The sequence below is a fragment of the Humulus lupulus genome, chromosome 3 (assembly GCF_963169125.1).
Source record: "Humulus lupulus chromosome 3, drHumLupu1.1, whole genome shotgun sequence".
Lineage (NCBI taxonomy): Eukaryota > Viridiplantae > Streptophyta > Magnoliopsida > Rosales > Cannabaceae > Humulus > Humulus lupulus.
Window position 1 is genome coordinate 268,945,378 of NC_084795.1, and position 72,089 is coordinate 269,017,466.

At 38.0% G+C, this 72,089-nt stretch overlaps 1 protein-coding gene across 1 annotated transcript; it reads right to left on the reverse strand.

Moving 5' to 3' along the window:
- Positions 1-20,247: 20,247 nt before the first annotated feature.
- On the reverse strand, positions 20,248-45,457 carry LOC133825676 (ankyrin repeat-containing protein ITN1-like). The gene is made up of 4 exons (XM_062258588.1): positions 44,851-45,457; positions 42,883-43,424; positions 38,937-39,095; positions 20,248-20,964 (listed from the first exon to the last, which is right to left on the reverse strand). The coding sequence occupies exons 1-4, from the start codon at positions 45,455-45,457 to the stop codon at positions 20,248-20,250; spliced, it is 2,025 nt and encodes a 674-aa protein (XP_062114572.1).
- Positions 45,458-72,089: the final 26,632 nt, after the last annotated feature.

Sequence of the window (72,089 nt, forward strand, 5' to 3'; positions counted from 1 at the left end):
TAATATCTGTAACAAATTAATGTAAATCCTCCTTGAGCCTATAAATAGAGGATGAAGGCTCAAGGGAAGAGGGGTCGGATTCTTTTCTTGTTTTCAGATCACTAGAGATTAAAGACATTTTATTATTCCTCAGAGGTCGTGGAAACTCATTGAACCCTAGTTCTTTGATCACTCCTTTGAGTTCTATATCAATAAAAATTCAAGTGGACGTAGGTTATTACTAGATTCTGGGGCCGAATCACTATAAACCCTTGTGTTCTTTATCATTTCTTCATCACATTCTTTCCAACGTGTCTTTCCACATCAAGAAAATTTGACTCCATGTCAGTTGGCCAAAATCAGGGTCAACATTCTGGCGCTTTCATTGAGAGCTTGATACAGCATCGTTGAGAAGACCAATGGCGAAAACTACCAGGAAAACTGGACAGGCGGCCGGCGCTGCATCAACTAACCCGCCTTGTCCTCCTCCTCCCAACGTGGCTAAGGATGAGCCACATTTGGAATTTGATGAGGAAGAAATGGACGACGCAACGCTGAAAAGTACCCTAGGGGTATTGCAGGAGGAACTGGCCAATCTGAGGGCTAGCCAGGAAGGTGTTGCCGAAACCATGGCGCGGCAACAACAAGAAATTGAGCGGCAGCGCATGGAGCTGAGTGAAAGGCAGGCGGAGATGGACCGTCGCTAGAGGGAGGCCATGACAGCCCTCGAGCCAGCCTTACAATTGGCTAGGAATCAGGCTGCACCTGCCTCGCAGCCTGATCAACCCGCAAATGGGCCATCCCACAGGGGTCCCAATCCTAGCCGGCCTATTCAGCCCTCGAGCCCACAAAGGCCCGAGCAGCCACAGGCTCCCCATGACGATGTCCCGTTGATGGACCCTGAGGAGCAGCCTCCATCCCAAGCTGGTCGCGGCAATCCCCCGCAGCAGAGGCAGAATAGGAACGAGCAGCAGCCTCGTAGTCCTAGACGCCATAGGGGCGATGAGCCAAACCTTCCGAATAGAGGATAGCATCCTCCTGGTAACAGGAGGAACTCAGAGTTAGGCTCTGCGGTCCGAGGCCCCCCACGGCGTGATAATGCACGGGGACCTAACGACCAACGCAGACCACCCTCTAATGCTCGGGAGGTTCCAGCCCGAGAAGGCCATCGAGGGAATAGTCGATCCCACCATAGCCAATCAAGATTCAGAGATGGCCATGGTTATAACAAAGGCGACTCAGGCAGAGGGAATGCCGGTCGGAGGGATGAAGAAAGAGGTGGAGGCAGAAGCCAGCCACCATAGGATGACCAACCCGACAGGCGGGACGCTGGGGGGCAGCCCAGACAAAATAATGTCTTCAACCGGCTCGGAGCTAGTGAGCAGCGGAGGAGAGATGATGACTTAAGAGACATACTCAACGATCGCCATGATCGGCACGGCGAGTACGTCCCCCCAGCACCAGAGGCCACAGCGATTCCTAGCGCTGTGCAGGCCCAGATAGATGCCCTCAACCAGGCAGTGCAGCAGCTGGTCGGGGGAAGAACATCTTACATCGACCACGATAGGAGGAAAGGCACTCCTTTCATCCAAAGGATAGCTATGGCAGAAACTCTTAGCAAGTTTAAAATGCCTACGCTTCCAAACTTTGATGGGTATGGTGACCCGGTATCTCACGTCAACAAGTTTGAGATACAAATGGACATTCAGAAAGTGTCCGAAGACGCTCGGTGCAGGATTTTCCCTACGACACTTTCTGATGCCGCCCAGGAGTGGTTTTTTAAATTCCCTCCTGCAAGTATAATTTCCTGGGAAATGTTCGTGAAGGAATTTTACGAACAATTCTACGTGGGTCGTGTGCACCCAACTGAGGCAAACCAGGTGGTTGAAATACGCCAACAAGATGGAGAACCACTGAAAGACTACGTCCAGCGCTTCATGCGAGCAGCTGCTGGAGCAAAAACAGTGGGAGATGAAGGCAAAATGATGGCCATAACCGCAGGGGTTAAGCGCCGCACGCCTCTCTGGGAAAGCCTCTGAAAACATGGGGTTAGAACTACCCAGGAATTCTTTGATCGGGCTGATCGCTACATCAAGCTCAAAGATGCCATCGCCGACAAAGGAAAGCCCCCAGGCAAAGACAAGGGGACTGTCGAGCCTGCCAAAGCCGCTAATGGGTCCAAGCCCAACGGCAAAGGCAATGGGAATGGCAACAGCAATGGCAAGAGTGGGGGGAAACAACCACACAATGAGCCTTCCACCTCTGACAATAAACGGGCCAAGGGTAACCGTTATGAACCTTTGTTCACTAACTATACTGCCCTAGTTGAGTCTCGGGGAGAAGTTTATCAGGTCACGAGTTCCAGCGTGCCCTATAAGAAGCCTGCTCCCATTCGAAAATATATTTCAAGAAGAGACGCTACCAAGTTCTGTCGTTATCATAACGACTACGGACATGATACCAACGAATGCAACCAGTTGAAGGATGAGATCGAGTTCCTTATTAGACAAGGACACTTGAGAAGATATATACGGGCCTCAGGAAATTCCCAACGAGAAGCTCCAGGTGGCAACGAGCAAGCGCCCACACGCCAACGCTCGCCACCTTTGCAGCCTGACCCCGTGACTGGCACATTGTTAACCATCTGTGGAGGTCCACACCTCGCGGGAAACAGCGGAAAGGCCAGAGAACGATATGCTCAGAATCTGCGCCACGACCAGGACATCGAGATGATGACCGTGGATGACCGCGCGCCGAAAAAGGCTCGATCAGAAGAGGGCGAAATAACCTTCTCTGATAGCGATGCCCAACATGTCCAGCTCCCACATTCTGATCCGCTGGTCGTGGATATTCAGATGGCCAACATGATGGTGAAGAGAGTGCTAGTTGATACAGGAAGTTTGGTGAACATCCTGTATAAGTCTTCGCTGGAACGCATGAAGTTGTCCATTAAGGACCTGGAGCCCTGTAACCAAACAATATACGACTTCTCTGGTGAGGGACTACCAGTGACAGCAGGTATAGCGCCTGCTACCAGGACATTACTCGCTACTTTCATAGTAGTCGATTGTCCTTCGGCGTACAATGCCGTCATTGGGAGGCCTATACTAGTTGATCTACGGTCCGTCACCTCTATGTGGCCCCTAGCCATGAAATTCCCGACAGATGCAGGGGTAGGACGCGTGTTGGGAAACCAGAGGGAGGCAAAGGAGTGCTACAATGCCTCAGTCACGAAGGCAAAGAAGGGAACGTCAAAGAGCACTCCCTCAGATAGGTTGCAGATGGCAGTTGATACACAAGCCCAATCCGGTGATGAAGTCACCAAATAGGGTGTTGCCCAAAGTGAGGATAGAGATTTAGATCCTCACTTTGGGGATTTTGAAGAAAACGTTGGACCCGTCGAGGACCTAGAAGAGGTCCAACTTGACGAGAAGAACCCGACCAGAGTTGTAAAGGTCGGGAAAAACTTAGAACCAACCACGAAGCATGCACTGGTGGAGTTTTTGCGGAAAAACCAGAAAGTCTTCGCCTGGTCGCACAAAGATATGGCAGGGATAGATCCTGCAGTTATCAGCCATGTCCTGAACATAGACATGAGTTTTCCACCCGTGCAACATAAGAGAAGGCTGCTCGATAAGGATCGGTCGAGAGCCTTAAAGGAAGAGGTTGAGAGATTAAAGGAGAATGGGTTTATCAGGGTGGCGTTTTATCCATCGTGGGTCTCTAATCCAGTACTGGTTCCCAAGCCTAACGGAAAATGGCGAACCTGTGTGGATTTTACAGATCTCAATAAAGCCTGCCCAAAGGATTGTTTCCCGCTCCCAAGGATCGACCAGTTGGTCGACGCTACTGCAGGACACGAGATCCTCTCTTTCATGGATGCATACTCAAGCTACAATCAGATCAGCATGCATCCCCTTGACGAGGATCACACCAGCTTTCGGGCCGATACGGGATTATACTGTTATAAAGTAATGCCCTTCGGACTGAAAAACGCAGGTGCGACTTACCAGCGGTTGGTTAACCACATGTTTAAAGAATTAATCGGAGTAAACATGGAGGTATACGTAGACGACATGCTGGTAAATTCGGAAAAGGAAGAAGGACATGTGAAGGATTTGCAAGAGTGTTTCAATGTATTGAACAAGTACCAGATGAAACTAAATCCTCTCAAATGTTCCTTCGGAGTTGGTTCAGGGAAGTTTTTGGGGTTGATTGTTAATTCAAGAGGAATCGAGGCCAACCCCGACAAGATAAAAGCCTTGATCGACATGAAATCGCCAGAGAAGATCAAAGATGTACAAAGTTTTACTGGGAGGATTGCAGCCCTAAGTAGATTTATTTCAAAGTCAACGGACAAGTGCATCCCTTTCTTCAATCTACTCAGGGGCAACAAGAAATTTGAATGGACAGGAGACTGCGAGCAAGCTTTTCAGGCCTTGAAAGCCCATATGGCAAAGCCTCCTATCTTGTCAAAGCCTATCAAAGGAGAAACTTTGTTCATTTACCTGGCGATCACTGAGGTTGCTGCTAGTGCAGTATTAGTACGAGAGGAAGAAGGCGTACAAAAAGCGGTTTACTACGTAAGCAAGAGGCTAATCGGAGCAGAACTGAGGTATCCTCCCATCGAGAGGTTAGCATACTGTTTAATCTTGGCCTCAAGAAAGCTACATCCTTACTTCCAAGCCCATCCCATCACAGTCTTAACTGATCAGCCCCTTTGGCAAGTCCTCCAAAAACCAGAGGCGGCGGGGCGTTTATTAAAATGGGCAGTTGAACTGGGGCAGTTCGATATTACGTATTCACCGCGAGCAACAATAAAAGGACAAGTCTTGGCTGATCTTATTGCAGAGTTCACCGAACTCCCAGACAGTGAGCAGTGTGAAAAGCCTAATGCGCCTGAGCCTCAAGATGAAGCTCCTTCGTGGAAGTTATTCACAGATGGGTCGTCAAACGAATCTCACGCAGGAGTAGGAGTGATCTTGATAACGCCAGAAGGGCATCGATTTCACCGCGCCATTAGATCAACTTTACCACATCAAACAATGAAGCCGAATACAAAGCACTCCTCGCTAGATTAAGGATGGAAAAAGACATGAGTATAAAGGTGCTGGATATTTATAGCGATTCACAGCTGGTAGTGAATCAAGTTCTAGGGGAATATCAAGCACGAGGCCTAAAAATGGTGGCCTACTTGAACAAAACTAAAGCCCTGTTAGCCCAGTTCACGAAGTACACCCTCCAGCAAATACTGCGGGATCAGAATTCGAACGCAGATGCCTTAGCTAAACTCGCGAGCGCGAAAGATGCTGACACTTTGAATATTGTACCAGTAGAAAGATTGAGCGAGCCAAGCATATGAGCCAATGAAACCAGTATGGAGATCCGAATGGCAGATACATGGATGGCGCCTTACTTGGAGTATCTGACAAATGGTGTACTACCAGTAGATAGAAACAGGGCCAGAACTTTTCAAAGGCAAGCTGGTAGGTATATACTGGTCGATGGTGTTCTATACCGGAGAGGATGCTCCATGCCATTGCTGAGATGTATTACGCCCGAAAAAGCTAAGGAGCTGATGAGGGAAGTACATGAAGGCTTCTGCGGGGATCACGCTGGGGGGCAAAGTTTGGCAAAAAAGATTCTAAGACAGGGCTATTTCTGGGCAACTATGAATGAAGATTCAATGGAGTTTGTGCGAAAGTGCGATAAGTGTCAGAGATTTTCCAAAATCCCATGCGCAGCTCCGAACGAATTAAAACAGATGCAGAGTCCTTGGCCTTTCGCAGTATGGGGTATAGACCTGATTGGATCCCTGCCAACGGGAAAGGGCGGAGTGAAGTACGCAGTTGTAGCAGTCGACTACTTCATCAAATGGGCCGAAGTTGAACCACTCGCTACCATAATGACCAAGAAAGTTCTCGACTTCGTCATCAAGAACATTGTTTGTCGATATGGTTTGCCGTGAAAAATTGTCTCAGACAACGGCACCCAATTTGACAGTGACTTATTCACTGACTTTTGCGAAAGGCACGGGATTATCAAAAGCTTTTCTTCAGTCGCGCATCCACAAGCAAACGGGCAGGTCGAAGCAGTGAATAAAACGCTTAAGGACTCCCTGAAGAAAAGACTTGAGGACGCTAAAGGAGCATGGCCAGAACAGTTGCCTGAAGTCCTCTGGTCATATAGAACTTCACATCGAGCAGCAACAGGTCACACCCCATTTTCCTTGGCATACAGGTACGAAGCTATGTTACCTGTCGAATTAGATGCCCCCTCACATCGACGCATTACATACGACCAGAGCCAGAATAGCCAACTAATGATGGAGTCCCTAGACTTAATTGAGGAAATACGAGAAAAAGCCCAACTCCAAGTTGCTGCGTACCAGCAAAAATTCGCCTGGTATTTTAACTCAAAAGTAAAAGAAAGGAAATTCAACGCCGGTGACCTAGTGCTACGACGAGTTTTCTTAAATACCCGCGACCCCACTTCTGGAGTACTCGGACCAAATTGGGAAGGACCTTACCAGATTGAAGAAGTCCTTCATCCAGGCACCTACAAACTTGCACGCTTAAATGGAGATCTCGTTCCACGCTACTGGAACGGTGAACACCTGCGCAAGTACTACCAATAAACAATCCTTTTTAAAGGACTGGCTTGTATTAATTTTTATTTTTTACAATTTTCGAAAAAGGGTTAGCCACATTGTATGGCTAATCGCTTATAAGTGTAAGATCTTTTTAAGATCACTCGTAAAGACATGCTTAGTCCATTTTTAATACGAGATTATAAGGGACTGTGCGCAGCCAGTCATTCTTGCCAACCTTTGTAAATTTATTTTTACAAGTATTTGTTCATTATGTGTGTTGTTTTGCTGTATTATGTGTTATGTTTACTATCGAGCAGTGATGTTCGCACAGGTCATGGTCAAGGTAACTGACCAAGGACCTAAAGCTCCTCGATCACTTGGGGGGGCATATAAGGTACATCGATAGCAAAGCATACCAAAGAGTATGTAAACACATGAACAAAATAAGTGAAAGCATGCTACAATACTTAGAGTATTTTTCAAAATTTATGTTTTGATAACTTAGACCAAAGTACTATGCTAAGTTCGGTCATGCGAACAGATATTATAATAAAAGAAACATTATAATATCAAAAGCAATTTTTTACACCGCGAGCAGTACTGCTCGGATGTAATTGTTATATTAAAAGTAAGCTTTTGCACCGCGAGCATTATTGCTTGGATGCAATTGTCCATTTAGGAGTAAAAAAGCTGCCCTTGCAGCAATACAAATAAATTGTCTTTACAAACAGACCCGTGGGCCATAAAAGTAAGATAAAATAATTTTTTTTTACTAAGCAGGAGGATCTTGAGGATTTGGGGGAGTGCCCTGGTTGGCAGGAGGACCAGCTTCAGCATTGGCAGCAGGAGCCTTAGCCTTGGCCTTCTCCTCTGCCTCCAACCAGGTGGCACACTGCGCCATCAAAGTTCTCTTCAACCGCTCGGAAAGATAGTTGAAGTTAGCCTCTCGGTTGTGCTTCAAGAAGTCATAAAAGCATAGGAGGGTGGCCTCCTTATACTTCTTCAAGTTCGCGACCCCTTCCTCCTCAACCTCCTGCACTTGCCCCTCAAGCTCTTGCACTCGCCCCTCGAGCCCCAGCACGGCGCCAGCTAGCAGTTAAAGACAGCAGCCCCTGAAGACAAAAAATGAGAAAGTAAGGAAAAGAAGTCTTGACATAAATGACGAAGTAGCAAAAGATAAATTACGCTGACTATCTCATTCAACCCTCTGTTGATGATTTGGTCGACCTCCATTGAGGCAGTTTCGTTGATGGCGGCCTGGCTACGTCTGTGCTTCGAGAGCTTGTATATCCTCTCCCTGGCCGACCTGACCACGAGGCCGGACAGGGAGCCTTCGGACGGGTTGTCCAAAGTCTCCTTATCAGCAGCCCTAGAGGAAGGTTGTGGATTCACAGGCGTGGGCATCGACTGTTCGGTGGGGGGCGGAGGTGTCAAGTTTTCCTTAGAAGGGACGGCGGTTGGAGTGTCTTCTGTTCGAGCCTTCTTCGAGGGGGTCTTGCTACTTTCCCCTCGAGCTCTTTTGCTGTCCTTCTTCGGGATAGAAGAGGCAGCGACGACCTCGTAATGAGCAAAGACCTCTTCAGAGTCCATACCTGCACAAAGGGAAACAACTCGAGTAGTGAGATTAAGTGACCGTAAAGGGAACAGAGAAAAGTAAAAGGATTACAAGCAAAGTACCCGAGCTACAACTACTGGTCGTAGCAATATTTACTGAACTACCTAGTTCCTGGAAGAAATCTGAGTTTAAAGAAGGGGCGTTTCTAAAGTTTCCATCCCCATCAAATAGATGAGAGGGAATCGGAAAATTATTTAAAAATGAGATTATTGTACCGTTTACATCCGACGAGTCCTCAGAAAGATCGATAGGCTCAACGACCTTTTGTTTTCCCTTGCCCTTAGGGACTGAAGGTTTTGCTGCTCGGTGGGGAACGGCAGGTTCCCTGATCGTAACCCCAGTTGGCCTCCTCAGTGGAGGGGGTGCCTGAGGTTGCTGCTCGGTTTCCTGCTCAGGTTCCGCATCGACGTGGACATCACCCACTGAGGATTCATTAGTCGCAGGTTGGGAGCCCCAAAGGCCAGCCAGCCTAAGGTTAGCCTCATTAATTAAGTTCTTTACACTTTTAGCTGCATTTGGCATGCTGGCTAAGAGTGCTGCCCTCGACTCCATTCCTGGAGTGGGGGTCGGGCGTAACCATGGGCCCGGAACACAATAGCGGAATATTATGACAAGAAAGGATTAAAATAGGGAAACCACTGGTGAAGGATTTTCTTTTTACCTCCTCGAGTGAAGGCCAGATTGTCTGCGGCAATGTCGGGCGTAAGGAAGTACTCCTGATGGTACTTCCCCACGTTGGAGATGTGAGTGGTATCGGACAGAAAGGTGCGTCCGGTCTCCTGGTGGTAGAAGTGGAAGAACCCTGTACCATCATGGTTGGGGTTGGACTTGAGGTCAAATAGAAAATTGACCTCATGTGGAGAAGGAGTTGGCCATTTTTTGAGCTTGTAGAGGATATAGAGTGCGGCCAACATCCTATACCCATTCAGGGTGATCTGAAAGGGGGCTACCCCAAAGTAGTTTGCCACCCCTTGAAAGAATGAATGAAGAGGCAGGGTGGCACCTGCCTCGATGTGGTACCTCGACCAGGCGCCGTAAGCCCCTCCTGGCAGGTTGGCTCGCTGGTCGATGGAAGGTCTGACCAGAGTCACCCCCGTCAAATTGTATTTGTTCAAGTAGTTGGCGATCATACGAAGCATCACCGAACTTGGGGGGACGACGTGCCACTCGATAACCGACTGATCAGCGTGGCGAGGACGGGCACGCCTCTGGACGTCGGTCTCAGGGGCGAATTTGCCTCGACCACTGGTCGAGGGAACATCAGCAGAAGGCTGACTTGGAGAGTTGGGGGTTCGTCTTTTTCGAGCTTTGGTTTTTGTTCTGGCCATTTTCTGATTGGGAACTGGTGGACAATTTGGGCTAGGAAGAGAAAAGGGGATTTCTGGGATCAGCGTATATGGGTTCTCTTCGCCTTCGAGCAGTTGGGCCAAGAGATCGTCTTCAATAGGTCTTTCTCCTCCCCAAGGGTCTTGCATATGAACTGCAAACAGACAATGGAGGAGATAAGACACAATCCGCGAAGTAGTGTGGGAGATTGGGATAACGTTGCTTGAGTCTAAATAACCAGCAACATCCTAATCCTACGCTAGGTGCGACACGAGTAGTTTGAAAAACGGATCAAAGAGGAAATAAACCGTTTTTGAAAAAGCACTGTTTCGACTTCTAAAGGGCGGGGAAATACCCAGTTTTTTCACCTAGCTTAAAGATTGAATTTTTACGTCGATCTTACGCTCTAAGCCTATGATCCTTACTATCAAACTAAGTCTTAACCCATACAAAGCACAAAGACGTTCTATTACTTAGCAATGGAAGGTTTATACAAAAGGAAAAATCCTCATGAAACCCTATTCGAGAACACAGAAATCACAGAGCATAAAAACAGTGTGCATGGCATAAATTTATAAAGACAGTGATTACCTGAGCAAAGATGGAGGTTCGGAAGAGGATGAAAAGGTTCGAGTAAGCAAGGTCCTCAGCTAGGCGACTGTCTGGTTTCGAAGCTCTGAAGGCAAAGTTCTTGAAGTTCTTGACAAAGACGGTAAGAAAATCCTTTTTGAGAAGAAAAAGGAGTTATTTATAGAGACCGAGGTATGGACAAAAAGTAACAATCATTATTTTTAATTCTCGAAACGTGGGGAAGTGTATAAGCCGTCAATTTGTTTCTTGAAAGCTGAAAAGGCTTGATTAGACATAATTATGTCACGATTTTAAAAAACGCACGGGGATTCTGACAGGCGTCGTGGGGATATGAACGGTTGCTTCCTTAAAGTTTCTTTATTGTTGGTCGCACTAAACAAACTTGGGGGGCAAATGTTATCCAAAAAACAAGTATGGATGACATGGCGAACATTTTGTACACGTGGTTAACATCTGGCAGGATTCGTCTTCGACTATCGACCAGGAGTACATCTAGTCTCGTGATGTTCGATCTCTTCATACGACCAGCCTGGTCATACGAATGATTCACGCGGAAAAGATCTCATGCAGTTATGATAGTATCCGAAATTATCTCCCATAATTTCCTGAGTATCCGATTATTTAGGAAATAATATCTGTAACAAATTAATGTAAATCCTCCTTGAGCCTATAAATAGAGGATGAAGGCTCAAGGGAAGATGGGTCGGATTCTTTTCTTGTTTTTAGATCACTAGAGATTAAAGACATTGTATTATTCCTCAGAGGTCGTGGAAACTCATTGAACCCTAGTTCTTTGATCACTCCTTTGAGTTCTATATCAATAACAATTCAAGTGGACGTAGGTTATTACCAGATTCTGGGGCCGAACCACTATAAACCCTTGTGTTTTTTATCATTTCGTCATCACATTCTTTCCAACATGTCTTTCCACATCAAGCAAATTTGACTCCGTGTCAGTTGGCCAAAATCAGGGTCAACAATATTTATAACATAAAGAGTGCAATTATGAATTTATAGTGGAGAAATATCATAATTAATAAATTAACTATTATAATTAAAGAGTTTAATTATTTAGTTTCAATTTATTGGGCTTAATGTTATAGGTCCATGGTCCCCGAAATGGCTCAAACAAACACTGACAAAGGTAAATACAAAAATGGGCAAAAAGACATATTTGATAAGTAAAATATTTTTCTATGTATCAAACATAATTATGTGTAATTAATTAATTAATTAAGAATTAATTAATTATTTAACAAAAATATAATTAATTTTGAATTAATTTATTTTTGGGATTTAAATAATAATAAAAATTGGGAAAAATCACATGCCATCACTGGCATGTGGTACACGTGTAGCACATTGCACAGTCACTGTGCTACACGCATAAGAGACTCAGAACAGTTTCTTGGTTCCACAATTTTAGTTATTTAAATATTAAATAAATAATGAGATATTTTAAAATGATTAAAATATTATTATTTAAATAAAAATCTGATAACTGATCAATTATTTTAAATTGTTTAAAATAACAAATATTTTATTTTTAATATATTGAATATATTAAATATTGACATCAGTTTTTCAGAACGTAACTTTTCAGGGATAGAAGAATATCTTGAAATCTCTCTCAGAGAAAGAGGACAATGATACATACCAAAGTCACTGTTCTTCACAAAAATCTAGGTCCAAACTTTATCAGATCTCATGTGTTGAGAACATCTGATAAATAGATTTTGCCTATTATTTGTATAGCGAGCCCACACTCGTTCTTTGTGTGCTGAGAACATTTTGGAAGATCTTGGTGTGAGATCTCAAGGATTTTGCCATACAAAAAGATAGCAGCAAGGAAGGACCTCAGGTGATTTTTCCATTCATGTCTTTGATTTAATATATATATATATGCATGTGAAGAAGTAGATCTAGAAATCTTGTGTGATTAAATTAACAATTTGATTGTTGTTCCACTGCGTATAATCTCTGATTTGATCTATACAAACTAACAAATGCTGCAGTAATGTTGTGGCAAATTGGGAATAATTAATCTAGAATTACAATTCAGTTCATAGGCTTCCGTCGAAGTCACTATGGTATAAATTCTCTAATTAAACTAATATATGTCTATGCCAATCTAATTACAAGAATCTATTCCCAAGCACTAATTCCAAAAGATTATGCAAGGTAACAATATATGTCTATATTGTCACAAAATTAAATTTAAAGAAATTAATCTTGCACCACTCAAGTTTTGTGTCAATTAGCCATAACCTTTTTAGTATTAAAAGTTAACTCAATTAGATGGCCAAACAAAAGCAAGTACATAATATTAAAACTACTTGAATGAATAAAACTCAATTAGCATTTAGCATCAATAACAAGTATCAAAACTACATAATAGAGTTAATTAATTATCCTATCAATGAAAATAAACAAGGAAATCAAACTCAAAATAAGACAAACAAACAAAACGACTAAACTTTAAAAAGATACACAAATGAAAGGAAATACTTAACTTAGTATTATGCTTAACAATGGAAATGCTCTCCAAAATTTATCAAAAAGATGATGATGATACCTCTTGAATATGCTTTCAACCAAATTCCTCAAATTTTAGTGATGCTATCAAACCAAGAATCAAGCGTTTCTCCCTAAAGTATGTACATAACTCTTCCCAAATTATTCTCAAAGCAAACTAGGTCTTGATCCTAAAGCCTAATAATTGTCTCCATAGGTTGCCTTAGTGATACCCTCTCCACTAATGTAGACAAACACTAACCTAAGATCAATAGGACTTTATCAAGTTTGTAATGTAAGGCTTAGGTGAAGGTAGTTAAAAGAAGTCATTTTTTGGGCTCAAATCACCCTAATAGCACCTTAATCTTCCAAGGACCAAAGTAAGAGCTCACAATCACTTCCCAAAGAATACCCCATACAATTTGAATATCTCTCTTGCCATTATTCATTATTAAAAACAAAGAAAGAAACTCAATACCAAAAACTATACTTTACTTTCTCTTAGATAAGATGTTACACCCCCAAACTTAATTGCAAACTTTATTTGTACAATTTTTTTCATGGGATTTCACTCTTTTCTTTGCACATATACACTTGTTTTTTTTTTTCAATTTTTTTAATATATAAATTCAAATATAAAAATGGCAAGATTCGCAAGATAAGGCACTCTCCCTCGAACTTAAAAATCAACATTGTCCCTAATTTTGAAAACAGGAAAGGAAAATAATGTAAATATTCACCAAGATGCCACTCAACAAGAGTTATGCTCATCTCACCCTCAAGCTTATTGTGCAACAATCAAAATACAATCTAGAAAGACCAAGGTGCTCAAGGATATGGTGAAATGATGTGTATATAGCTAGGCTAATACGTGGCACAGAAAGAAAATGATCAACTAAGCTCAAAGGGGTGACTAGGGATAAAAAGTATAGCATGGTTGGCTCGAAAGGCTCAAACTGTCCAAAGATGGCGTAGATCATGTCCTCGGTTTAGTGATGTCTAGGATTTCTCCTCAAAGGAACCACTAGGAAATTCTCAAAACTTAGGCTCTCCAAAAGTCTAGCCAGCCTTAAGGGTTCAAGAAATATTTGGTCAAGCTATGCACACAAAATAGGGATCAACAATATCATCATGATTTTCTAAATTCATTAACACTTGAGTATTATTAGTCAATCACACAACAATAGGCAAATCGATGAATTTTATTTTGATTTATATATATATCTATATGGTTCATCATCGAGCCCCAAGTTAAACACCACTAAAAGAAAACATCATCCTCTCAAACATACACACACATGAACACACATAAAATTCAACACAAAAGACAAGACAAAGACAACCCAACAATAACTAATAATACCACAATGCACAAGAAGTATGAAATGATAGAAAACTCATCAAAACAAACTAACATCTAGAAACTAAAAATTTTGGTAGTAACCTTACTACAACAAAATTATCCGATAACAAAATATACCACAAAAACTAGCAACAATGAATCAACAAAATAAGCAAAAAAACAGTAAATAAAAATGACAAAATTGGAGAGTTGAGTTTAAGAAATGCTCATTCAAAAAGATGTAGTCTAAATCATCCTGGCAAAGAATGAGTAGCTCATGATGCAAGACAATATGTACGTGTTCTAGAGCTGAAGGAAATGGAGCAAGTATGAGTGCCGAAAAGCTCAAATGGTTAATAATCCCAACTACTCAGATTGGCGATGCAGTAAATGGGTTTCAAAGGTTAAGCTTGCGTTGTAAAGGTCAAGGTTGCGAATGATTTATGGGTTCAAGAAATTGAAGGCTTGGAAGGAAATTTTTCAGAGTGAGTTTCCAGTGGGGTAGCTGGGTGTTGGTTGGAGTTTGATAAAATAATGTTTGGGATGGTGGATTTCGAAGAAGAGGCAGGGATTCTTGGGCATTGGGTTCGAGTATGTGCAAGACAGCGACAACGATGAGGGGTATGGATTAGAGGTTCTGAGTTCGCATTTGTGGGCAGGGAAAAAATGGAGGCATGGGGTGAGGTGGAGTTTATAGGAGTCGTGAATACGAAGTCCATGTGGACGTGGGAGGCAATGGTGATGGTGGTGGTGGTGGAAGGGTGAAGGTTGATTTGAGATGGTGCTACTGAAATGATGGCCTGAGATGGTGGAGGTGAGTTAGGGCTGGGTGAATGGAGAAAAAGAAATATGGGGGCTAATCTTACCATTTTTTTTATTATTTTTAAGTAAGATAAAAATCCACGAGCCAGCACCCCAATTCCACGAGCTCACATGGAGCCTTATGTAATTATTTAAAAAAAATTCTACGCAATTGCTAAAAAGTGCCCAATTCTCCCCTGACCTCAATGCTGCAGCAGTGTCGAAGCATTACAACCGAGGATTTCATTCTTTAGCTCCCCACCTTTTCCTTCGCCTACCACACTTCAATGAAATTTCAAAACTCGAATGATTCACTCCAAATCACCATCTTTTTTAACCTAACACTTGCACCATAAAATGCACACCAAAGACCAAGTGAAAGAAGATCAAGAAAACAAGGAAAACCATTTTTTTTCTTAACATAAAAAAATATTCAATAAAGGAAATACAATGAACTTAACTAAATTACTAAAAAAAATTAGAAGCAAAGTTTAGAAACTCGGGTTGCCTCCCAAGAAGCGCTTGATTTAAAGTCTTCGGCTTGACTTTTGGAAAACTTATCATCAAATAATGGTTTTCGCCCATCGAGGGTGGCATATGCCCTCACACACGGGTCTTCATTGTGGACACCCTCAAGCTTGGCGAGGTGTGGTATTTAAGGGCTCATGTGCTCAACTCGACTTGCTTTTGATGAATGTGCATGATGGGGCCCAAGGAACCATGCCAATGGTGGTGGAGGTGGTGGTGGCCAAAAAGGATCTTCATATGCATACTCTTCCATGACCATTAACTCATTAAATTGGAGACCAAAGACTTGATTATCTTGGAAATGATTCTTCTCTCCCTTTTCTTCCCTACTTTCGATTAATGTGGGATCCTTTTGCCTTTCAAAATTTTCCCAAAACATCTATAACTCTTCTCCATTTCCCAAAATAACCTCCCCACTTTGTTCATTCCCCCTTGAATTTTCCATATCAGTAAGCACATCATCGTGAGGTCTATTACACAACTCATTGCCCAATAGCTCAACTTGATTCTCTAAATTCCTCAAGGATGTAGCTTGGCTTTGAATTAAGGCATCATTTTTAGTCATAAACTCCATCATCAATACCTCCAATGAACTTGATTGAGTCACTTGGTGAGGTTCCTCGTCTATGATTAATTCTTGTAAATCCCAATTCTCCTCATTTTTTTCTTGAGTATAAGTGTCAAAAGTTGGCTCCATATTGGTTCAATTTCTCTCCCATATATGTTTGGTCATAGAAAAATTCCGATTCTACCATTCATTGTATTTTTCCATGTCTTCCAACTTCCAATCGGCTTCATCCATAGATACTTGGTAGAAATTGGTGGTACCATCTCCTCTTTCTACCCATTCTCTTGTTGCGGCATTCAACCCATTGTGAAAAACTTCAAGTTGACACTCTTTGGAAAAAATTGTGATATGAGAACCTTATTAGCACTCCTTGTATCTCCACTATGCTTTTTACAAAGACTCCAAGTCATGCTGAATGAAATTTAAGAGGTCTTTTTGATGTGACATCTTAAATACCTCGCAAGAAATCAACAAACAAAAGCGTAAAATAGAACAACAAAAAATAAAAATAAACAAAAGAAAAATAAGAAACCAAATCAAAAAGCAATTGATTTCAACAAACAAAATTTTACTAAATTCAGTCCCCTGCAACGACGCCAAAAACTTGTTAAATATAACTTAGCAATATAAATGTGCAAGTGTACACAGTTGTCAAACAAGTTATAAAGTGATAAGTGAGTATCGTCTCCACATGGATTGTGTTACCAATAAATTGTGTAAATAAACTCTTAAAAATTTGGAAAAACTCAAACTCAAATGAATAGATTAAACCTAAAAACTAAACAAGAAAGTAAATAAAATTTACAAATGAACGAGAGAGCAAGACAATGATGATGAACTAGAATAATTAAGTCCTCATAAAATGTAAATCTGATACTAATGCTGCAGTAATGTTGTGGCAAACTGAGAATAATTAATCTAGAATTCTAATTTAGTTCATAGGCTTTCGTCGAAGTCACTATGGTATCAATTCTTTAGTTAAACTAACATATGTCTATGCCAATCTAATTACAAGAATACATTCCCAAGGAAAAATTCCAAAAGATTATGCAATGTACAGATATATGTCTATATCGTTACAAAATTAAATTCAAAGAAATTAATCATGCATCACTCCAGTTTTGTGTCAATTAACCATAACCCTTTCAGTATTAAAAGTTAACTCAATTACTCACAGTTGATGGCCAAACAAAAGCAAGTAAATAACATTAAAACCACTTGAATGAATAAAAACAAATTAGCATTTAGCATCAATAACAAGTATCAAAATTACATAATAGAATTCATTAATTATTCTAGTAATGGAAAGTTTAGCTCATAATCAATATCTCAAAAACACCCATAACAAAATAAATCATAATTTAGAAAATACAAGAAAAAGAAATGAGAATATTAAGGAGAAGGGTAAGAGAATCAAGACAAAAAAATGTTGCCAAAATGGTCCTCCTCTCTTGAATCCTTATCTTTTTTTTTTCTTCTTTTTCTTTCATTCTCTTTCTTCTTCAATGGTGGCTGCCTTCACTCGCTTTTTTGTTGCTTATCCTCTCTCCTAGAAGAAAAAGGAAAACTTGCTAATGGAATTAGGTTTTTCTCCTATATTAACCCAGGTGGGCCTCTTTTCATTTCATTCCTTTTGTAAGCAAATGGACCCCAAGAAAATTAATGACCCAATAGTCTTCTAATTAACATTCAGCCCATATTAAAGTGAGTCCAATAATTAATTGATTAGTTTTCCAACATGATGTTGCTACAATGTTGTAGCATCCGAAAATTTTGATTCCACCTCAAGCTTCAAATCCTTCTCAAAATGTCTACAGCTCTACCAACTATTTGTCAAGACAAAATTCATTATTTTAAGATATATTTTTCAAGCATTAATCTAATATTAAACATTATCTCATTATAATTAATATTTGACAAAGCCATAATAAAAATACTACAAAACATTCAAAACCACTATCTTCTTGATAAAAATATAAGTTCAAAAGTATTAAAAGAACTCTAATGCCTAGAGTTATCAATTGTGTCACATCAACTTGTTACAGTTGTTCAATTGGGTTGTCCCACATTTCTCCGCATAGTATATATTGTATAAAGCATTTAGGCTTTTATGTAAGTTTGGGTGTTTGGGGGCCTTGGGATTTTACTAGGGGCATAGCCCTCCTCAGCCTAAGGCTGGGCCTGACGACCTTTTACTGCAACATGAAAGACATTTTCTTGGCCATAAGTTATCTTTGAAAGATCTAAACTGTCAATCTTGGAAATGTTCGCTATTGTACCCAATTTTCGAGCAACCTATTCAACTCGAAGGTTATGGTAAGAGTTTAGCTTAGAAGATGGGAAAGTACAAAGACAACGATAAATGTCTAAATTAGTTCGAACATATATGTCTCAGCTTGTGATATGACTAGCCAAATATAAGGATGAAAGTGTTAATGGTGTAGTATTTAGGCATGATGTCTTGAACAACTCGTGTGGACGCGTGATAATAGCTCGAGTGACATAAGCTCGGGTGATAATCCAAATGGTTTCATGACAAGACTATCTGCTTTGTGAATGCAACTTGGCATTCGATGGACAACTCGAGTGCACTTATTACTCAACAATAATTAAAATAAATATCTATTTGCGTTGTTATTCGGTTCCACTTTTAAAGGAACTGGATATATTTTCATATTTAAATAATAATACTTAAATGTATATTTTGAATTTAAAAGTGTAAGTTCCCTTTATTTTTAAGGGAGAAGAATCTGACCTAGGTCCTTTAAAAATAGGTATGGTTTTCATTAATTGTTTATTTTCTACGCACAAATTATTGTATAAAACCTCTAGAAAAATAGCTTTAGAGTTGTAACTGGAGTAAATTTCCTAATACAGAAATACAAATTTGTGGATTAAGTAGACTTTAATTACTAAATCACTTGATAAACTTGTGTCTCCATTTCTTGTTCATTATACTTCTAAATTGCTTAATTCTTTAATATATTCGTTGATGAAATTCTGCGTCAACATTCTCCATAAAACCATTTGCTAATATTTTTAGTGATATGATAGTGACTTGTTACCAAACCAAAAAGACCATATTAAAAAATTACAATCATGACAATAATCACTTAGGAAATTAACACTAAGCAAACCCAAAAAGTAGTGTATAGTAAAACTAAAAACCATCAAACTCAAAAAATTTAGTAACATGTTAATAAACCAAAACAAAATTACACTATTGATATCAATAACTAGTAATAAAACCAGAATAATAATAATAATTGTTGTTATATCAGTCCTAAATAAACCAATCACTTAAAGACTATGATGACATGGCATAGATCAAGCCAGCTCGGTTTGGACACTCAAGAAGATTAGTTATTCTTTCTGTTATTTGTTAAATTCTGTTTTGTATCAGTTTGTAACTAGGATCCTTGGTCTATATAAAAGGATGCCTTGTCTTATGTTTTAAAAGTAGTACATAAATTAAAACAGAGAGAGAACCGAGAGAATAGTATGTATGGTGAGGTTTTATTGTATCTTGAAGCAAGAAGGTTGAAGATGAAGAGAGAAGAACAGAACTGAGAAACCAACGGGAAGCAGAGATCTTCAAGGGAGTTTCCTAAGTGTTCTAAGCTTCATTGTGAATATTGCTCAAGGGAGAAGATCACCATTGTAACAGTTCAAGTTACCTTGAACAAAGTCTTGTAATCTGCCATTAATCATAGTGAAAGAGGATTCCTTGGAAGGAGTTCAAGGGGAATAGGCTCTCTACACATTGTAGAGGAAAGTTCGAACCCCTCTAAATTACTTGTGTACTTTACTGTTTTTCTGGTTTATTTCTTTCTCTGTATTGCAAATTATCTTCTCTGCATGTTTAATTTCTGGTTTATATGATTTGTTGGTTTTAGTAATATACAAACTGAGGTTGTTAGATTGTAACAATAATAATAATAATAATAATTATTATTATTATTAAATAAAAAACTCAAATTTCAGATACAGTCCCTGAAACATTAATGAATAAACTTCGAGGTATGATTAAGTTACAGGAATGATAATAGCTAACCAAAAAATAAAATAAAATTAAGAAGACCCATGGAAAATTAACAAGAATAAGAGAATAAAGTTAAAAAAATTAAAAAAATATTTATAAAATCCAAAATGTTAAAATTATAAAAGATCATATAGTAAATATATTATTAAATACTTTTAAAAAAATTTGTCACAAAAAAACTTTTCAACAATAATTTAATGCTTAAATATATAATTGCACAAATATTAAAAAAATATGTCTTACAAAAAAAGTTTACATATTTACATTTGTATGGTAATATGAGATATTTTATTTATATTTATAAACGATTTGAAAAAGTCTCATAGAAAAATCCAATCCCATACATATTTTAATTCAAAAAGAGCAATGTTAATTTGACAACTAATTCTGCCGTAAATTTTATAATCGCCCTTTCGATTTTTGCTGAACAATCTGTAAACCAAGTGAGAAAATCCTGAATAGTTCTTAGAAATGGAACCATGCAGACATAAACGATAGTGACAAAAAATGCAATAATTGCAATATTGCCCGGAAGATTTGGATCCCAAATCTTATTATTAGTCCCACTAATAATAAGCACAGATTTCTTCTCGTGTAACAGTGCTTTTGTACCCATGGTAAAGGCCAACACATATGAGATAGTGGAGACTATAGTTAAAAACATCGTCAATTCGGTAGGAGGATAAATAGTTGCATTTCCAAATCCCAGCAACATGGAAAGAATCTCAACTGCAAATCGGATAAGCATAGAGACCGCCGAGCAACCGAAAGCCAGCGAATTGAATATCATGAAGAATTTGAAAGCTTCCATGCTGCTTGAACTACTGTCGAATTTTCCAGCCCCGGGCATGCTAATGGCTGCTTGAAATGTTACACTTGCGATCAGTGTTGACACCACTAAGTGTATGTTTTCCATGTGCATTACATCTCGATTATTATTCTCTTCTTTTGGTCGAGGTTGAGTAATTAGTAATTGGGTTTCTTTAGATGTTTTAATACTCACCACCGCAGCTTCTTGTAAACTTAGAAGAGGGCCTTCCATAATCATTTTCAAACTCATCATATCCTGCCAAAAAAAAAAAAAGTGTACAAAATTATATACAGATGGTGAATATCATGAATCATGCAAATCAAGTCTTAAGGATGTCAATTTACCATCTATTTACTGCCACAAGTATCCTAGAATCTATTTACCTCACATATATATATATATATATATATATATATATATATCATTACCTTGAAAAATTCAATAAATAATAATATTGAGGAAATTACATTTTACATGGGATTTTTAATAGAGTTTGTAAAAATGTGGTTTTTTTTTTTTTAAAGAAAAGTTAATTTATGACTTTTTTTTTTTTTAAGATTTTTCACTTTTATGAGTTTAGTTTTCCATATTTTTGTATAAACGTTTGTTTATGTCATAGTTTTACTATTAATCAAGTTTTATTAATTTGGAAGGGTATGTGTTGTAATTTGATTATATTTTTTTAGCTTATTTGATTTTTTTATATTAATTTTTTATAACTATTTTTATATTAAAATTTTTCTTTGGTTGTTTTGCAAATTTCTTATTTTTATTTATTTTTTGTAATATGAATTGTGTTTGTTATTATTTTTATTTATTATAAACATTTTTTTCCTTTTTTTTTTTTATAGATTGTATGTGTTTTTTTCAAAGTCTATGTATGGTAACCAGTTATTTGATTGATTTTTCAAAGTTATGTAAAAAAAGGGTAAATACTCATTTGGTACCCTGTGTTTTATCGAAATACATACTTGGTACCCCTTGTTTTCAATAATACTCATATGATACCCTGTAATTTGAAATCGTACATATTTGGTACCACAGACTTAAATTTCTCAATATGACAAAGTTGTCATCAATTATATGAGTTTTAAATTAAAATTTAATTAGTTAAGTACATAAACTGATGACAGTTTGGTTATATTGGTAAAATTTTATTGTTCAAATTTGAGTCCAGGGTACACAATTTGTACAATTTCAAATTATAGGGTACCAGATGAGCATTATTGAAAACATAAGGTTCAAAGTCTGTATTTCGATAAAAAAACAAGGTACGAAATGGTTAAATAACATGTATCAGGAGGGGTAACCAGTTACTCTGAGAGGAGTAACCTTCTGCCATAAGAGGGGTGACGGGTCACTCATATTAGAAATGAAAAGAAACACCAAATTTGAAGAAAAAAGAGGAAGAACAGTTCAATAAAAAAATGAAGAAGAAGTGAGTACGATTTTAGTAACATAGGTAACCAGTTACTATAAAGAACTGAGAAATATACACACACATTCGTTTGTGAAGATAACTAGTTACTCCTAGAAATATACACACAAAGAACGTGAAGGTAACCAGTTACCACAAACCTGAAGATACAAAAAAAAAAAAAAAACTAATTTGACCACGAACCACCCTCCTCCCTCGCTCCAACCACCACCAGAACCTCCCAACCCCAGCCATCGCCGTCGTTTTGCGTAGTTTCGAGCACTATAGATCACACTTAGCCCAGGCACCACCCTTCTCCCTCGCCTCCGACCACCACCAGCACATTCCTCGCCTCAGCCTATCCTCTTTGTTTTGGATTTGGGGGCTTGCGAATGGAATCACATAGAGATGCCCAGAGGGGCTGGGTTCGTTGATGGCGTAGTTGGGTGTTCTGGGCTGGGTTTGGTGGAGGTGCCTGCCTAAGGTGAATCATAGGGTGTGAGGGTGGGTGGCTAGAGATGATGGTGGGGATGGTGAGGCAAGTGAGTGGAAGACAAGGGAGGTGGTGGGTAGGGAAAAAGGAAAGAGAAGAGAGATGGGAGAGAGAGAACCATGTCGGCTGGGTTTGGAGAGAGAAAGGGTTTGTGTGGCTGAGGTTTGAGAGAGAGAAGAGTGGAATACTAATTTATAATAGTACCCCTATTTGGTTGATGTGCCTTGGTTTTAAATTTAGTTTCCATATTTTAGTTAGCTAGTAATTGTGTTTCCCTTACTTTATTTATCTTTTAATAAATTTTCTCATACAAATTAGGAAAAGTATAATTCCCATATTTTTGCACAGTGATAGCATAAAAGCCATATTTTTGAAAAATTCCTGTAAATTTTGTGTGTGTGTGTGTGGATTAGTTGAGAAAAGAATGAACTTTGGGCTTAAATTGTAAGGCAATAAACTAATAGAAGAAAAGTCATTTAGTCAATTTATAATATTGGAAAAGAGTGACTTTTTTTGGAAATAAGTTAAAAGATGAGAAAGACATTCTTGCTTCATAGTTCTTCTTGATTCTTTGCCACTCGAGTCTAATTCAATTGGTTGGGTGTGTTAGAAAAACTATGCAAATTTCCTTATAAATCAGATTCATTAGAATAAGAAATAACATCAAAAAATAATACACATATTTGATAATGTAGTTTGACCAATTCTGTCTACGGAGAGAAATATACAAAATGTTTACAACATTTATAACTCACAACCTACACATAATTATACCATTCCTTGAGTGAAGCTATCTTCAGTGATGAGTGTACATGCCCAGCTTGTCTTCAGGAACCATAAACCTTGGCTGTCTCTGATACCAAGTTGTAACGCCCTAAACTCCAGGGACTGTTACGGTGTGCCTTGTAAACAGTGTTAAACTCGCTAATCGAGTCATTTGGCCAAAATCGTGAACTAAGTATGATTAGCGGTTTAGGGATTAAAAACTTTGGTTAAGATATAACGTTTCACTAGAACGTTTAATTTATACATTGGGATCCCGAAAATAAAGTTTCAGAGTCTATTACAGAAAATATTTACAATAGGCCGTTCTAAGCGGCAAAACAGGGTTCAACCTTAGTTCCACTTTAAACCTCGGCCGTGGCGGACGAGCAGCTGCATATGTACACGTCATCACCTAAGCTCTCCAACTCAAGGATGGTCCAGCTTCCTCTTGCCATTACCTGCACCACGTAGCACCCGTGAGCCGAAGCCCAGCAAGAAAACATAATATATCACGATATAATATCAACAATAACCAAAGTAACCATTCAGAACCAACGGTCCATACAGATGGGTGACAATAGCCAAAAGTCACAATAATGAGCATCGCTCCCTCTAGCCATGTGAAGATAGGGTCATCAGGGCTCAACTGATAAGTGATTCTTTCATAAGCTTGGTTAGGACAGGTGCAAGGTGATTTGTCACCAACATAACCTTCCTCACGACTCTAGAGTCGAAACTATGGACAACGTCCCTTAGCCATGAGACAAACAGTCACCGGGGTCATATACCTTGGCTATAGTCATCTGGTCGTAGACCAGGCAAGCGCTTATAGTTCTCATTGACCTTCCGGTCGGTCCAGCACTAGTACCCCATATGAGTCATTCAATGCCGACCTCGATTAGATCTAATCTTTATTTGGCCCGGCGTTTGCAACGCACTGCCACCTCTGACCCTTGGGTCGATAAAACACGACCAGTGCTCAGCCCGTGGTGAACTTAACTAATAAGTCACAGCTTCACAGAAGGATCTGACACCATTGTCGATTCTGACTAATAAGTCAGCGCCATACACAGGTAAGCCATGCCACCAACATATACCACATGTCCAATATCCAATAACAAGTATTCAGCATGCTTACTCAACAGATGTTAGTATAATTAGGACTATGCATTAACACAGAGGCTCAAGCTCTGAATGATATCACACCCAGTATACAAAGCATGTCCTAACCAAATGTTTCTCATGCATCATATGCAACATACCCACCAGTCCAACATGCACCAATAACAACCATGCATGTCACATTTAACAGTCAACCAACATGCATCAAGAATAGCCATGCATGTCATACATAATAATCAACCGACATGCATCAAGAATAACCATGCATGTCATTCATAATAATCAACCAACATGCATCATAATAGCCATGCATGTCTCATATACACAGGGTGCAGTTTTCTTACCTCAAATCTGAGCTAGAACCAATATAAGAACGACCCTTGAGAACGGTCAACCTTTAAGCCCTTAGCGGTCACCTAATCATAACCAAATGTGGAACACCATCAATAACATGATAACCAAAGGTTTTCAAACCAATATCTAGCCTCCAAGAGATCAATCCAAAATATTCCAAGTAGTAGGGACACTCCCGAGGCCTATAGCTAAGTTCCCGGGGTCAAAACGAGCAAACGGGGTGAAAACAGGGCAAGGGCTGCGGCCCTAGCACCTTGGGCCGCGGCCCCCAGAATTTCCAGAGGCAAGTGCCGCGGCGCCCCACACAAGGGCCGCGACGCCCAGCGAAACAGAAAGGCCACCTGCTAACTCGAGCTAGGGCCGCGGCGCCCAACCCAGAACCATTCTCCAACGTGTTTTCAACACTTAAAAGTCCCCAAAAACACACCTAAACATTCCCCAATCATCAAAACAAAGTTCCCAAGCTTCCCAATACCTCGAAACCCTCAAAACGCAAGGTTCAAACAAACCGAAAACTCAACAATTCACAAAGTCCAATTCTAAGCTTAAAAACTTTAAAAAACTTCAAACTTAGATTACCTTTGATTGGGTTGTTTTCCGTCAAATCCTTCGGTTAAGAAGCTCCTAATCTTTCTTAGGATCGCTATGCCTCGACCCTCGCTTGATTCTGACTCCTAGAACTCAAGATATCTTCGAAAACGCTCAAACAGTAAAACGGACCGTCGAGAGAGAGAACGAGAGGTTTCCTAACGTACGTTCTTATCTGACAAGCTACTTCAAGCTTAAGTAACCTCAAATAAAACCTAGTGCTCGGGGTCCCGAAAACATCCCCGGGAATACTATAGTCAAAACTTCCAGAATTCCATCCTGATCTCAAATACTCCCAATCCATCACCAAATAAACATTTCTATTACCCCGAAATTGACCCCGTTATGACAAAACCGTTAATCCATTATATATGACCGTCTCATGTCGAATAGCTCGAATATATCTCCATAATAATAAAATCTCATTCACAAATTACAGTATGCACCCAATTTATACAATTACGCCCACAGTGGCCAAATTACCAAATTACCCTCATAATTAACATATGAGCCCATATGTATGCATTCACCATCATATAATAATATAATTCACGTAAACATGCATATAATCATCAAATACTATAATAAATCAATTATGGCCAACCCGGCCTCCTAATCAAGGTCCTAAACCTTATTAGGAAATTTGGGGCATTACATTGTCAATATATATTTGTTGGATTCTTACTTCCTTATATCTTTTCTAGTATTAATACTTCATCTTCTAATAAAGATTTGATGAAATGATAATGAAGTCCAATATCCTTGGTTCTGGAATGAAATGTTGAATTCTTCTCCATGTGTATCACACTATGACTATCATTGTGTACACAACATTTTTCTCTTTCTTGAACCCTAACTCAATTAACAAATCTTGAAGCCATATGATCTCTTTATTGGCTTTAGTCAATGCTACATACTCAGCCTCTGTAGTGGATCGAGCTATAATATTATGTGATTGCAACATCCAACTAACATTTGTAATTCTAACAATGAATATATAACTAGCAGTGCTTTCCCAATGATCGCCTTCACCTCAAAAGTCTGCATCTACATAGCCTTGTACTTTTAATTCACCTTTACCAAAGTACAAATACTTCTCCGTGGTGCTTTGCAGATACCTCAAAATCCACTTCATTGCTTCCCAAGGAGCTTTCCAAGATTTAACATATATGTGCTAACAACTCCCACTATATGTCCAATATCTGGTCTAGTACAAATCATCGCTTACACCAAACTCCCAATGGTTGACACATAAGGAACATTAGCCATGGAGTTTATGTCTTCCTTCGTCTAAAGGGACTGATAGGATAAGCGAAAGTGATTGGCCAAGGGTGTGTTGATTGGCTTGGCATTGCCCATGTTGAATCTCTGCAAAGCATAGTTGATAATGTGATTGAGATAGTTGTAAAGTTCATTTATGCTTATATCTTGTGATTTTCACTACAAGAACCTTCTTTGCTTGACCCAAGGCTTTTCATGTCAAACTCCTTTGATAATTGTTTCTTCAACCTTCTAATATCATCTAAATCTAAGCTTTCTACTAGCATATCATCAACACAAAATAGTAAAATGATATAACTAGACCTATATCTTTTGAAGTAGCAATAATTCTTGGCTTTATACTTCTAGAAACCTTCCTTGTGCATGAAGTCTTCAAACTTTCTATACCACTGTCTTCGGGCTTGTTTCAAGCCATAAAAACTCTTCTTAAGTTTACACAATATGTTTTTCTTCTCCTTTTCTGAGAAACCTTCTTGTTGGTGCATGTATATCTCCCCATCCAAGTATCCGTGAAGAAATATTGCGGTCTTCACGTCTAACTATTCAAGATGAAGATCGTCAACAACAATAATACTTAACACTGATATGATAGTATAGTGATCTTCACAAGGAGGAAAATTCTCACTGTAGTCAACTATTTCCTTCTGCTGGAATCCTTTGACAACTAGTCAAATTTTGTATCTCTTAGAACCATCATGCTCATCTTTCACCCGGGACACTCATTTGTTGTAAAGTGTCTTCTTCCTTATGTGTAACTAAACTAGTTTCCAAATCTAGTTGGGGATCCGAGATTGCATTTTGTCTTTCATGGAAATCTCCTACTTGCTTGCATCACTAGTCTGACAAGCTTCATCATAGCATTTAGGCTCCCCTCTATAAGTCAACAACAAATAATTCATGTATCACAGGCTATACACATGAGACTGAGAAGACCTTCCCAATAAATTGTTGCACACTGCTTTTTCCAACAAATTCCTCTAATTGGGGACTTGCTACAATCAAATTTGCTCGAAAATCCACCACTAGATTCTACATCTTTTTTGGTGAATCCCTTGTATCATGGAGATCCAATGAAACAACCTACAATCTCTCGATCCTTCGATAAAGCAAAATATAAAGTCTTTGCCTAAATAGCAAGAGCATGTATTGGACACTTACAAGCTGATCTTTAATCCATAACATCTTAACCTCACCTATTTTGTGACAATAGGATTATTGTTGAGATTACTTCGAATTCAACCGTCCATGAGTGTACTAAATCCAAAAAGATGGATTGTTTTTGTCCAAGAAAGACAGAAAAATCATGTTTTCCCTATCAACTTAGCTAATCAATTACTATATATTTTTACCAAGCCTTTGCCTTCTACTACCTTACATACTCTTGCTCCAATATGGCTGTAAAAGATTCATCTTTTTATTTTATTTTTTATAGCTATTATCCTTACTATTGCAACAATCTATCTATTTTATGTAAGAATCTCCCATTCAAATTATTTAGTTTTTTTATTATTTTTAATCAATATTTAATCGCATTTTGTTAATAATGATTGGATTTCGACCTCTATGTAAACCAAAGGCTTTGTTTGTGGATTTTTATTGAAAAGTTCTCCTATTTTATTTTGTAAGCTTTATTGTAAGAGTGTGTTCTCTTGTATTTTTGTGAGCTTACAAAAACATGTGTGAGTTTTTCTAGGAGTATTTATTTATCAAAATCAATCTTTCTTTTAAGCATATTAGCCTAATGTTGAAAGGATTTGAAGACTTAATTAGCGCGAATCAACAAAGGCGAAGCGATCTCGAACCTTGCTCTTTGGTAGGAAGAACATTGCATCTTTGGAAGAAGGTGAAAATGCAAGGGAAATTCGAACTGAATTTTTTGGGAGGAAGAACCTTGGGAGAAGATGGATCATGACATAGATGGTGTCAAAGGAGTTCATGCACAGGAAATAGTGGTGTTCACTAAACAAAATTCACGAAGAAATACAACATGGAATTAATATCAAAAGAGTGGGACTTTTTTTTTTTTGAATCAATGTTTGTATTTTGTTGACACTTTACTAATAAGTTTAATAATTGGATGTGGCTTAGTGCACTAGTGTATATTTGAAACACATTAGAAACTATTTTTGTGTTCATTTATATTTTTATTTATTTTCTCACTCATTACACATATTTCTTAATTCATTAAATATTTAATGATATTGTATATGTATATTTATGGAGCATCTTAGGTAGGGGCATTTTCTATTTTCGACACTTGGAGAAATTATAGCCTAAATATTTTTGTATGACTGCGTACATGATAGTTATAGTAGGTATCCTGCCAATTTTTGGGATATTCTGAATAATTTACAATGCCGAAATTAGAGTTCAAACAGTCTGTTTTCCACGCTTATAAAAAAAATCAAGCATTGTGCATCAGTCTGTTTGAACTTTGATTCGCAATCGTAAATTATTCGCAATTTCTCCAAAATTGGCATAATTTATTTTATAACTACAATGTAAGTCATCATACAAAAAAAGTTGAGATATAATTTCTCCAAGGGCTGAAAATAGAAAATGCTCATACGATAGGGGCAAACGTGATGCCCTACCTAAGAAAATCCATATATATATATATATCTTCTATATAAAAAGTGTGTAGATAACAAAAATTCTTGATTTTAACGGTTTCATTTGTTAACTTTAACGAAATATTCCAAATATTTAACAGAATATACTTTTAAAACAAATTAAAAATAAATATTTATTAATTTTATTTATATAAATTCAAATATTATAAAATATCATTAGATATTATAAATTCAAATGTTATGAAATATCTTTATTATAGTAATATTTAATACTAGACTATATATTTATTAATTATATCCATATAAATTCAAATATTATAAAATATAATAATAATCATAATCATAATAGATAACATATAATATTTAATCTTAATTTTTATAAATTTCGCTCAAATAAATATTTGGTAATTATATTAATATAAATTAAAATATTATTATAATAATATTTAATATTGTTGTATGTATTTTTGCCTCCGACACGTGGCAACTCACAATGACTAGCTCGGACGGTCATAGACGTCTTCAGAGTATGTTATCCCCGAGGGCTCTATTCGAGGCGAAGATCCTTTTAGGTGTGGTCGCCTGTCTTCGCCAGTGGGTAGGTCATCGATACCTTAAAGGTAGATTACTCTCCGAGGCTGCCCTCGGAATTGAAGGTTCTCTAGCTCAGGAAATTAAGGCGAGGGCTCTTCTCCCCCAGCCATCTCTCATGTCCAAGGTTCTAGTTTTCAGACCTAAGAAAATGCGCTAGGTGTCAGCCAGTGCGGGTTTGCAGCGCCAGAGGATCGTATGCCAACCTTTTTGGGTGATCCGTCAACAGTGTTGTCGAGTGTACGACTCGACAATTTTCCCTCCCACTACGCTGTCTGACATGGAGGTACTTACAGCACACCCTAATAGTACCTGAGGCATGTTCCCTATAAAATAGGTACCTTTATGCGGTGGGCCCCGCAAATCTCGCTTTGGCCATGGTCTCTATTCAATGCAGCCCAATGCATTGAATTGGTATTAATCCCCCAATAATGGGGAAAATGTGTTTTAATTAATGATGATTCGTATTAATGACCCCAGCCTCTATAAATAGGGTTGGGAGTCTCATTTTAAAGGGTTCGATTTTTTAGAGAGAAAACACCTTGTACTCAGAGCAATCTAAACGCTGCATGAGAATACACCATTGGAACTGTCCATAACAAGCTTCCAATCCTCTTAATACTAGAGACTCATGGACTAGGGATCTTTTATAACCTGAACCACGTAAAAATCTTTGTGTTCATATTACTTATTTCTTTAATCTCTCGTTTTAAGGTTGATAGCGAAAAAGGCAGTCAACATTTTGGTGCTTTCATTGAGAGTTTGTAGAAAGCATTCAGAACACTTACAACCATGGTGACTACTCGAAGAAACGTTACAGATGATGTACTCCCTCCAACCGGAGTCGAAGGAGGGGAACCCAGTTGATAGCCACCTTAGGACGTGCCTGAGATGGTAGAGGACTAGGACGAAGACGCTGAGTACGACGGTGAAGATGACTACGCCAATCAGAGGTACTATGAAGAAGAATACCCTTAGCCCATGTCTGTGGAGGAGACGCTGGAGGTGGTAATGATCCGTGAGCAGGTGGCCAGCCAAAAATAAAAGATTGATGCGCAAGAGGGTAACATTGCCGCCATACAGGAGATGGTGCTTTCCATGAAGGCCACCCTTACAGCCTAGGGACTGTGAGTGGACCCTAACGACAATGCACAAGTTGGGCACCAAACTGGCATGCCATCTATGCACCTCATTGGAGTGCTACTTGTTAATGCAGCCGGAGTGCCTGCCGAGCACCCAGCTACAGAGGCGCGAGATCCGCTAGCTGGGGTGCCTGCCAAGCACCCAGTAGGAGTTGGAACCCTGATGCCACCACAGGATCAAGGTAAAGGAAAGGCTGACAATAATCCTGCTCCAACACAGAAGAGGGCTTGTCAATATCTCGAGGGCCACCAAATTCCTCAGCAGGCTGGTAAAGGTAATGGCCATGGGCCCAAGGATACCGCCAGGCTATCAGGCCCCATGGAGCTCGGGGGGTTCCACCCCAATGCGCCTATACAGACCGTGCAAGACCTGGAACTGGTGTCCCCTCGGGGCCTCACCAGCCCCAAAGGAATAACAGTCCAGGGATTTTCCCAAGGAATGCCCCATAGAACCGAGAACGCAGTATCAGTATCTCGATACATGAAAATTTCAAGTCTGACAGGGAAACCAAAGTGGCTTATCCCGAGGATAATAGTGCGTTTCGAGGTCAAGCTGACTTGTGAGACAACCTCAATGCTCGAAGATGCAATAAGGTAGGAGGACACGAGCCTGCTGAGAGAGGGCTATCAGACCTTCGGGAAGATCTCAACGCCTAGAGAAGAGATAACCCAACTCAAAGCATCAATTGAGATCGTGACCATGTAGAGTTAGAAAGTCTAAAGCGGAACATGCTCAAAATGGCCAGCTGTGTGCTCCTCACATTTTTGAGGCCCCTCTGCCACAAGGTTTCAAAATGCCATCATACCGCCCTCTGACGGTGACTGGGACACCACAGACCACTTGTCAAAGTTCAATAGATTGATGCCAGTGCACCACATCTCAGACGACGCTGAGTTTCATGTGTTTCCGATCACCCTGACGAGATCGGTAGATGAATGTTTCAAAAACTCCAACTAGGATCCATTCAATCGTGGCATCAGTTATCATCTGCCTTTCAAAGATAGTTCGTATGAGTTTAGAAGGTAAGCTTTAAGTCAACGTCTTGGCCAATATAAAGCAAGGGCTCTTCGAGACCCTCAAGGCATACATTAAACGCTTCAAGGAGGAAGCGACGAGAACCAAAAGGGATGATGATGGCCAGAAATTCATGGCATTACAATCTGGCATCTGCGTAGGATCCCCGCTTTGGGATGACCTCCAATGGAGGGTATGTCGATGTCTCGACAACTTCATTCATCAAGGACAAGAATATATCAAGTGGGAGAATTCCCATATTGGGGCATTCGGAGCACCCATCATTTTCCCTACTTCGACCGCACCTAGCCCCGTGACTTTGGGAATCCAATATTCCCCTTTTGCTCCCGTCCATTCGGTCTCGGAGGGAGTCCAATTTAGCAAGTGCTCCACCTTCTGATTATAGCACCATGCTCGTTCGAAAATTTAGTATGGCTCCAAGAGGGTACGAGGCAGCGCCCATTGGATACAATGCTTTTCATCCTGCATTCAGTGCTGGAGTTCCTTCCCCCTCCCAGCCTGCCGAATCCAGTCGAGCTCCCGACAGTAGTAGACGCAGGAGGGAAGGCAAAGGCTGGAAGCCTAAGGGAAGTGGAACTGTACAGGCCGAGTAGGGAGTCACATCTGGTGAGAAGTATATCTCGCAATATTCCAAGTACACCGACTTGGTAAACTCTCGAGAGAAAATTTTCGTGGTCACGACGCACACGTTCATTAGAGGAAGCCACAACCCATCCAAAGAGACAGGAAAAGACGGAACCCTGGAAAATTTTGTCGTTACCACAACAACATAGGACACCACACCAATGAGTGCCGCCAGCTCGAGGATGAGACTGAGAATCTCATCACACTGGGACACCTCCACCAATATGCTAAGAGTGGAGCGCGTCAGGCACAACCTCCCTTGGTAGGACCGCTGGTACCACCTGTTGCCCCGCATGTCGAATTAGTTGCTGGCGGTGCAAGGACCATCTCGGGAGGGCCTCACTTGGGTGGTACTTCGCGAAGCTCGCATAACAGGTATATAGGAGCTTTGAATCACGATGATGAGGTAATGGCTTTGACTCAGTTGCCTGCCCAAATGCCACAAATGACTGACCAAGTCATAAAATTCTCTGAATACGATGCTTAGAGAGTGCATTTCCTGCATCACGATCCGTTGGTGATTGAGAGCCAAATCTCCAACAAAATGCTGGCACGGATTCTAGTAGACAATGGGATTTCGGTGAACATCCTGTTTAAGTCAGCCTTCGAGAAGATAAGGCTGACCACAACAGACTTGTCCCTGTGCGCCTCGACACTTTATAGATTCTCGGGAGAGGCCCTCATCCCGATGGGACAGATAAAGCTCACTGTAACACTTGGAGAGGTGCCTCGCTAGGACTTCAAATACTGCACCTTTGTGGTGGTAGACTGTTCCTCAGTGTACAACACCATCTTGGGATGACTTGCACTAGTGGAGTTCGGAGTCATCACCTCCATCTGCCATCTGTGCATGAAGTTCCCCATGGAGGCAGGAATTGGTATGGCCGCAGAGACCAGAAAGGGGTGAGACAATGTTATAATGTTTCCTTCAAAACTCCTATGATGGTGGTGGAGGAAGGTGCCGAGAAGCTCAAGGCATCGGAAGTACAAGCTGTCCAGGAAACCGGGCCCAATGAGTTGGACTCGAGGGTTCAAAAAGATAGGTCCATTGAATCGATAAAGGAGGTGGATGAGGTAGTTCTTGATGCCTCTACCCCCGATAGAAAAATAAAAGTTGGGGGAAGCTTGAAAACGAAAGTCTGAGAGGCATTGATGGGTTTCCTCCGAGAAAATCAAGACGTGTTTGCATGGTCACATTCCGACATGACTGGTGTAACGTCCTAAATTACCTAATAAGGCTTAGAGCCTTGATTAGGTGGCCAGGATGGAAAATTATGGAAATTATGTGATTATGTGATATATATGTGTATCATTATATGATTATATGAGTTATATTATAATATGACTTTGTATGCATGTGGGCCCATTTCTGATTAAAAGGGCAGTTTTTGTAATTTGGCCCGTTATGGGTATATTTGGCATATATGTGATATATGTGTGGGACCACATTATTATGTGGATATATTTGGGTTACTCGGCACGAGATGATCCTATGGAGCAAGCTAGTGTAAAAGTCACAACGGGACCCATATTTGTTTTGGTGTGTGTCAAGGGGTATATTGGGTATTTAGTACATTACCTAGTTATTGGGTAATGGGAATGATTACTTGATGATATATTGGGAGATAGTGAGATCAGGAGAAAATTATGGGAATTTTGACTATATTACCTCGGGGGCATTTTTGGGACCCCGAGCATTAGGATTTGCTTGAGGGTGCTTAAGCTCAAAGTAACCTGTCAAAAACATAAAAAGAACGTTCAGAATGTTCTCTCTCTCTCTCTCTCGTTCCCTTTTCGACACCCGTTCGCATTTTTGAAGGAAAATCGAGTTTTAGGACTCAGATTCAAGCAAGGATCGAGACATATCGATTCTAGGAAAGATTAGAAGCTTATTAGCCTGAGGATTTGGTGAGAAACGAAATAATCAGAGGTAATTTAAGCTTTGAATTTCTGAGTTTTCATTTCCTAGAATTTCTTAAGTTTTGAATTTGGATTTTACGTTTTGAGGAGTTTTTAAATGGTTTGAAGCTTGGGTTTTGAGGATTTTGTGCCATTGAGATGATTGAGAACTTTATTTTTGAGATTTGGGTATGTTTGGATAGGTTTTTGGAAGGATTTAAAGTGGGAAAATAAGAGATTTTGGGCTGTGTTCGTGGTTGGCCTGCGACCCTTTTATTATGTGCTGCGGCCAGAGCTTTAAAAAAAGAGGTTTTTGGCTGTTGGGTTAATTTTGGGCCGCTTCTCCATTTTTTCAGGCCGTGACCCATGACTCAGACAAAGATGGGTTTAGGCTCTATTCTTGATGAGGCCACGGTCTGGGATTTTGGGGTCGCGGCCCAAAAGGGCAGAAATGGCCAAAATGAGTTTTTATTGATGGAAACTTAAACCTAAGGGCCCGGGATCAATCTTACTACCCGGGTTGGTAGGATTCGATGTCCCGGAGGCTAGGACTTGGTCTGAAAGTATTTATTTACTCATTTTGATGGGATTCTATATTATGAATGTGACTAGGTGATTGTTAGGGGCTTGGAAACAGGAATGTGCTTGAGGGTCATTTATTGGTAACCTGTGCTTGGACCAAAGGTAAGAAAACTGCACCCAATATGTGATGCATGCAATACATGTGATTATTACATGGCATGAATGTGAAATATGGAATTGATCAGAGCTTGAGTCTCTGTAAATGTCTAGGATTATGATTATGTTTGTGATCGTTGAGCAAGCATGTTTATTGCCTTATATTTAGATATTTGACATATGATATATGTCTGGTTGCATTGCTTACTTATGAGTGGCATTGACTCATTAGTCAGAAACGACAATGCTGTTAGTACTACTTGTGAAATTTTGACTTATCAGTCATGATCGACAGTAGTATTGAGCACTGGTCGTATGGTATTGGCCTATGAGTCAAGAGTGGCATTAGCGTGATTAACCCAGGCTGAAATGATTAGATCTAATCAACATGAGCATTAAAAGCTTGACCGACCATAAGGTCGAAGAAAACTAAAGCGCTTGTCTAGTCTAAAGGCTAGTTACTTAGAGTCAGGGCCAAAAGGCTCAGGTAATTGAAACGTCACATGGCATAGAGTGCAAAGCCCTAGAGAGAGACTTATTAGTCCTCTACCGAGAGAGTGACTCATTAGTCTCCTACCCAGAGAAAGACTCATTAGTCATCTATTCAGGGTGCAGGTCCCCAAAGATAGCCTCATTAGTCATCTATTCAGGGCACAGGTCCCCATAGATAGACTCATTAGTCATCTAATCAGGGCATGGATCCCCAAAGATGGACTCATTAGTCATCTAATCAGGGCACGGGTCCCCAGAGATAGACTCTTAGTCATCTGTTTAGGGTGTAGGAGCCCAGATTGACTTGATAGTCACCTACATAGGGTGCAGGACCCCATAATCATTTATTTGGACTTGTGTGCATGTATGAATAGGGTTATTACTACTAGACATGCTTATTATGATTTAGTGACATGTTATTATCTGTTTATGAGCATGTTGAGTTTTCTTGCTGAGCCTCGGCTCACGGGTGCTATATGGTGCAGATAAAGGAAAAATAAACCTGGACCATCCTTGAGTTGAAAAGCTTAGGTGATGATGTGTACATATGCGCCTGCTCGACCACCATGATCGAGAGTTTAAAGAGGAACTAGGGTTAAACCTTATTTTGCCGCTTAGGTCGGCTGGTTGTAAATCTTTTACAGTAATTAACCTTTAAAATATATTTTGGGATCCCAATGTATAAAGTAAACATTTTAGTGAAACATTGTATCATTGACCAAAATTATTAACCCTAAACCATTAATCACACTTAGTTACATGATTATGGCCAAATGACTCGTTTAGCGAGTTTAGCACCGTTTAAAATGCACAGCGTAATGGTCCCTGGGTAGCAGGGCGTTACAACTGGTATTAATCCAAACATCATATCCCACGCCTTGAATATCTATCCTAGCTTTTCTCCGGTCCAGCAGAAGCAACGAACATTTGATCAAACTCGGAAAGAGGCTCTCAAGGCCGAAGTGAAAAAGCTCTTCTCCAACAGAATTATGTGAGAAGCCCAGTACCCCAGGTGGCTGTCTAATCTTGTTCTCATGCTAAAGCCAAACGATACTTGGAGGACATGCATTGATTTCTCAAACCTTAACAAAGGTTGTCCGAAGGACTGCTTCCCACTCCCCAAGATAAACCAGATGGTCAACGTCACATCTGGCTACAAGTTCCTGTAATTCATGGACGCGTACTCAAGATATAACCAGATATTCATGCACGTCACGGATCAGGACACTAGCTTTCAAACTGATAAGGGTGTCTAGTATTACATCATGATTCCTTTCAGGCTGAAGGATGCCAACGCCACCTACCAGAGGCTGGTTAACGAGATGTTCAAGAACCAGTTGGGTCGGAACATGGAGGTTTATGTGGACGACATTTTGGTCAAGTCCATAACTGCCCCTAAACATGTGGGCGACTTGAATGAGGTTTTCATGGTGCTCCGCTGGTTTGGAATGAAATGAAACCCCCAAAAGTGCACATTTGGGGTTGCCTCCGGTAAGTTCCTAGAATTTATTGTCAGTGCTTGGGGAATTGAGGCGAACCCTGAGAAGATCAAGGCCCTAATCGAGATGTCGTCTCCTCGGAAACATAAAGACGTTCAGAGCTTGACAGGGAGGATCACAACTTTGAGTCATTTTGTTTCTGAGGCAATGGACAAGTGCATCCCCTTCATTAATTTCCTTCAAGGAAGTCAGAGATTTGAATGGTCGGAAGAGTGAGAACAGGCATTCCAACAACTCAAGGAGGGATGGCGAATTCTCCTATCCTGTCCAAGCCAGTAGACGGAGAGCCTCTCATGCTCTACATGGTTGTCTCGGAGGATGCCATCAATGATGCATTGGTAAGGGAAGAAGGTCGTGTTCAGCACCCCATCTATTATGTTAGCAAAAGACACCTCGGGGCAGAGTCTAGGTACTCGCTGATGAAGAAGTTAACTTTTTGCTTAATGGTGGCCTCTCAAAAGCTAAGACCCTACTTCTAGGCGTATCTAATTAAGGTCCTCACAAACCATCCCCTCAGACAAGTCCTTCAGAAACCTGAGTCATCGGGAATACTCTTGAAGTGGTTGGTGGAGTTAAGTCAGTTCGACATCACTTACCATCCGAGGAATGCAATAAAAGGTCAGGCGCTCACTTATTTCATCACCAAGTGCACATGGAATCAGGAGAAGACTGAGGGTACCCCAATGGTCGGACCAGCTTGGAAGCTATTTTTGATAGTCTTCGAACAAAAATGGTGACAGAGCTGGAGTTATTTTGGTTTCCCTCGAGGGTCACAGAGTGCATAGTGCTCTCTACTTTGGGTTTAGCGCCTCTAACAATGAAGCAGAGTACGAAGCCTTAATCACTAGTCTCCGCGTGGCACTGGAGCTCAAGACCGAGGGCCTCAAGATCTTTGGTGATTACCAACCATTGTGAACTAGGTTCTCGAAGAGTACCAGGCCTGGGGAACAAAGATGGCAGCGTACCTAGCAAAGGCTCAAGAAATGCTGCATAACTTTCGAAGATTCATTATTCAGCAGGTGCCATGAGAGCAGAATTCCAATTCTGACGCCCTGGCCAAGTTGGCCACAACCAAAGATGCTGAGTTGATCAATGTGGTTCCCATTGATTACTTGGAGTCTCCGAGTATCTCAACTTCAAACGAGGTGGAGTCTATACAACCCCAAGATTGGTGGATGAAGCCACTAGTTAAATATCTCATCTGTGGGGACCTGCCCAGGATAAGAAGGCAGCTTGAAAGTTGCTTTATCAAGTACCGAGGTACATAATCATGGATAATAGGCTTTATCGGCGAGGTTACTCTTTGTCTTTTCTTCGGTGTGTGTCCAAGCAAGAAGCCAGTCTCATACGCTGAGAAATACACGAGGGTTTTTGCGGAGATTACGCTGGGGGCAGAGCCTTTCCAAGAAGATCTTAAGGTAAGGATATTTTTAGCCCATAATTAATGGAGACGCGATGGATTATGTTAAGAAATGCGACAAGTGCCAGTGCTTCAACATTCCCCGAGCCCCTCCAAATGAGCTTACATAAATGACCAGCCCATGGCCTTTTGCTATCTAGAGCATCGACCTTATCGAGTCCCTGCCTATAGGGAAGGAAGGAGTGAAATATATCATAGTGGTCGTCGAATACTTCAAGAAGTGGGTCGAGGCCAAGCCACTCACTACAATCACCTCCAAAAATGCCTTGGATTTCATCATTAAAAACATCGTTTGCCGGTATGGGCTCCCGAGGAAGATTGTCTCCGACAACGAATTGCAGTTGACAGTGAAGTAATCACAGAATTCCGTCAATGGCATGGAGTCATCAAATGATTCTCCTCCATGACCCATCTGCAAGCCAATGGCCAAGTGGGAGCAGTTAACAAGACACTCAAGTTCACTTTGAAGAAGCTTGGCCCGAGGAGCTGCCTAGGGCATTGTGGAGCTACCACACCACTGCCAGGACCTCAACCAGCCATTCTCCCTTCTCAATGGACTATGGGTATGAGGCTATGCTCCCAACCAAAGCAGCAATCTCCATACACTGATGGGACATGTACGACCCAAACACGAACCATGCTTTACTGCGAGAATCCCTAGACCTCGTGGAAGAGTTACATGAAGCTTCTCAGCTCCAAGTAGCGTCCTACCAGCAGAAGGTAGCTAGGTATTTTAACTCGAAAGTGAAGGATAGAAAGTTTGGGGTCAGAGATCTAGTATTGCGAAGAGTCTTCTTAGCCACCTGAGACTCCGGTGCAGGAGTGCTGGGACCTAACTGGGAAGGCCCATACCAAGTTGAGAGCATTGTGTGTCCAGGAACATACAAGTTAGCCCGAATGAGTCGAGAGTTAATTCCTCATGCCTAGAATGCCGAACATCTGCGCTAGTATTACTAGTGATATGAGCAGCAAGCATTATTTATTTCTGTAATACCCTTTGTAGCCTTCGTGCACACTTAATGGAAATCGTGTATGTAAAACACGGTAATAAATTTATTATCTGCTTATATCTTTTGCTTTCCTTTACGATATACAAGTGCATCTGTTCGCCTAGATAAGTGATCGCAGACAAGTCTTCGATCACTTTGGGGTCATGGGGTTTGGGAACGTCCTAGGAAACTAAGGGTGTCAAGCGGAGTAAGCCTAGTGTCGTCACCCCTGGTATAGAAAAAAAAACCTGAAAACTAATCGAATCTAACCTAGGAGACTAAGAAGAATAGGCTTAACACTTATAAATTAAACAATCCTAGTAATGCGAGAATGGACATTGGTCACTTCTCATGGATGCTGAGCCCGGGGAGTTTTGACCAAGTCTCTTTATCTCGAGATGAGAATGGAAGGCCAAGTACCCCATACTCGGTCACGACGAGACTTGGGGCAACTCCCGTGGACATTGAAACCGAGAAGCCTGTACCCAAGTCCGAGAGATCCGTGACATGAGGAGCTTGTCTAGTCGACAATCAAAACACCCCTAATGTCACCTAATCCCACAAGAAAATTGGAGAAAATCCAGCGCAAAAGTTTGATAGCGCGAACTTAGAGATTCACGTTAACTCTCGAGGATAGCGCGCCCGAGGAGTAATAACCAAATCTTGATCTGCGAGATATGGACGAATGCCCAAGCCATTTCTACTTTGGCACCTCGTTAACATCACCTCCTGAGGACATCGAACCCGAGGAGGTGTAAGACGATCTGGAAGTGACGAGATATGTACTCGGAGAGCAGTGTTGAAACCCTTGCCTGACCTCCCAAGTAGTGTGAACTCAGGGGGCAGGCAGCTTCACGTGCAAGGCCCCCTGAAAGCCCGAATCTTTGGATTGCGAGGACACAAGAAGCCGAGTTTGAGTTCTTGTTCTCGTGGAAGTCATGTTACGTTGAATTTAAAGAACCAGGTGTTTAAAGTGATTTGAGTTCTTGTTCTCGTAGAATTCATGTTACATTGAATTTATAGAACCATGTGTTGAAAACGGTCTGAGTTCTTGTTCTCGTGGCAGTCATGTTACGTTGAATATATAAAACCAAGTGTTTAAAATGGTTTGATTTTTTGTTTTCATGGCATTCGTCCTACGTTGAATTTATAGAACCAAATGCTTGAAATGGTTTGAGTGCTTATTCTCGTGGCAATTAGGTTGCGTTTAATTCATAGAACCAAACTAAATTAAAAAAGCAAGGCAAGTTGCATAATTCTGTAATGGGAAGTAATTACAACTATCGGGGGCTCGAGCGTTGTTTTTCTATATCCCAATAAGTTATGGCACGCAGGCCTAAGTATGCAAATTATGAATAGTCCTCGGGGTCCTTCTCCACCAGGTTAATGATTTGGTCTGTACATGGGGCACCCTCTTCCTGGGCCATTTCAGTAGCTAGAGTCGCCTCAGTTGGCTAGATGGCCTTGGATGATAGGGTCACTTCGGCCGTTCGAGCCACTTGGATCGCCTCGGCAACTGAAGCTGCTTCTGCAGCCTGGGTCGCTTGGAGACACTCTTTGAATAGGAGTCTATACTTCATCAATAGTTTACCTGATGACCCGAGATGAAACAAAGGTAGGTGTTGAGGTGAGTCCTGAGCCTGAAATATTGTTTGTTGTGAGGGTTTCGATTTTCGTATGGTTACAGTGTGAGACTGAGGAGGTTTTTTCTAGGTTTTATACCCAATAAAACTTAAGGAGAAAGCAACTTCCCCACGACCGTCGAATGGCTTCCCCTAATAAGGTCACGAGGATGATCCAACGGTCAAGGTTCAAAAGGAACATATCACAATCATTGTTTCTTTGGGAAAAAACGACTTGGGTGTCGAGTAGCGTTTGGGATCCTGGAGTTGACCCCTAATTAAATGAACGGATTGACGAGCCTAGCAATGGGGAATCGACATGTGGGTTCACTCTTCAGAGTGACGTCAGGAGGAAAGCTCAAACGTTTTTCCCTCCCATTTTTCAAATCACTCTTCTTAACTTAAGTTTCCACTGCCCAAGGGCGAGTGTGCGACTCGACAATTCGCACTCCCACTACGCCGTCTGCACATGGAGGTACTTGCAGGACGCTCTGACAGTACCTGGAGCATGTTCTCCATAAATTAGGTACCTTTATCCAATGGGCCTCGCATATCTCGCTTGGGTCATGGTCTCTATTCAATGCAGCCAAATGCATTGAATTGTTATTAATCTCCCAATAATGGGGAGAATATGTATTAATTATACGGGATATTTGTGGCATAAGTACCCAATGTTTGGGTTTTGTATGCGGCATAGACCCAATGTTTATTTTTAGTGGCAAAAGTTCCCAAAGTCAGTAAAACTGTAATTCCGTCAGCCTCCTCCGTTAGGTTCCGTTTCGTGATGACTGGACTAACACGTGTCACTTCGTGATTGGTCCAACTCAATAATATTTTAAAAATAATTATGATTTGGACCAATAAAAACGTGACACGTGTCTGCCTAACGGAGGAGACTGACGGAATTACAGTTTTACTGACTTTGGGTACTTTTGCTACTAAAAATAAACATTGGGTCTATGCCGCGTACAAAACCCAAACATTGGGTACTTATGCCGCAATTATCCCTAATTATACTAATGATTAGTATTAATAACACCATCCTCTATAAATAGGGTTGGGAGTCTCATTATAAAATGTTCGGTTTTTTAGAGAGAAAACACATTGTACTCAGAGCAATCTAAACGCTGTCTGAGAATACACTATTGGAACTTGCCATAACAAGCTTTCAATTATCTTAATACCACATACTCATGGACTAGGGTTCTTTTATAACCTGAACCACGTAAAATTTCTTGTGTTCATATTACTTATTTCTTTGATCTCTCGTTTTAAGGTTGATAGCGAAAAAGGTAGTCAACAAATTCAAAATTAGATATTTAATAATTATATTAATATAAATTCACATGTTATAAAATATTATTATTACAATAATATATAATACATAATCAATACATTATATATAAGTGTCGTATGTGTATAAATAGTATGACTGTGTAACTAAATAAGAAATTATAATAACACTTAAAAAAGTTCATTTTCCAAAATTGGAGAATCATTATGTTTTGGTGGTTTATTAATATTCGGATTTCGTATGTATAAAGTTGTTAAATGCGACAGACAAGAGTCGATCTATTTGGTAACATACCTTTTGACCAGAAGCAAGTAGTTTTGATCTGCCAATAATGTCAAAAGCGGTCATCCCCTTCTCATTGAGGATTCTCTTGTCGGTCTTTCGATTACTTGCCAAACGTAAAATGATTTCACAATAACCAAGCATAGCAGCCACATGTAGAGCTGTATTTCCCTCATTGTCTTGCTCCTTTATAAGATCAATGAAAGCTCTGTCGTGTAATAAAGTCCTCACCACAAAAGCCTGGTTGTGTTCAACAGCTGTATGAAGTGCAGTCCGGTCTTTATTGTCCAACAACTCACCAATATCTGAACATTCTGCCATCAATGTTTCGATTACGTTGGTATGTCCGTTCCTTGCCAAAATGTGAAGGGCGGTCATACCATCTTTATCTTTGATATAAGCTACACATCTTTTGGCTTCCAAAAATAGTCTAACGGTTCTTGAATGTCCCATGTTTGCAGCATAGTGATGAGGCATCCATCCATTGTCATCTGCTTCTTCTAAAATTTGGGATCCACGTCTCTGTAAAATCTTTCTAACAATTCCATAAGGGGCTGGAATATTGTTGGCAAAAGTAGGTAATTAGGTACGTAGTTTAATTAGGCTGAAATTTGGGCTTAAGAATAATACTAGATCTTGATGTATTTATCATATGAATATTTTATACAAATAAACTAAAGAAAAACTATTGATCTATAAAGTAATAATCGAGTAAAATATTGTACTTACAGTCAGTATTCTCGAAAATGGAATAATAGTTTTCCATAGAAAGTGAGAGCAGCGGCCTATCTACGATATATATAAGATAAATATAAGTGAATTATTCTCTATAATCAGTATAATAAAATATGTATATTTGTACACATTTCTAATATGTACTAGATACAAACAACTTGCACGCACGTTTGTTTAGTTTTATTTATATAATTTATTAATTATTTTTATTAAATTTATATTAATGTCATATAAATTTTGAAATAAATATCATATTTTAATTAAATTATTTATTTATTTTTGCTTAAGTTTATGTTTGTTCTATAGTTTTTAAAATTGGGAGTAACAACAAGAGATTATATATATTATATATTTGATGTAATATAAATATTATATGTGGATTTTAAATTTAAGTTTCTTGCTAGATTTAAAAAAAAACAATTTGTTGCTAACTAACTGTAGATTATATTATATGTTTAATATGATATTATTCTAATAAGTGAGTTTAAGTTTAATTAAATTTTATTTAAGTTATAAAACGTATGATTTTATTATTTTTAAATAATTATCATGGTAAAACATCTCAAAAATACATATTTTAATTTGTTTAATTATTTATTATTTTTAAATAATTATCATTGTAAAATATCATATTTTAATTTGTTTAATTATTTATTATTTTTAAAAAATTATCATTGTAAAAATCTAAAAAATATCATATTTTATATTTTTTAATTATTTATTTTATTTTATTTAAGTTTAAGTATTTACAAACTACCGTTAAATATAAGAATATTCAGTTAAATATAAGAATATTCTGTTAAAGTTAACATTAAAAAATAAAAAACCGTTAAAACCAAGAATTTCCGTTATCTACATACTTATTATATAGAATAGATATTCAAATTACACTCTATAAATAAATCTCAACCATGAACATAATTTTAAGTGGGTACCACATTCTATTTAATTGTATGGTGGAGATTAATTACACATCCTAGATTCCTAAATTTATTGTATAGCATATTTTTATATAATCTTGTGCTTACTATTGTATTAACATGTTATACATATATAAATATAAGGCAATACATACATTACATAGTATAACAGGGCGCATCAAAGTTAATATATAATTTGAGTACATAAATTAAGGGTGTGTTTAACATTACTCAATACTCATCGATCGACAAATAAACAGTAAAAATTATGCCACTTTTTTATGCTTCTGCTACCATGATATCTTTTACTTATATATACACAAACCTGGATGCCGCAAACGAAGGACAGCAGCATGCATAGCAGTCATGCCCTTCCTTCCTGACAAAGAGCAATCGGGATTAGCGTCCAAAATGGTGGAAGCAATATCATAAAATTGTCCATCTACAGCCAGAAAGAGAGGAGATTCCCCAGCCTTATTCTCAGAACATGTCAATGTTGAGTCTTCTTCGATCAGCCGCCCTGCAATTTTTAAGTAACCATTGCGCACAGCCTCATGAAGTGCTGTGTTTTCCTTCACATTAACCTTTCTCAGAAGATCTCTATAGTCGTTGTTATGGGCTGCTGGTCCTGGTGCTGGTGCTAATGCCCTTGCATGATCTATCAGAACCAAAGCAAAACTCTCGTGCCCTAACCTGGCCGCCATATGTAGCGGCCTGTCGCCTTTATTGTTTGGCTGATAGGCAAGTAGCGAGTATTCTTTTAGCAACTCCTGCACAAGCACACTTTGTGGATTAACTCGGCATTTTACGGCAGCATGAAAGATGTTGTTTTCTTGGCCACGAGTTGTCTCCTGAGGATTGAAATCCTCAATATCTACCAAATGTTCTCCACCGAACAGATCGAAAAACGTATTGTTAAATTCGACACCCATTTTCAGTTAAGATAAGATAACCAGGCATGAAAGAGAAAAGAAACCTCCAAAACCAAGCGTTGGCCTTTAACAATCAAATTGAAATGTAGCGTGTATGAGAGATCTCAGTAAAGCCATTAACTGTTTTTAGTCGATGAAAACTCCTGTATAAGACGGCTCTCAACTTGTTTTGCGAGTTACATAGCTAGAATTGATTGGGCATCATAAATAATTCCTAATAATTTTTCTTTTCTTCTATAATATGTATATATATATTTATATACTCTAGAACCAGGATGTAATATAAAACAAGTGGATCTTAAATTATAAGAAAATTACTCATCCGATTGTACAGGTAGTTTTGTTTTTTTATTATATTGAGGAGACTGCTGAGTTGCTTTATTTGTTTTCGCTTGATTATATATCAACAAGTGACTGATCTCGTTTCTTCCTCTTTTCTTCTCTCGTAAATATATAATAATAAATCGAATACAAAGCAACGCAGAAGTCTTCTCAATATATAATTAAAGAACGAAACTTCCTATATATATATATTGAGGTGAAGAAAAGAGATAAGTACTGACTTATTAATATATTATGTTTATTCTCATCTCACCTGCCACTCTACTCATCATGCATATTCCCCCACTTAAATAATAAACATTTCCCACATTCTAGAGCTGAAATGTGAGCCGGCCCGCCCGGTTGGTGCCTTTGAATAATTCAGGGTGGGCCAAGCCTAATCCTAACCTCTTATTTAACAATCAAGTAACTAGCCACCAATTTAAATATATTTCTTTATTTAGATTATAGTTTGAGATACTTTTATACATTTTTCAAATTTACTTTACACAAAATTATATCCAAGATAATTATTACAATTTTAATACCTACTAATAAATGCTAAAATTTTTAACTCACAAATTTTAAAATAAATTAATATAATTATAAAATTATAAATATTGAGAAAAATAATCGACTTTTATTATCATTTTAATTTATAAATAATAAAAGAAATAAAAATTTATTATCATTATTAATGTCAAAATATCGAGCTTTTATCGTGTCGTGCATTTACACTATAAGAAAAAGGTCTTTTAGCAGCGATCGTTGCTGCTAATAATAGGGTTATTAGCGGCGCCGAAGCTCTGTTGCTGTCGATAACTGTCGCTATTAAAATTTTAGTTTGGGGAGTTATCAGCGGCGACAGTGAAGATATGTGCACCACTGATGGTTGAAGCAAATAAAAACTTATTATTTGTGGCGACCTGTCGTCACTAATGTTGTACAATTTTTTTATGCGAAAAATGGACACTTAACTTTTCGATTCTACTATTAGCGGCGACATAATTAATTTTTTTCAAGAACGGTGTCGTTTTTTAATTGGCGGCGACTTTTAGCAGCGACAGGTGTCACCGCTAAAGTGACCTCGATAAATCAGAAAGACATCGTCTCCTTCCTCTTCTTTCTTTCTGTATGACCCCGAGAACCAGGCGCCCAAAACCCAAAAGCGTCCTGCTGTACCCCAGCCCTTGCCCCGCCGTACGACGACAGCCCTCACACCGTCGTACGCCACCCCCTCCACCATCAAACCCCTGCCATCGACCCCATCCCCTTCTCTACCCGAAATCCCCTTTCCAGAGGTGATTTTCTCCCTCCACCGTCGCACCACCCGAGCCCACCCCTCCACCGCCGTCCGCACCACACGAGCCCACCCCTCCTTCATTTTTACTCTTCCTTCTCCTTATAATTTTGCCCTTAATCCCTAACCTCCACTGCCGAACTAAGTTTATTATTTTTTTTTAATTTTTTTTGTTTAAATTTCAGATTTGTGGATATGTGTATATGTGTGCGTATATGTGTATAAATTTATGATTTGATTTTAATTACTAACTTTGGTTTTAATTTTTGTTTGTAGAAAATAAAAACTTTCTATTGGGGTGTTGTTGGTGTTCAAGTCTCTAGTGTACGATATATACCAATGCTTGTTTTTAAGAAAATTTATATTTGTATTGTTTTGAATCTAATATATATGTGTATGAATATGATTTAGCTTTTATTAAATTTTTTGATGAACCGAAAATGGGTATGTTTTAAATATTTATATCGCAAGCGCATGAATCGTTCATATAGAATAATGATCGTGTAAGCAAGGATGTCGAACCGAAAGGAGTTGTTTAAATAAAAAAGAAAACTATTTTAAATCAAAATTAATAAATTCTAACCTAGCTCCAAAGATTGATGAGATTTTTTTGTATAATGAAAATAAAATAAAGAAATTAAAGACAATATATAAAAATAAATTAATAGTAGAAATTAAGATGGTGAAAGAAGACTATTAAGGTATTAGAATCCACAAAATATAAGTTCAATAATATTTATAAGTACATTGATTCCCAAGTTTCATTAATAGTAGAAATTAATCAACTATCACTTATTCAAATTAGATATTCTATTTAAGCACAAATTATTATATCATTGTAGGATTTATCTTTACTTTAAAAAAAAATATAATTTCAAAGCATTTAATGTAAATCAATCTAATGAAATAAAAAATAAATCAATGAATATTATTTATAAGGCAAAACATAATATTTTTATTCTAAGCATTTAATGTGCATAATTTAATGACACACCTTAATCAAAGATTATTATGATTTTGCACTAATGAAGAACAAAGTATAAATATGTTCTAATAATAAAAAGTACAAGATATTTAAGATGAAAGAAAATATTTGAAGAAGAAAATCCATAAACTTTATTGCATAAAATGGGAAATCAACGTACAAAATAAACACTATCTAGTTACATATTATTTCATCATCACCTTAATAATCTTAAAAAGATTAGAAACTCACAACTAGAATAGAAATTACAAACCAAAAAATTACAAACATAAATAGGAAAATTTGGAGGAGGAACCCCAAAATTTTTCCTCTAAAAACTCATAGAAAAAATGACCAAAAAGAAGAAAAAGATTAACAAAATGGAGTGATCTTGAAAGTGTAGAAATTTTGTGTAATTTGACCTCCCGTAAAATAAGCACCCTCAAATTCCTTATTTATAGCCAAAAAAGTGTTTAAAATAATCAATTTAAATTTGAAATGAAGAATAATAAGGTAAGCAGGGGTAAATTTTAGGTGTAATGATGATTTTGGGGTAAAATTTGTAAGAAAGTGGGGTAAAAATAATGATATTTTTGGACAAACGGGACAAGGGGACAATGTGAAATTTATGGGCTCAAGAAGGGGTTGTGGTGGCTGGTGGCAGCTGTGTTGGAGGCTTGGGCTGTGTGGGCCTTGGAGCTGGGCAGTTGGGCCTAGGGCGTGTTGGGTTGAAAGTGTGCTAGCGGGCTGGGTGCAGCAGGGAAGCTAGCGGATTGGGCCAAGTGGTGTACGACTGGGCAAGGGTGGCTGGGAAAGCTGGACTGGATCCATGGGCCTGCGGTTGGATGGCTTGGGCTGGGTGAAGGGAACGGGCCCAGGAGAAAGGAAAGAGGCAGGGCTGGCAGGGAGGAGCTTGGCTGGGTAGGAAGCAGCTAGTGGCCCAACTGGGCGTGGGCTTGCTGGAGGCAGATTGGGCCGAAGGGGCTAGTTGATTGAGCTTGGGCATGACACTTTTAGCTTTTGATTTTTAAAAATGCCAGTTTTCCTTTTTTTTAAGCTTTCTTTCATTTCTTCTTCTTCAAGCACAAAAATGCAACATATTACCTACACAAAATAATATGAATTAAGTCATGATAAAATATTTTCAATTATAAAATAAACCATATTAATTCTTTGAAAATATTAATTACAACTTAATTTAATTTAACATTTAGTTTCAATAAAACACACATTTTTTTTTACTTCCCTAAACACAATAACTTAAATAATTAACTACAATATTTTACAACAAAATAACTATAAAAACACACAAAAATATATAAAATCAAAATAAACTCAATAAATTCAAAATTACTTAAAAACTTAAGAAATCAATTAAAAATTCAAGAACTAAGCAACAATTAATATAAAATGTGGTAAAATAACTCTATTTTGTAGAGTTATCATTGTTCTATGTATGTATTAATTTGAGTGTATGTATTTGTATTTAATATTGGGAATTTTAGAAGTATTAGTTGTATGTAGATTTAATATGTGAACTTGAAATATAATTTTTTTGATTTTGGTTAATAATTTGTGAATTTGAAAGAATAGTGTTTCAATTTGGTTTATGATATGTGTTTATGGTGTATGTTGAAAAATTTATTGTTATTAATATGTATATTGTGAACTGTTCTGAGAATTTTTGAGTGCTAATTGTAGGGTTTAAAATTTTGGGATAGGTTAAAATACAATTGTTATGCTGCCAAAATTTTGGTAGAGTTATGAGAAATAATTATAACACTAATTGATTAAAAAAGTAATTGTTTAAAAAAAATGATACAAAAACATTGAGGCATCGTGGTTTGTGGGTCAGGGGTCAGGGTTCGGGGTCGGGGTCGGGGGTTGGGGGTCGTGGGTTGCGGGCGGGCGCGGGGTCTTGGTCGGGGTTAGGTGTTAGGGTTCGGGGGTTGGTGTTGAGGATCAGGGTCATGGTCAGGTGTTGGGGGTCGGGGTTTGGGAGTTTGGGGTCGGGTGTTGGAGTTTGGAATAAGATAAATAAATAACAAAATTTTAATTTTTTAATTAATATGATAATTAAATAAAAAATTGATTTAATAATTAATAAGATAAGTAAATAATAGAATTATTAATTTAATAATTAATTAATTTGAAGACAGTTGAATAATAATAATTACAATATATGAATTAAATAAAACTAAACTCGACTAAGTTGTACTTCATAAATACATAGGTAATTGTATATTAACATTTAATTTTAAACTTTTTACAATAATTTTAAAATGTGCGACATCATATGACTGAGCTAATCATAAAACTTCATAAGACATCATAAAATGTTTTGACAAAATATTTTATTTTTGTTATTTTTCACTTTGGTCATAAAATTTTATTACCAAAGATATGATAAAAGGGTTATAAATTATCACCGAGTGATAATGTTTTCTTTATTATTTTTAATCACGAAAAGCCTTAGACCCGTTCAGAGAAGCCTTAAATACGCTTCTCCGAATTATCCAGGACGGTATGTGTCCGCATGAATAGTTTGGGTTTGTTGTATACATATAATTTAATCTATTACTCATTTTATTGTTTCGTTAGTAGAGATTTTGATATATGTCTCCTTATTTGTTCTCGGAAGTAGGCATACTTAATATTAGTCTGCCCACTTATGAGAACCATAAGGAGGCGCAACCGAAATTTTTACACAAACGAAACAATGAAAAGAGTGTAGATTAAATTATATGTATACTACAAATCTTAATGGGATAGATTCTTTACCCTTTTAAAAGTCGAGTGGAACGGTGGATTAGAACACTTACACACACATAGTTAGTTCTACTTAATGATCTTTTACTTTTGAACCATAGATGACGACTGATAAGAGTTGGACGACAATGAGAAATCATCACGACGATGCTTATTGGAATGGTCTCCAAGCCTTCTTAAGAATGGAGAAAGAACATGTATATTGTGGCGGGAGGATCCCATGTCCGTGTGTTAGATGTTCTAATGCTAGATTGCAAACTGTGGATAAGGTGGAGAATCATGTATTTGATTGGGGTTTTCAAGCAAATTATCAACAGTGGATTTACCATGGGGAAGCGGGAGTAGGTGTCTCTGATGAGGTAGTCGAGGAAAATGAAGACATAGATGAGATGAGAGATGTTGTTGGCGATTTTGTATTTCCGAAAAATGCAGACGAAGTAGATGGTGTGGAAGGAAGTCGGATGGGTCAATATTATGACGAGTTGTTCGATGAGATTGAAGCTGAGTTGTATCCTGGGTGCGATTAGATATCATCTCTAAACTTTTTAGTGAAGTTGATGCACATGAAAGTGAGGGGGAAGTAGCCTAATAACTCATTTCTTGAATTGTTAAAGTTATCGAAGTTTTCATTTCCGAAAAATAATAAAATTCACGCAACACACTATGAGGATAAAAAGAAACTAAGCAAGTTAGGGTTAGGATACCAGTCAATCCATGTGTGTAAATATGACTATCGTTTATTTTACAATGAGCATGCAAGTAAATATTCATGTCCGATGTGTGGGAGTAGTAGATGGATCAATGAAAAGACAAGGGGGGATAGGGTTCCGTATAAGGTCATGCATTATTTTTCGCTAACTCCCAGATTAAAACGAATGTACAGTTCAAGGCATACATCGAATGACATGTTATGGCATCATACAGAGAGATCGAAGGATTTCGACATCAAACTTCTTGAGTTTGCATCATCCAGTTGATGGGTCTGCGTGGAAGGATTTCGACACCAAACATCTTGAGTTTGCAAAAGATCCCAGAAATGTCCGTCTTGGTTTGGCTTCCGATGGGTTTAATCCATTCGGAAACATGAGTTTATCGTATAGCATGTGGCCTGTGGTGTTGACAAACTATAATATTCTGCCCTGGATGTGCATGAAGGAGGAGTATTTCATGTTGACTATACTTATTCTTGAGCCAAAATCACCAGTTAAGGACATTGATGTATTTTTGAGGTTGTTGGTGGATGAGTTGAAAGAATTGTGGAATAATATGGGGTGGATACGAGAGATTGCAGAAAAAACCAATTGTTCAAGATGTGTGGAGCGCTTTTGTGGATAGTTTACAATTTTCCAGCTCGTAGTAGTTTGTTTGGATGGAGCGGGCAGGGATACAAAGCTTGCCAAAATGAAATGAAGAAACTTTGTTGATGCGAGTCATTGGAAAGACGTCTTATGTTGGTCATCGACGTTTCTTGAAAGAAATCACAAATACATAAAGGACAAAGAATTCAACGGCGCAGTTGAGATAAGAGATCCTCCAACTAAGTTCACTTGTGAACAAATTTTAGAACAAGTCAACAGTCTCTCTCCTCAAGTTCCCGAACATGATATGTTTGGGGGTGTGAAGCGCAAACGAGATGTCGGAGAAAGTAACTGAAGGAAAAAGAGTATCATCTTTGAACTTGAGTATTGGAGCTCGAACATGTTAAAACATAATATAGATGTGATGTATTTTGAGAAGAATGTGTACGACTGTCTTCTTGGAACTTTGTTGGATAATGATAAGTCCAAGGACACTACTAATGCAAGACATGATCTAAAGAAGATGGGAATCAGGAAATCATTGTGGATTTATGAAGATGAGAACAAAATATTATTAAAGTCACATGCTCTGTATGTCTTGACCCCTGATCAACGACGAGAATTCCTCCAATTTCTTAAAGGCATAAAGCTCCCCAATTGATTTTTCTCTAATTTGAATAAGAAAGTATCTGAGAATGACTTAAACATTGTTGGATTGAAATCCCATCTCATGCAACGTTTACTTGCAGTTGGTGTACGGAAGTTTCTCCCAAAATTCATAGGAAACACAATAATGGAATTTTGCACTTTCTTCAAACAATTATGCTCAAGGACACTTAACGTAAACGATATGGAGAAGGAAAAATATGACATGATTATAATTCTATGCAAGATGGAGTTGATTTTCCCTCCAGCATTTTTTGACATAATGATCCATCTGGTTTTGCACTTGCCTGACAAAGCTATTATGGGAGGTCTTGTCTTTATGAGATTGATGTATCCTTTCGAAAGGTACATGAAAAAAATTGAAAAACTATGTGAGGAATAAAGCTCGTCCGGAAGGATCCATAGCCAAAGGATACATTGTAGATGAGGCTTTGACATTTTGTTCCATGTATTTCTAAGGTGTGGAAACAAAATTTAATAAGCCTGATCGGAATGAAGATGCACCTTATGTGGATCGACATTTCGCAGTGTTTCCATCTCAGTGTCGTCCACTTAGTAAGGGAACTCTTGTATCACTCGACGAGAAGACTTGAAACACAACGGAGTGGTTCATTATGGAGAACTCTCCTAAAATTGAAGAGTATTTACCGTCTGTTTATTAAAGTTAAATATTATCATTCTTCAGATTCTAATATGTTTTTTCTTCGAAATCATTAATGTATGTTAATACACAGGGATAACATGCTTGAGATACAAGAAAGGGATCCATATGCTAACCATAAGCTATTACAGAAGAAAGAGTTTTGATCATGGTTTCATAAGAAGGTAATTTCTACTTAGCAAGATGTTTATTGCTATTATATTAAATCTAGTAGTTGAAATTCCTCATTACAATATATTTTTTGTGGTTTAGATATATGACTTGCACCAGCTTCGATCATTAGAATACGGGGATGGGTTGCTAGCCTTAGCGTCTGGGTCTAATATATTAGCCTACTCATATGAAGCATGTATAGTGAATGGGGTTTGATTTCTCACATACATTCAAGATCAAAATCGCACCACTCAAAATAGTGGAGGTTATGTTGCTGGGACTGAAGGTTTTAACTATTACGGGCAACTTGAAGGAATACTAGAGTTGTCTTTTCCTGGTGCCTATTCGGTTGTGTTGTTTTGATGTAAATGGTTCAACATGGATCAGAAAAAGAAGAAAATATTTACCAAAAATAACATCACTAGTATCAATGTCGTCGGTGAGTGGTATAGAGATGAACAGTTTATTCTCTAGTGAGTCAACACTACAACAAATTTGATATACAATGACTCCCTACAATGTCTTACACCATTGGTGTAAGACATTAAAACTTATCAGGGTTTTTAAATGTCTAATGGTGTAAGACATTGAAAGTTTATATTAATGGTTACAATTGGAAGACATTAAAAATGGTGGAAGACGTTGGAAATAGGTTGTGAAAGTGGTCATGGGTACATCCAACGTCTCCCACTGAGAGACGTGGGACACGTGGCACGTCTCCCAGACGTTGGATGTATACGGGGGTACATCCAACGTCTCCCACTGGGAGACGTGCCACGTGTCCCACGTCTCCCAGTGGGAGACATTGGATGTCCCTTGCCCATTTAAACAAATTGCTTTCTTCTTCCTCTCTCATTCGACCATTATACACGGATTGCAAACCAGAGAGTAAAACCGAGAAGGAAAGGGGGCTGCGTTTTTTAGGGTTTTAAAGGTAAGTTTTTTTAATTTTCTTGCTTTTTAGTTAATTATTTGGTAAAAAAAATCATAGGTTTAGTATTAGGATGAGTAATATACATGATTTTTTGTTAATTTTTCATTTTTATGCATTATTTTATACACATTGTAGGATTAGTTTTTCATGGAAGTTTTTTTTTTTTATATATTTATGTCTTTTTAGTTTTTTTTTTTAATTTAACCTATCACATTATATAGATTTCATTAGAGTATATATGCTCATGATTTTTTTAAATTTTTATAATTTTTATTTCAAAATTTCGATATATTTTTTATATATATTTAAACATTTTTTTTTGTAAATTGTAACTATTTTGTTATATATATAGTTTATGTTAAAATAAATTTATTAAATAATTTATAAAATATAAATATATGAAATTTTTTATGTTTTTGTTGATTATTAAGTTTTTAGGTTATGAAATTTTTTTATTGATTTTTTGTTTAGGTTAACTTATTTTGGCACAATATGCATATCATGTTTATTGTTGTGATCCGGTGAATTCAGAGCTAAATAACCGTGAGGAGATAGTATCAGTGATTGTCAGCGCTTTCAATCTTTTTTTCTCTATGAATCTTCCTGATGTCGAGATCCCTGATACTCTACGTATTAAGCAACCTCAAGTAAGTAACTTCAGCAGAAATTTTTGAACATTTATAATAATTAAGTAGAATAATATGTATGCATTTTTTATTAAGTTTCAATTTAATAATGAATTACTCATACTTTTAAATAATTAGTGTCCACACCAACCGGACAATGTGGCATGTGGATACTACTTAATGAGGATGTTGAAGGATTTGAATGAACATGCGAGTCCCGGACATTACTTGAGAACGGTATTATTAATTAAAATTTACAAATTATTTTTGAAACTATAAATGTAATAAAATACTTAATTAATATATTTTACTTTATATTTATTGCAGCTAACAAGCACATCATATACAGAGGCACAAATTAATGAGTTGCGACAAGAATGAGCGACATATATGTTGCCGATAATCCAAAGTTACCGATCTCGTTGATATGTTTATTTTTTATTTTTTACCTCTTTCTTCATACACAATGCAATATTTGTTTATTTTGAATATGTCTAACAAATATTGTATTTCTTGTATATGTCTAACAAATATTTTTTTTTCTTGTATATGTCTAACAAATATTGTGTACTTTCAATTTAAGTGATTATTAAATCAATTTAAATTTAAATTTAAATCATTTCAATTTCAATTTAATTAATTGTTAAATCAAATTAAAATAATATTAATTATAAATTTATTTAATTTATTTTTTTTAAATGTGGGAGACTTCAATGTCTTCCACTGGGAGACGTGGGAAGTGACTCACAGTGAGTCACTTCCCACGTCTCCCAATGGGAGAGGTTGAAAGTCAACGTTTGACTTTCAACCTCTCCCAATGGGAGACATGGGAAGTCTCTCACCTCTCATATTGGGAGACGTGAGATATACACCTACAATGACCCTAGCAACAACGTCTCCCCAATTGGGAGACATTGTAGACTTTCAATGTCTCCCAAATAAAGTCATAAAACTCTTATTTTTGTGTAGTGCAAGCAGAACAAGTTTTCTGTATCGATGATCTTGTTAGGGGACGAGAATGGAAAATAGTTCAAGAAGTGAATCATTGCCAAGTTTGAGACATTCTGGATGACCCGCATATGATTAACGACATTGATGTTGTGCACGATACTAATTCAACCAATTTTGTATTGAGTCGATCTTGGAGAATTGGTTGTGCATCAATCTGATCAACTAGCAACACATGTTGAAACCCCTCAGTGGCCTTCCTCAAATATCCAGGATGATGACGATTTTATTAATGACGACGAAGATGATATGTCAGAAGTATTAGAAGAAGCATATGAGGATGATGAATTGCTTATCGACCTTAGTGATGATAATGTTGAGGATTTGTCCTCAATGATGATAGTGATTATTCTACTTAGATATTTGTATCTTTGTTTGTAAAACTTTATGTTAAGAAATATAATACATGTTTTTTAGTATATTGATTCCAATAATTTAAATATAAGTCTGCATGTTTAAACTAACCAAAAAATTTGTTGTACTTAGTATAAAATGTCATTAGAAGTGGTACGAGCGCACGAGGGAGATGCGGGTGGTGATCCTCCCCTAGATCCTAGTAGGATCCCCACTTCATGCGAGTCAGGTAATTTTTTTTGTCCATCTAACATGCTAATATTTTTTATTTGTTAAAATATTAATATTTCTAAAATACAATCGCCCCACCAAAGAAAAAGGGCCGTGACACGAACACTGGAAAAGATCTTGAGGTCAAATGTAGAAAAGTTGGTCGTCCATTGGAGCTAACATTTGATCCACGCTCGTACAAGGTTGTGGGGACCGAGCATGCATCTTTTGTCCGCCTTGTCGGCACCCAGGTCTTACAGAGAATTCCTGGATATTTTGATACATGGGAATGAGTGCCTAATGAATTCAAAGACTTAGTCAAAAAAAATATTAAGGTCAGTAATTTATATTAATTGTTACTACTAAATAGTGTATTTTAAGGTGACCAATTTATTTAATCAATTATTATTATGTTTTCTTTTCAATGTAGTAGTATTATCAAATAGATGGCCGACCGGATTACGAATGGTGTATAGATGATATCGAGAGAGAGATGAAAGATCGATACCGTGATATGAAATCAAAAAGAGACACCGCCATTTTTCATCACATTACAATGAACCTGAGGATTGGGATAAAATCCTAGAACACCCATGTCAGACTGTTAGCAAGGACGAGTGGAAGAAGGTTTGAGAGTTATTCACCAATCCAAATCTGAAATTTAGCAATCAATCCAGCATATACCATTACCACAATCCAAACCAAATTATGCTAAGGAATGCAAGCTAAAACAGTAACTCCAAAGTTTGAATGAAATTCAATATCAAACAAAATCAACCAATAAGACCCAACCATCAATCAATAAGTCAAACTTCACTACAAAAAATCTTAGTTTTAGTCACAATAAATTTTGTGACTAAAAATAAAAAATTTGTGACTAAAGAAAAATCATTTTACCTATGTCATCACTAAAAAGTCCGTGGCTAAAAGTATTAGTCACAAAAATCACAATTTGTTGTCACTAAATGTATTTTTAATCACAACAAACTTTATCACTAAAAATAATAAGTTGTGACTAAAATTACATTAGTGACAGTTTGTGATTAAGTATGACTTTTTAGTCACAAGTAATTTTTTTTTTGTTGCTAAAAGTGATATTTAGTTACACAAAATATATGTTGTGACTAAAAAGTTGTCACTAAAGGTTACATTTATTTGTAGTGCTTTCAGCAGAAAATTTCTTCACAATGCAGCAACAAACTCCAAAAAATTTCAATAATAATCAATTAATTAAGCAAATCATAGTAATAATCCTCAAAATTGCAGAATCAAGGCATCTCATTTTTCTACTTTGAAAAAACAAAAATTGGTAGGAAAACTTGGTAGTTTTCTTGGGGGAGGGAAGCTTCTCAAATCAACTCACCTTTATACTGTGCTTGTCTCAAGATCTACATTTTCCTAGTGAGTAAAAAGGAATTTCATATTTGCTTGCATTGTTTTCTTGTTGAGTTCTTATAAGAGATGCATAAGTAACTCGCCAAGAGCAAAGAATACACTACGAAAATACTTAAATTGCTAAAAGAAATTCAAAGCTACGTGGAACGCTATATTTGATTATATATAAATTATTAAAGTAAGAAACAAAGCTATATACCAATAATTAGATGATATCAGATGTTGACCAACCAAATTTTAAAAAAAAGTGCCTATCATATTTGGACTCCTCATTAGTTTGGCAATCATATTTAGACTCTTGTCAGTGCTAATATATATCAAAATGTTGTGTTATGTGTATCAAAACGACTAGATATGTCTATTAATGCTACTTGTTTAACAATACCAAGGAAAGCATACAGTTATTAGAGCTTTTCTATTTGGTTGTAGTGGACTTTTAGGCACCCTTTTCATTATTTTTCTTCTTTCATTTTCAACTTTTATCAATGATAGATAAACATATTTTCTACCTCAAACACATTAAAATATTCACATGAGTGATCATAAACTAGTCAAGAATTCAAATAAGGATTTATTAATATATTTAAAAAAAAAAAATTAAAGTACATCAACAATTACTCTCTCTTCCTCAACCAAAAGCTCCAAATTCATATGCTAGATGGACAACTAAACAGGCAGCAAACAAACCCACACTGAGAGAGAGCTTTGCTGCCAACGTTCTGCCTGTTCACCCATTACCACCTCCAGACCCATGGCTACAGAGCCTCACCCGCAGCCACCTACAAAAAAACAAGGCAACCAAAACAGAGGGAAAGATCCTTACCGCCTAGCTTCGTGGCCGTCCTTCCTTGTCACCTGCAACGAAGAGAGGGTGAGGCGAAGAACCGTAGGGTTGTCGCAAGCACAGACAAGGAAGAGGAAGAGTATGACAACCGGGGTCGCCGCCAAGAACAAATGAGGGAGAGAGAGAGAGAGACAACGTGTCACGACCCGAGTCCTAGGCTGTGGCAGAATTGTAATATCCATAACTTGGGTGGTCAAATGTCAAACTTTGACCCTCGGTGAAAAATAGTCTTTATAAATGATCCTTTAATTTATATGAAATATTACTATAATTATAAGTCGAAACAATGGAATAACTCCTATAATTATATATGAAAATATTACAGATAAAAGTAGGATCATTTATCTTAATACATAGAATAATAATATCCCACAGTTATGTAGTCACCAAACAGTTAAATTTAATAAGTCATAAAATACCCAAAAATAATACTTAGCATCCACCATTCCTCATTTCTAACTAGAACATAGCTAATTTAGATATACAGACCGATAAGTTCCAAATTAAATACATACAATGTTCAAAAGATAGGACTATGGCACTAAACACATTGGTTTCAGCAATAATTCACATTTTTCCACGTTCGCGTCACTAGGCTCCTGGAATGGGAGAGATAGGGGTGAGCTTATAAAGCCCAGTAGGAAAGCAACTAACAATATAGGACTCAAAAGTTCAATAAAAACCCCTGCATGGTTAGCTTTTTAAAACAAAACATACATCATCATGTATAAATCAAAATAGAGAGAAACCACAAATAATCATAAGAGCATAGCTACCAGTGCACATCACACCGTCCACTAGACCCCTAGTTTCCGTTACCCATCATAGAAAATCCGACATCCTAAACCGGGTAGCCGGACCTGATAACCACCACAATGGGGAGGCTCAGAACACTTCCTGTATACAGATGCTAGGTCTTTACACCTACAGGTGAGTGGACACCTGATCTATCTATGATGACACAGAGACTAGGTCGTGAAACAACAACATGCACAAATCATGATCACTATGGCTCTCATCAGTATAACCAAATGCAGGTAAACATGAAAAGAAAGAAACATATTCCCTTTATATTTTAGAAAATTGGGCAGCATAACAACTGCATTTGAATAAAACCCAAAAATCATAACCTGCATAATTAAGTGAACAAAAGAATATATTTGGCACTCAGTGCCCTCAGAACAGAACAGAAAACATGCAGATTAAGTTTTCCATTTTTCAAACATTTTATAAATATCAGAATTGGAATATGCTTAATGCAATTCAATACGAGTAAAACAAGTCCAATAGTCAAGTTGAGTCCCTACCTCTTAAGAATTTTCAATCCAAGCCCAAAGCGACACTCCCAAGCTTATCGATGACCTTAGTCCGATTTTAATAGCAAGTTTTTCCTACGTGCACCAAATGAGCAAACGATTATCATCATTGCATTCCTTATTCAAAACAGTGTCCAATGACATATAACATAACCATATTTAAAATTTCAAGTTCCGGAACCTCACCCAAGCAGTGCACAATAGCGGTTGGTGGCGGTACCGGAAACGTCGACGAATATATGCATGGCATATATCAAAACGATCCTCTCGAGTAGTACATCACGGAAGTACAACCCCTTTGCCCAACTGACCTCCGGTGTCGCCGAAAAATGCTTCCAAAGGGGCGGAGATACCCAAAATTTTGCCGGAGAAAAATAGTGAGTTGACTGAAATGACTTAGTGGGCGACGTTCCTCCCTTCACGCTGGTTCCAACGGTGCCACCCACTCATCGAACGGAAGTCTGGGTTCGCCAGAAAGTGCGGTCAAAGTTTTGACGACGAAACTTTGACTGTGTCGTTCGCGTGCGTCTTAACTCCGATTGCCCTGAGATTTTGGGGATGGGGTTGTCGCCGACCACTGGTGCTCCAGCTCTGGCGCGTGGTGGCAAAAGGGAACTCCGGCAACGACTTCGTGGTACCCCGACGTGGGCTGTTGCAGAGAGAAAAATAAGAGAAAAAAAATAGAAAAAGAAGAAGGAGAAGAAGAAGTGCTCGGGAAGAAAAAGGAAAAAGAAAGAAAAAGAAAAGAAAAGAAAAGAAAAGAAAAGAAAAATCTGCTTATTTTTAAAACAAGTGGGTCCCACCACTTAAATAATATATATACATATTCTTCTTCTTCTTTTTTTCTGAGTCTTCACATTCTTCCCTCCTTAAAGAAATTTCGTCCCGAAATTTTCAAAGTACAACCTCAAGCTGAAAATTAAACAAATGAGGATACTTCTCATACATTTCCGACTCTGACTCTCCAATAGCCTTGTCTTCTCTTTGGTTTTGCCATAAGACCTTGAATACGAGAATCCCTCTATTCCTTAACACCTTTAACTCTCTCGCCAGTATTCTGATAGGTTGTTCTTCATATGTCACGTTCTCTTGAATAGGGATAGCCTCATACTCAATGATGTGCGATGGGTCTGGAGTATACTTTCTCAGCATCGACACAGGGAACACATTGTGAACATGCCCCCAACCGTGCTAGTAAGTTCAATCGGTAAGCGACTTCCCCAACCCTCTCGATAACCTCGAAAGGTCCAATATACCTCGGGGCTAGCTTACCCTTCACTCCAAATCTCGTCACACCACGCATGGGACTAACTTTCAAGAAGACATTGTCACCAACCTCAAACTCAACTTCTCATCGGAGAAGATAGGCATAACTCTTCTGACAACTTTGAACAACCTTAAGTCTCTCTTGGAAAAAAATACTTTGATCTTCCCAGTAGTACTAGCAATTTGATATCCAATTGTGCATGGTCTCCCATATAAGGCCTCATAAGGAGCCATGCCTATACTGGCCTGGTAGCTGTTATTATAAGTGAATTCCACCAATGACAAGTGTTCTCCCCAGCTACCCCCAAAATTCAAAATACAAGAACGAAGTATGTCCTCTAAAGTTTGGATAGTCCTCTCAGATTGTCCGTCTGTTTGAGGGTGGTGAGCGGTGCTTAAGTTAAGTTCAGTTCCAAAATATTTTTGCAACGCTCGCCAAAACCTTGATGTAAATCGAGGATCTCTATCAGAGACAATGCTGGAAGGTAACCCATGCAGTCGAAGTATATTATCCACATAAAGTCGAGCTAGTTTAGAAACCTTATAATCCTTCCTAATTGGAATGAAATGAGCAGATTTGGTCAAACGATCGACAATCAACCAGACAGTGTCATGCTTTAATGGTGTTAATGGTAATCCCATCACAAAGTCCATCGTGATCTCGTCCCACTTCCATTCTGGTATAGGTAAAGGTTGAAGCAATCCTGAAGGTCTCTGGTGCTCAGCTTTAACCTGTTGGCAAACCATACACTTAGCTACAAAGTTAGTCACGTCTCTCTTCATACCTTCCCACCAATATTGTCTTTTCAAATCTTGGTACATCTTTGTGCTTCCAGGATGTACAACAAACTTAGACCTATGGGCCTCAATCATAACAGACTCTCTAAGATCAGGGATTTTTTTGCAACGACTAATCTTCCCTTATGGTATAAGAATCCTTCAGCATTTACTGTCCATCCATCTAACTGCTCACCGTTTCAGATTCGATTCCAGATAAGTCTCAATTTCTCATCTTGCCACTGACATTGCTTAACTTGCTGAAGTAGCACTGTGTAGCAACCGCATTTGCTTTCCCATGAGGATATTTCAAAGTGAAATCATAATTTTCCCTATACTCAACCCTTCTTCTTTGCCTCAAATTCAAGTCTCTTTGAGTAAAGAGATACTTTAAACTCTTATGATCAGATTATAATTCAAACTTTTCCCCATATAAGTAACATCTCCACATTTTCAAGGCAAAAATCACAGCTGCAAGTTCCAAGTCATGTGTAGGGTAGTTCTTCTCATGTGGCTTCAATTGGCATGAAGCATAGGCAACAACCTTTCCATGTTGCATGAGAACTCGTACTAAACCAGTACCAGAAGCATCAGTGAATACCACATAAGGCTCATCACTATTAGGCATAGTGAGAACATGCATCGTAGTCAATCTTCGCTTAAGTTCTCTGAAAGCTTCTTCACAACTGTCATCCCACACAAACTTTAAATCCTTCCTTGTTAGCTTTGTCAAAGGCATAGCAATACGAGAAAAATTCTCCACAAAGCGACGATAGTAACCTACTAACCCAAAAAAACTTCGAATCTTAGTAACATTCTTTGATTTTTTTTTTTTTTTGGAATATCCTCTTCCTAAATCCTCAATTGATGATAGCCTTACCTTAAGTCAATCTTGGAAAAACACTTTGAACATATGAGCTGATCAAACAACTCATATATCATTGGCAATGGATACTTGTTCTTAATTGTCATCTGATTCAATCCTTGATAATCGACGCACAGTCGCAAGGATCCATCAGCTTTCTTGGCAAACAAAACTGGAGCTCCCTAGGGAGAAGTACTGTTTCTAATGTAACCTTTATCCATTAGCTCACCCAATTGCTTTTTCAATTCAGCTAACTCTGCAGGTGCCATGCGATAAGGTGTAGTAGAAATTGATTGAGTCCCGGGAATCAAATCAATGCAAAACTCGATCTCTCTATCAGGTGGTAGTCCTTGCAAATCCTCAGGAAACACATCTGGAAAGCCACTAACCACTGATATCCAAGGAAACTTGTCTAGAGGCCTAGACTCATCCTTGATTGCAAACAGATTCCCATAACACTCTAAGTTTCTTTTTCCACCAAAACATGTCTTAAGGATAGGATTCTACCTTACTGAATTCATGTTGGCTTGATATACAATGAAATCTCCATTTGGAGTTAAAAGAGTCACCCTCTTGCGTGAGAAATCTACAATGGCTTGGTGCTTAGACAACCAATCCATGCCAAGAATCACATCAAATTGTCCCATAGGTAACACCATCAGGTTTCCTAATAAATTATGCCCTTCATACACAATACAACCGATTTGAAGATGGTTGATACTTCACCATGCCCTCGCATAGGTACACTCAACTGCAATGTAGTACTAAAAGTTCCCCAACTCAAACCCAACATGCTAGCAAACATTAATGATATACAAGAATGGGATGCACCAGTATCAAATAATACATGAGCCCAAGAGTGTGAGATAAGAACCACACCATCCACAACTCCCTGGCATGATCCTCCCTGCACATCATCACCACCAAGAGCATAGGCTTGACCAGAGGCTTTTTCCTTTGCTTTCCCTTTTCCATGACCAGGATGGTTTGTGCTTGCACCAGAACTTCCTCCTTGATTGAACCCTCTTTGACTTCCAACAGAAATAGGAGTTTGGAAACTTTGCGAGTACCCCTGTTTGAATCCTGAACCTTGGGGCTAGAACTGATGTTGATATTGGGATTGTTGCCCTGGTGTGGGTGTGAAACCATATGATGAAGTCTGAGACTGGTTACTCTTAGTTTGTCCTGTGAAAGGAGTAGACCTTGCATAACTCCCTATGGGTCCTCCATGCGATGGTTGGAACCTCTATTGTCATTGTGGGCAATCTTTCTTCTTATGACCCTGTTGGCCACAACTGAAACACCCATACGACCCAATTCGAGTCTTTCCTGAAGATCCACTACTATTGCTACTCCCACTAAGTTGTTGTCCTTGGGATAGCCATTGCCCTTGGTTCTTCTTGTTAATTTTCCTATCGTTTCCTCTTTCTCGGGTCGGATTCTTTCTTTCAATTCCTTCTTGATGAGCCTCAGTTCGTAAGGTTGCTGTTACACATTCGTTCAAATTTCCAAAGGTCATAGGGGCAAGTGGACCCAATTTTGAAGGGTTTAAGCGACGAAGAAACTGCTCAAATAAAGGAGGTTGATCGACCGTACCGGCATAAACATAGGAAGATAACTCTACAAACTTCATGTAGAATCATTCACTCACATCCATCATTATCTAGTCATTCTGTGATCTCATCAACCTATCATTGATCTTAAGCAATCAAAGGATCCAATCTAGTCCTCCTATGAGATGTGTTAAAATGTTTTTCTTCGAAAACCCACCTCAAAATTTCCTCAAGTCATCCCATCAATACCACTCATCCTACTTAAGGCTTCCTACCAGTCTGGTGCCCTCATTTCCAACTTGGGCACATTAATATTAACATGATACTCCTTAGGTGTTCCCATAATGTTAAAACTCTTCTTTATATGCCTCGACCATCTTTCAGCAACCATGGAATTCTTTCCAGCTTTACATTTAAGCATTTGAATCCGATGGAAAATCTAGAAGTGATTGATCTGTCGGGCAGCTGGATCCATCTGTTTGGCAGGAATGCCTCTTAAAGCCTCAAGAATGGTGTTCACAAGGAATGCAACTGGCGAAGAAGGAACCTCAGCCTCAAGGACATCATCTGCAGGCCTTCTCCTTGTTGTCCTTCATTTCGGAGGCATTTTCTTAGGTCAGTAAATCAAAAGCTAACCAGTTAGTGAGGAATGGATGCTCTCCATATACATACGCCTTTTATAGATCAAAATACTTTATTTTCAAATAAATTTAATCTATTTGGTGACACACTCCGAGGTATTTGAACCCGGTGCTCTGATACCATTTTTCTGTCACGACCCGAGCCCTAGGCCGTGACAGAATTGTAATATCCATAACTTGGGTGGTCAAAGGTCAAACTTTGACCCTCGGTGGAAAATAGTCTTTATAAATGATCCTTTAATTTATATTAAATATTACTATAATTATAAGTCGAAACAATGGAATAACTCCTATAATTATATATGAAAATATTACGGATAAAAGTAGGATCATTTATCTTAATACATAGAATAATAATATCCCCACAGTTATGTAGTCACCAAACAGTTAAATTTAATAAGTCATAAAATACCCAAAATAATACTTAGCATCCACCATTCCTCATTTCTAACTAGAACATAGCTAATTTAGATATACAGACCGATAAGTTCCAAATTAAATACATACAATGTTCAAAAGATAGGACTATGGCACTAAACACATTGGTTTCAGCAGTAATTCACATTTTTCCACGTTCGCATCACTAGGCTCCTGGAATGGGAGAGATAGGGGTGAGCTTATAAAGCCCAGTAGGAAAGCAACTAACAACATAGAACTCAAAAGTTCAATAAAAACCCCTGCATGGTTAGCTTTTTAAAACAAAGCATACATCATCATGTATAAACCAAAATAGAGAGAAACCACAAATAATCATAAGAGCATAGCTACCAGTGCACATCACACCGTCCACTAGACCCCTAGTTTCCGTTACCCACCATAGAAAATCCGACATCCTAAATCGGGTAGCCAGACCTGATAACCACCACAATGGGGAGGCTCAGAACACTTCCTGTATACAGATGCTAGGTCTTTACACCTATAGGTGAGTGGACACCTGATCTACCTATGATGACACAGAGACTAGGTCGTGAAACAACAACATGCACAAATCATGATCACTATGGCTCTCATCGGTATAACCAAATGCGGGTAAACATGAAAAGAAAGAAACATATTCCCTTTGTATTTTAGAAAATTGGGCAGCATAACAACTGCATTTGAATAAAACCCAAAAATCATAACCTGCATAATTAAGTGAACAAAAGAATATATTTGGCACTCAGTGCCCTCAGAACAGAACAGAAAACATGCAGATTAAGTTTTCCATTTTTCAAACATTTTATAAATATCAGAATTGGAATATGCTTAATGCAATTCAATACGAGTAAAACAAGTCCAATAGTCAAGTTGAGTCCTTACCTCTTAAGAATTTTCAATCCAAGCCCAAAGCGACACTCCCAAGCTTATCGATGATCTTAGTCCGATTTTAATATCACGTTTTTCCTACGTGCACCAAATGAGCAAACGATTATCATCATTGCATTCCTTATTCAAAACAGTGTCCAATGACATATAACATGACCATATTTAAAATTTCAAGTTCCGGAACCTCACCCAAGCAGTGCACAATAGCGGTTGGTGGCGGTACCGGACACGTCGACGAATATATGCATGGCATATATCAAAACGATCCTCTCGAGTAGTACATCACGGAAGTACAACCCCTTTGCCCAACTGACCTCTGGTGTCGCCGGAAAATGCTTCCAAAGGGGCGGAGATACCCAAAATTTCGCCGGAGAAAAACAGTGAGTTGACTGAAATGACTTAGTGGGTGACGTTCCTCCCTTCACGCTGGTTTCAACGGTCCCACCCACTCATCGAACGGAGGTCTGGGTTCGCCGGAAAGTGCGGTCAAAGTTTTGACGACGAAACTTTGACTGTACCGTTCGCGTACGTCTTAACTCCGATGGCCCTGAGATTTTGGGGATGGGGTTGTCGCCTACCACTGGTGCTCCAGCTCTGGCGCGTGGCGACAAAAGGGAACTCCGGCAATGACTTCGTGGTACCTCGACGTGGGCAGTTACAGAGAGAAAAAGAAGAGAAAAAAAAATAGAAAAAGAAGGAGAAGAAGAAGTGCTCGGGAAGAAAAAGGAAAAAGAAAAGAAAAGAAAAATCTGCTTATTTTTAAAACAAGTGGGTCCCACCACTTAAATAATATATATACATATTCTTCTTCTTTTTTTTTCTGAGTCTTCACACAACGAGACAGGGAGGAGAGAAAGAGAAGGAGTTGTTGATGGTGGGTGAGATTAGAATGACACAGTACGGATGAAAGAGATTGAGAGAGAATAAGGAACCATGGCTAGGGTTAGGAAATTAATTTTTCAAGAGCCACTCTCTTTTTACTAATTAATAATATAATTAATTTTTAAAATATAATTTAGTGAAAAAAGACTACAATTAATAAATTTGTAATCAATCAATAAAATAATAAATTTTCAATTAACGCTAATTTTATATATATGTTAAACAAAATTAAGTATTTGTTGGGTTTTATGCCATTATAAAACCATGTCGGACATGTAGCACGATTTCATATTATCAATAAAAGTAGTAGAAATCATTTAGTTTGACAACTGTGTTGCTTGCTTGTTTTATTACATGATTATTGAAATAATACAAACATTTATAAAATCCCGAACATATGGATAGTTACAATTATAGTGACTAGGTCACAGTGGATTATAGTTCTAATTATATGTTCAAAAGAAAGAGTCCTAAGATTAGATCAGTGCATTGGATTTTCACTGATTAGGCAATCTACGATATGGTCTACTTACACACTCAGGGTGTGATGTCTTGTCCAAGGCTTCGACCAAGTAGATAAGATCGGATGTATTTAGCTACATCGGACTAGGACCGATATTGATTATTGATTGATAAATAAGTATCGTTGTTATCAAATCTAATCAATGTCATAATGTTGACCATATATTAAGTCGATCTTAATTCTGAGTGATAATATTCTGCGAATTATATTATTTAAATCTTTTGACTTGTTCGTTACCAGCTTACCCTACGGTCTAGCCCATACTTACATCTTGGAGATTTATTAGTGTAATTGAGTGGGAGTATTATTCATAGATACGAAATCTAAAACTTCTGTATGAGAAGTGAAAAGATGATTTCCTTAATTGCTTTGTTCAAAAGGTTAAATGATTGAGATTTCATTTCTGTGATTAAGTTCACAGAAATATCATTTATAAGGAACTTAGTGGGAGTTAAGGATAAAATACTGATGAGGGGTAAAACGGTAATTTGCACCCAGCTCGTTAGTAAGTCATCGATAGAGGATTGACTGATTGTAATGGTTATAACAATGGATAACGTATTTATGGTTTTGAAAATACGTTCTATGAATTCAAGAGTTCAATTCCGAGTCTATAGTGGAGTCACGAGGAATTAATAAGGTTGTGAAATTATTCGTAAATAAATTCACGGTAACTTGTTGGAGCTTGATTTCATGGATCCATGGTCCCCGCATCACCTTTGAGTAAATCATCTAGAATGTCTCAATTAATTGATTTAATTATCAATTAGGATTTTTAAAAGTTGACTAGGTCAATTTTGGAAAATTTACAGAGATATTAGATTTAGAGAATAAAAGAGAATCTTTGGGTAAATTTATTAATATTGATAAATTGGTATCAATATAAATAAATAATATTAAATCAAGTTTCAAATTATAATTAGTTAATTTGAATAAGGATTTAATTAATTAATTAAAAATAAATAAATAAAATGTTTTGAATTTAGGCCCAGTTGAGATTTAAATTCAAAACAAAGAGATTAGGCCCAAGTCCATTTATGGTAGCCCAAGACTTTTATTTTTGTTTATTATTTTTAATTAATTAATTTAAATAAATCCCATTAAGTTGCATATATAAGGAATATGATATCTAGGGTTTTCATAAGGAAGCAAGTCAGTCTCAGTTGATTTGGGTAAGTGAAAACCTAGACACTCTAATCCTTTCTTAGCCACAATCTCTTCTTCTTTTCTAGATCTCTATCTCATGTGTAGAGAACCAGCCCACACTAGTTCTAGGTTGATCAAAGGCTTGGTGAGGAAGACTGTGTTGCTGATCTTGTTCAATCTCTTGATAATACTCTGCTACAGAAAGGAATCAAGGGTTAGAGAGATTGAAGGATGAAGTTGTTCCAGTTCCGTTGCGTAATGTAAGTTTTTACTTTACTCTGTATTTGTATCAATTTCATAGGAGCATGTTCTAGGAATTTGTATGTTTGTTTGATAATATGTAAATTGCATGAAAATAAATAAAGATCCTGCAATGAGTTTTTTCCAACAATTGGCCTCAAAGCCATAGGTTGCTAGTTTATTTTCATGAAGGAACATGTATGAAATTGATTGATATGTTAGGTGTTAATTGGATGGTACATGTTATTGGTGTATGTGTTATGTTTTCTTATGTAAATTTAGCAATAATTTGGTTGTTTTTGGCTTGTTTTGGATTTAAAAACTGCACAGGTTTTTTTTTTTTTTAAAAAAATTTTTGACTGATTTTTGCAGTGTGTGTGCTGGGCACGTATGGAGCCGCTGGCGGGACCCGGATGTACGGACGCTGTACTGATCTGTACGGACGTCCGTGCGGCGTCGGTGCCGGAACCCGCGCGCGGTATTTTTTCGCAAAAAAAAAAAAAAATTTTTTTTTTAAAAATTGGATATTTTGTGCAGTTAGGTTTAAAATATTTAAAATTGATTATCTGATAATTTTATAGATATTTTTTCTTTTTAAAATATTTTGAATTTCTTATGTGATAATCATGATATTTTAAGATATTTTTTTTATTTTGTTATAAATAAAATATTAAAATTAGTTATCTGATTATTCAAGATATTTTAATTATTTAAAATATTTATAATTAGTTATCACATAATACTAGATATATTAAATTTGGTTAAAAGATATTTTGATATTTTAAAATTTGTTAAAATATTTAAAAATAAAATATCTTATCATTCCTAACAACTTAATTAATTATTTGAAATTGAATTTTGTTTGATAAATTCTATTTTAATTAATTTAATATTTTGTAACTTGTTTAATTAATTATATTGAATTTTTTCCGATGAATTCTATGTTAATTAATTATGGTATTTTACAAAATAGTGTATTGTTGTGGTATATTTGCATAATTTAATAATACATGCTTATAGAATAACATGTTAGGCCCATCTAATTATTAACATATCAAGCATCATTATTAAGGTATTTTTTGTATTTGGGCTTTAAATATAAGTATAATGATGGCCCAATTTTTGCGTTTAAAAAATGTGGGAAAACTCAAATAAAACTTTCATAAAATGTTAGGTTTTATTTGGGCCAAATTGAACATGTAAAGTTTAAATTCCTCTCTTGTGGGTGGTTCCACTTGTGAAGGCCCATTTGCTTTGCATTACTGGATTGGGTCTAATCAATTGAATAACAATTAATAAAACAAAGGTTCAAATTCCTGTGTTTTTGGGCTATGTGTTGAAGTTAGGGAGCCTTAGTAGTGGGTCCGACATACTGAACCCAGCTCTCCTCCATGCAAGTTCGAATTGTGAAGCCCCATTTACCTAAGTTGGACTTAATTGTATTAGGTTATTCTTTTTAGTTGGACCTAATAATTGATTAGAAACATATTAATTCTAATTTTTTGATTAATTTTCAATGGTAATTTTAGAATTAATGGAAAAATTATAAACTATGGTTTGTTGATTATTTTTATAATTTGGCGAACCTTAGTTGGCTTATTGATGATTTTGATAATTTGGAAAACCTAAGTTGATATTTTTTTCAAAAAGAATAAAATACTAAAATATTTAATAATGAGTTTTAAAAAATTTCAATTCGATCTCCACCGTTGATTTAACAAGGTTAGAGTTCAGTGGGGCCTCACGGCGCTTTGATTTCGTCTCCCTACGGAAGGTGTTCACTGGACTTCTTAACATGGTTAAATTTCTTAGGATAGATGGTTATAGATGGACCTTCTATAGACTCATCCCTACAGTGACTATAGGAATTAAGTCTATAATAATCGAAACCGTTGGTCAAACTCATAAAGTAAGAAATATTTGTGACTCTCGCCTACCGGGACACATGAGTTTTCGTTACTTTGATCGGATGGAATAGGTAGTTAATAAAAGTCTATGACGTTTTATTAATTGAGATGTTTCTCTATTTAACTACGTGAATATTTGTGACTCTCGCCTACCGGGACACATGGGTTCATGGCTAGCTAAAGTACATAAGAAATAGAAGATGAGTTTTTTTAGTATTTTGCTTATCTCAAAACATTTTGTATGTTATGCTATTTCTAAAATATTTAATGAATAAATGTTTGTCAAGCAATGCGTTGATTTCTACTTAGTTGATAATAAAAGCTCTAGGCTTCCCACCTCATACTCTCTCTGATCTCTAAAATGTTACTCTATGGTGAGAACCTCACGAAATGTTTGTCCAACATCAACATGGTGTTGATTTTAGACAACATCGAGTTTGTGATAATCAAAGATATTCCTATTTTTCCCATGCAACGATCACCAAATCCTTCAAAGAGGATTGTTGATGGTAGTTCGAGCAAATGAAAGAATACTAATACTACTAAACAAGCTCAAGGAGAAGCTGCTTTGAGCTTCTTCTTTGAAGAGCAAGGGAGGAAGAAATTCATACAAAAAGAACAAGAAGTCAACTGACAAGGCACCAAATGCTGCAAATCATCTTGGAGCAAGGCCTGATTATTAGTACACAAAAAGGGGAGTGTTTCCAA

What these genes read in the sequence shown, in the direction of transcription:
- LOC133825676 (XM_062258588.1), bottom strand. Translation starts at nt 45,457, where the DNA reads ATGGGTGTCGAATTTAACAATACGTTTTTCGATCTGTTCGGTGGAGAA. An exon ending in TACTTGCTTCTGGTCAAAAG is followed by an intron (nt 39,096 to 42,882) that starts GTATGTTACCAA and finishes ATTGGCTTGCAG; the next exon opens with ATGGGTCATGGAGGAGAATC. An exon ending in AATCCAAGGCATTTTTGGAG is followed by an intron (nt 20,965 to 38,936) that starts GTGATTGTAGTG and finishes TTTTTTTGGCAG; the next exon opens with GATATGATGAGTTTGAAAAT.